This window comes from Pezoporus flaviventris, unplaced genomic scaffold (genome assembly GCF_033815535.1).
Source record: "Pezoporus flaviventris isolate CSIRO_AGI_PZ_B2104156 unplaced genomic scaffold, CSIRO_AGI_Pfla_v1 ptg000036l, whole genome shotgun sequence".
Classification (NCBI taxonomy): Eukaryota; Metazoa; Chordata; class Aves; order Psittaciformes; family Psittacidae; genus Pezoporus; species Pezoporus flaviventris.
This window is the reverse complement of record NW_026892584.1, coordinates 39,283,682-39,345,791: the sequence shown is the minus strand read 5'-3', so window position 1 is coordinate 39,345,791 and position 62,110 is coordinate 39,283,682. Positions and strand designations below refer to the sequence as shown.

At 40.3% G+C, this 62,110-nt stretch overlaps 1 long non-coding RNA gene across 1 annotated transcript; it reads left to right on the top strand.

The window, feature by feature from the left end:
* The first annotated feature begins 28,488 nt into the window (after positions 1-28,488).
* On the top strand, positions 28,489-30,956 carry LOC133274798 (uncharacterized). The gene is made up of 2 exons (XR_009745276.1): positions 28,489-28,903; positions 30,693-30,956. It is a non-coding gene; the product is annotated as an uncharacterized LOC133274798 (long non-coding RNA).
* The last annotated feature ends 31,154 nt before the right edge of the window (positions 30,957-62,110 follow it).

The window sequence follows — 62,110 nt, the reverse complement described above, 5'->3', positions numbered from 1 at the left end:
GTTTCATTTGTTCCAAGAAAATGGCACACAACAATCCTGCATTCTTACACAGGAATAATGAACATGTTAAAGGTTAAGCTGCTGGGAAAATCAGACTGAAATTGAGAATTTAAGATTGCTGAGAACTTCCTTTTGTTCACTGAATGTATAAACAAGGTGCTTCAGTCTTCTGGCCAGCAACATGTAAGCAACTTTGCAAAGTCTAAAGATCCAGAAGCAGCAAGGAGTCCTTGATGTTCCATCCTGCCTGGGAGCATTCTTACTGCCAAGTGCCTGTTTGCCTACTAATATAATACTTTTTGACTGGAGAGAAGTTCAATCAAATTTTTATTTCATTGTTGCAAGAATCTGGAGATGGAGAATTTGCATCAATGACAAGTCATCAATATAAGAGCTCCTAAAAGTCCCTGGAAAACTTCTGGCAGCTAGAATTGGAGGCTTAACAGCAGGATCACATAGAAACCATATGTGAGATCCCACATGAGAGTGAGAAATAACTGTTATTAATTTGGGCTACTCTTATACATATTGCAAAAAGAAAGAAAAACATATCAATTACAGGGCAGTACCATTTCTCCAACAAATCAACAACACTTTGTGACTGAGAGTATCAGAAACTCAAACATTATCAGTGGAGAGGTTTATCCTTTATCCCTTGAAGGGTTCTCGTCAGCCGTGGATGTATACAGGCACAAAGTTTTAGGATCTGTTACCTGGATTTGCAAATTTGTGAGTAGTGTTGTCCATTAGAAAAGAGCTCATCAGACACTGTTGGAGCCTTAGGGAACTATTTTACATGCCTTATGTTAGGATGTCCCATCCTCATGTGACAGGACAAGATGGGCTGAGCCAGCCTGTAAGCTTGTTGGGGCTGAGCAGAGCATTGACTCCTTTCTCTTAAACTCCTTGCTGAGTCCCAGGGGCACAATTGCATTTCTCCCCCCGTACCAGCTTTACTTCTGGTATCTCTGGCTCTTCAGGGAGCTGATTCAGTACATTGTGCTGGCATACAACTGACAAGAAAAGCAAATTATTTATATTGTCATTATACCCACTTCAAGAACATGTTTCTGCCCTCACAAAATGCGAGAGGTAAATGTCTGTAGATTTCAGTGGGGATACAGGTGTCTTGTCCGGCACCTTCTGTATCAGGGCACATAAAACAGGAAGATTTTCTGCACTGAACAGATTTCACTACACACAAAAATAGCAGTTGTCAACAGTTAGCTGGAGATTGCCAAAATATATATATATTTTTTTTATATCTCCATAATTTTTCCCAGTTGGAACAGTATCAAGAGTGTGTAGAGATAAATATCAGCAGTGATTTTCAGGAGTTAAAGCCAAACCCACTCCCTTGCCCAGCACTGAAAATCCTTATAACCTCACTCTCTAACTATTGACAAAGCACTAGCTCAGTGCGATCTATCACCCAGTTCCTGCTGCACAGAGAATTCTGCCAGCTATCTTAGAAAATGAATTGCATGAAATCTTGGCCACTCTAAAGACTGAACAAAACTTGCATCACGAGGGCAGCTCTCCAGTGACTGTAGCAGTCTTGATCAAAAATGAATTCAATTTTCCCCTTTCTCAGTGTTAGGGAAAGCAGAAATTTTGCCAGCCCTGAGATCATAGTGCAGGGTTGCTTTGATACTGAAATTAAAAAAAAAACCAACAAAACAAACAAAACCAAACCAAACCAGCCCTAAATGTAGAAATTTGAAGTATTCTGTAAGAGTCTACATTCAAAGTTATTCCACTGCATGAACCCAGCAATTAAAATATGGGGACAAGAAAGTGCTGTATAAAAAGCAAATCAAGACAACAAAAAAACCTTACTTTTCTAGTAGATTTTTTTTCTATCCTGCTATTCACAGCACAAAAGATGAGAAACTGGTGGAGAAGCAGATGTAGCCAGGCATAAAGTAAAATAGAATATATTCAGGAAATATGATTCTGTCACTAGTGCAAGCAAAAATGAGATCTTACTGAAGATGTTACAGAAAGAATACATATGCATTTAAAGAAATCTAAACAAAAACTTTTTTCAAAGAGCTGGAAGGGTAGCATTGTCATTTTATATAGTACTGGGTATCCGTACTTGAAGTATAGAATATGTAGATAGGTTCACTGAAAGTGTAAAACTTGTGGAAGAACTTTTTAGTCCAAAGAGAGAGAGAGATGCTAAAAGATGTATCCATCACAGTGTGTGAAAACATGAAAGACAGGACAAAAATTTGTAGTGAGTAGAAGTAATGGCCAGAAATGTAGTTGGAAGAAACATTAATTTAGCTTGGGTATATAGGCATTTTCTTTAACACTGAGATTGATCAGACAGTATGACAGCTTGCCACCAGAGTAGGGGTAAAATAATTAGATGTCTTTAAGGAAAAGTTAAGTATACTTATGGGAAGACTAATATAAAACTTTCATTGCTTGAAGCAGGTGTTTGGATTAGATTATCCAAGATGTCCCTTTCAAACCCATCCCACAATATGATCCTGCAAAATGATCCCACAATATCTTTTGGTCAGGAAAACATTCCTTTGTAGACTGATGTTAAAAAAGCTGGAATCTTAGGAATCTTTAAAAGGTTCTTGACAGTCTGACAGATGTTAATAGCAGCTAGGAAGCTTGTATCAATATGTTCAACATACCCACAACACTTTACTCACTTGGAGATGAAGATAACATTCAGTTTGTAATTCAGGCCATCTTGATGTTTTCCTGCAGAGTGAAAGATCCGGTGCAGTGAATATGCACCTAGATTCTTAGTAGCCAGACAGGAAACAGAACAGTTTTGTCACCATGTTAGTGATACTACATTTTATAATATGTTTTTGAGGCTAGCAAAGCAATTTTACTTCCAGTATAAAATATAGCTAGATCTGAGACTTCATTTCAGGGCAGGGCTGCCTGTGTGTGCACAGGAGATAAAACAAGAGAGAAAGAAACAGTCTATTAAGGCACTAAGTTCTTATCATTTTCTGAATAGACAGAATAAATGATTCTGTCTTTTGGCTGAAAGGAATGACTATAAAGAAAATGGACAGTTTGCTGTGAGACAGATACGTATCAAGAAGAGTTTAGTTTTAGCCACATGGAGTTTGAAGTGATAGTGAGACATCAAAGATTATATCTGAGAGAGAGAAATTCAACATTGAACCACTGTTCAAGTTTTTGTCCATGTATGGATAATCCAGAAAGAGAAAGCAGTGCCAGAATCTACTTATATATGGTATTTATAATATATACTTCTGTATATGATATTTATATATGTATAGTGAACAGAAAACCAAACAGATATAGGGGGAAGTATATAACAGAAAAAATAAATGCATGAAGAAATCTTTTTTTAAAACCCCATGTATCAGTAAAAAAATAAATAGTCTGAGAACTTACAAATTTTTACACCCTAAAACCTCTAGCATCTTCTGTTACTAACAGTTTCAACATGAACTCTGATACTTAGTTTCCTGCTGTCTTCAAAGCCTTGAACTAACCATGATGGAGGCTTTAGGTGCTTGCAATAGCCCAAGGAGAACTTGGTGTTTGGCAAAAAAAAAAAAAATGAGCAATCCTAGAATCATAGAATCATAGAATAATTAAGGTTGGAAAGGACCTTAAGATCATCTAGTTCCAACCCCCCTGCAGTGGAGAGGGACACCTTATGCTAAATAATATCACCCAAGGCCTCATCCAGCCTGGTCTTGAGCACTGCCAGGGATGGAGCATTCACAACCTCCCTGGGCAGCCTATTCCAGTGCCTCACCACCCTAACAGGAAAGAATTTCCTCCTTATATCCAACCTAAACTTCCCCTGTTGAAGTTTTAACCCGTTACCCCTTGTCCTATCACTACTAATGAAGAGTCCCCCCCCAGATACTGGAAGGCTGCTATGAGGTCTCCACGCAGCCTTCTCTTCTCCAGGCTGAACAGCCCCAACTTTCTCAGCCTGTCTTCATACGGGAGGTGCTCCAGTCCCCTGATCATCCTCGTGGCCCTCCTCTGGACTTGTTCCAACAGTTCCATGTCCTTTTTATGTTGAGGACACCAGAACTGCACACAATACTCCAGGTGAGGTCTCACAAGAGCAGAGTAGAGGGGCAGGATCACCTCCTTCGACCTGCTGGTCATGCTCCTTTTCCGCATGCCTTTATAGACTCAGTACTGCTGTCAGAACTCTAACTGCTAATCAGTCTGATTTTGTCTTAATCTCAGCTGGATTTTTTTGCTAACTACAGAAGCAAGCTGTTATTTTCACTTTTAGTGCTTTCTCTGCTTTTGTGCCATTTTAAAGGAAAGCTTCTGCATTTACTTGGGTTGTATATGACCCGTAACAGTTACATTGTTGTTATTTTTACACACTCACACATGGGTATTTATTGTCTGCTGTTTGCTGTCTCATGCAGAATGTTCCCGGTGGTTTTACTTTGTCTTTTGACATAAAAAAAAAACCAAAACAAACCCAGAACTTTACTCACTTTCTGTTTGTGTTTTTTTCTTTTCCCCCAATGTATATATATGTTTATTTCCTGGAATACCTGTTTTTTTAATATGTCTCCTAATACTAGATATCAGGTTAGCTTAACTCTGTCATAGTACTATTCACATTGTCTTTTTTGTTTCCTCCCTTTTGCATTGCAAGTATTGCCATACTGTAGAAGTCTTTCCTTTTCCATACTGTTTCTGGTTGGTTTATCTGCTGCTATTTTTTTATGTTACATTTTACTATTACCATTTTCATTGCTCTTTTTAATGATAATGTTAAACTATAAAATGGAACCTAAACTGAGTTCTGTTTGGGTTATTATCTTTACCTTGCATTTTGCCTAGGTCTATTGAATCTTTATTTTATTACAGGATATTATATAACCTTCAGTTGAAAATGATCTGGTTTGATATTTCTGCTGTTCTCTATCAATGCATTTTTACCTCCTGGGTAAGGGACACATAAAGTTACTGGCTCAAGAGTACTGTTCCAGTTACAGAGGATAGTATTTTATAATAATTGGTGCCATAAAAATAAGTATTTGAAAAATAAAAAGAACAAGAGGAACATCTGATGGGAATAATAAAGCAGAGCATGCCAGAAGCAGTCCTTTTTGCCATATCCAGAAGCTCTTTTCCTCAGTCTTAGAACCAAGAAGAAGAAAAACAGAGATTGGCAAAATATCCTTCTATACACAATATTGAGAAAGCAATTTTCACGATGATATACAACATGTTTCCCTTGATTTATTTTACGTCTCAGTTCTGCATTTCTTAGGAAATCTTGAAGGTGATCCTGCCCCTCTACTCTGCTCTTGTGAGACCTCACCTGGAGTATTATGTGCACTTCTGGTGTCCTCAACATAAAAAGGACATGGAACTGTTGGAACAAGTCCAGAGGAGGGCCACGAGGATGATCAGGGGGCTGGAGCACCTCCCGTATAAAGACAGGCTGAGAAAGTTGGGGTGTTCAGCCTGGAGAAGAGAAGGCTGAGTGGAGACCTCATAGCAGCCTTCCAGTATCTGAAGGGGGCCTATAGGGATGCTGGGGATGGACTCTTCATTAGGGACTGTAGTGATAGGACAAGGGGTAACGGGTTCAAACTTAAACAGGGGAAGTTTAGATTGGATGGAAGTTCTTTACTGTAAGCATGGTGGTCCCTGGAATGGGTTGCCCAGGGAAGTTGTGAATGCTCCATCCCTGGCAGTGTTCAAGGCCAGGTTGGACAGAGCCTTTGGTGACATGGTTTAGTGTGAGGTGTCCCTGCCCATGGCAGGGGTGTTGAAACTAAATGATCTTAAGGCCCTTTCCAACCTCAACTATTCTATGATTCTTTGTTGTCTGATCTTGGAACAAAAGAATTTACAAGTGAAGAACAAATGTTCAATAATAGTACCACAAAAATATATTTAAAATTGCTAATGCTGGTAAATTCTTGCAGTCAGAAAGCTTGAAATCTCATATAACAAAATGCACAACTTTTGCTCTGTGCTTCCTGTGTCAGACGTAAAATATTCTGTAACTTTGGAAAGACAATTTTCAGTGAAAGATTTCCAATGAAACAAATGAACTACTTCAGTAAGCCAATCCACTACTTAATACATATTTGTGTAGAATGTTCTGTGATAGGAATGATTTTGTAAAGCATGTCTTGAGATTAAAATCAGAAATTAATTAAGCAGGAACATAATTGTTGTTTTTGTGCCTGAAATCCATTCCTTAGCACTGAAGATTAACTAATGGGCTGAGACAAGACTGAATTAGCTGTGATTTGTTTTTTTCCTGAATCACATAGAAATGATAAGATTTTTGCAAATCAAATAAACCCAGATAATTTGACATAAAGAACTGAGTTTTGCGGCATATGCTGTTATCCTGCTTTTGCAGTAACTAGTTTTTGGAGGAAAAATGCTGACCCATGGAGAAGGAATTAACTAGTTCAAACTCACACTCATGGGAAAGGCAGGTATGCATGGTCAGGTCTCCTGCATCCCTCTTTCTTCTTCTTACTCTATTGCAGTCTTTGGAGTGAGCCACAGGCTTGGAAAGAGGAAGAAAGAAATAAGAAAGGAAAAGGAGAAAAAGAGCTATTTAGTACAGGTCATGTTAAAAGCTGGAACTGAATAGAGAGTTCCCTTGCATTCTGAATTTCCAATCTGATGGCTGTTGTCAAGGAAAATACTGCCCACAGAAGTGGGTATATTTTCAGTTTCCCAAACTAACATGAACTATGGATCTTCTGCTGGAAGGCCTATGTATTTACATTCTTGAAACAGTTGTTTTTATGTTTTCTCTTTTATCCTCTTTTTCACTGCTACCATGAATTATGCTAGCTATAAATAGTTCACACTTGCAGGTCTTCTATAAACTAATTAAATGTTTAATCTACATATTGTTTGTGAATATTAAACACATGAAAAAATGTGAAATTTCTCTTCAAAGTGCAATAATCCTTAGGCATTTTGTTCAAAATTGCGATTTTACCACTATTCCCATGTTCAAACAGAAATGTGTCCTGAATCTTTTCAGTCCTGCCCTTTATCATAATGCAGTAATATTGGGTAACTTATTTTTCTCATTTAATAATGTTCATAATTACTATAATACATATTATTATTCTCTCTTTTGGATATAACTTAAAAAAATTTTTTTTAGATGGTAATACACAGTGAACACAACAGGTCTTTGGGAACTGGAAACAGAATAAAGAATCTATCACATATTATGCGATCTCTGGCTTGCATTTTGCTTACTATAGGTAAAAGCCTCTAGTGACAGGGAGGAGAGTAAATAGCTATTTCTTTAAGTGCAGCTCTGGAAAGCAGTGATAAACAGGTTTGATAGGAAAGATGTCACTGCTCTTAATTATATATTCATAAATTCAGAAAACTACTGTTGGGTTTTTGGTTTGTTTGGTTTTGGTTTGGTTTTTGGGTTTTGGTTGTTTTTTTTTTTTCTGATAGGGCCACTGTATGTTATTATTATTTCATCTGCTTCTGTCTTTTTAATGTGTCTGTGTCTTACTTACATGGCTGCATTTTATTTTAATTCTTTGCTTTTTTGCTAATTCCTTAGCTCATGGACTGCCTTTTTATATTGCATTTCTAAAATACCAGTTTCTGTGATGGACTCCTAGTCCTTTTGACAATATCAAGATGATTTAATATTTTTGTTGCATTAAACATCTTGCAACAGCAAGCAGGTGTGCAATCTGACTGAACAGGCCACTGTATGAAGACAGAAAGGTACACTTTTACTCAGAAAGAATGTGAAAGAACACAAAAATGAAAGCAGAAAAGCAGACTCAGATGCAACACCCAAATAAAATAACCACAATGATCTAGAAAAGAGTGCACTATCCCGATGGCTCTGAAGGAAGAGATTTTCTTACCATTTCAACGTTTGTATCTGTTGTGGAAAGTATGGGTACGTAGAAAACCTGCTCAATGTTGTATGATGAAACCTCAAGCCCTTAACAGATAGGAAATGAAAGAATGAAGACCTATATGTAAACTTAATTTGGCTTTTTGTGTTTATGCTTTCTAATTCCATCTGCAATCTCATTGGTACAAGCTGTTTTTCACACCACACCTGCCTGATTGAGTACTCACCTTTTAAAGTGTTGCAGTAGTTTGTTTACACATGTAGCTCCTGTGCCTTATCTCTTGCACTTTTCAAAACCTGTCCTAAAGACAATTATTGAACATTCTCTGAGACTTCCTGCTGTTTGTATTATTATCCAACAGCTGCACAAATAGAAATGAACATACTTTCAGAGCACCTCTATAGCATAAGGTGGTACCCGTACATCTATTTCATACCTGGAGGACTGGGGAAAAAAGGAAATAAACAGTTCCTACTGGAAGACCTTTTCAGTGCATTTAGCACATTAAACATTCAAAGCACAGCAGTTCAAGACATGAAAAGCAGTGATGAAAGCACACCACCTTATCAATTCAGCCTTAAAGTAAGAGATCCAGATAATGAGTAAACTGTAATTGTCATGCATGAATAGCTTGGCTCTAGTGACTTGCCTAGCATCATAGACAACATTGTGGAGAGAGGTAAGGTAGAAGATCATTCTGATGAAGTTTTAATAAAGAGATCAGACTTTCTCCTTCTGCTTCCCTCTGCACACACCTTCTGGCCTGTGGGCCAACAGAATGTACACCTTTCACAGTACAGCCCTAATTCATTTGCAGGCTATTCCATAAAACTGAGTCCAAATTCCTGTTGCAATAGAAGTGTGTAACCTTTAAGTAAACTTTTCACCCTAATAAAGTCATACAAGAAGATTAAGAAAAGACTGCACAGGGAAGTGCGTTTCTGATGCTTTGCAAGCTTCATGTTGCTTTAAAAGCAGTGTGCAGGTAATGTTCTGATGGTTTGTTTGTTTTTAAATCAGAAACAGGAGCAGAATGTCACACAATGTGGCATCATCCAGGTGTCTTCATGGTTTGCCTGTGTGTTGGCAACATCTAGAGCTACTGCACAGAACCCTGCAGCCTGAGCTAGTGAAGTAACTGCTGGTCATGGAAAGTTGTCCTTTGTGGGGAAATGAGATCTTTTGCTATGGAGTTTTACAGATATTTGCTGACCACAGGTGAATGGTGAGACTCATGAATTTTTAATTCATCTCCAGGCATAGCTCCTGCTGTTTCTCTGTAAGAACAATGCCTTCTGCCCCATTTTCCCAGCATTTCCTCATTACATTATTTTATAGCTCTTGGTCCTGTCTTGGTCTCTGTTACTCTTTCTTGGATTTCCCAAACCAGCCTTTCTTTTCAGTCAGTCCCACTTTCTTCTTTCCTGATCCTCATATAATCTGCACTGCTCCTTATTTTCCTTCTGCTGCATCACTGCTCTATGGAGACCTGAGCCTTTTCATTTACTGTGTCTCCTCTCACTCCCCATGGCTGCCTCCTCTATCTCCTTGTTCCCACCTAAGTGGTTCTTCATCTGCAAAGCTGCACCCAATACTTTTTCACAGTCTGCTTGGTTGTCCAGTATCAGTTCTTCCCCAATATCTGGGACTACCATAAAATCTAGAACCCTTCTTGTCTTTTCTCTTTTGCTAACACATTAGATCTGGTGTCTGAAAACAGCTAATAACTGGCTTTAAGTCATCTTCTTCTTACAGGAAAGATGGGGACGAACTCTTTATATGGGAGTATAGTGATAGGGGTAACAGTTTTAAACCAGAAGAGCGTAGATTTAGATATAAGGAAGAAATTCTTTACTGTGAGGGTGATCAGGCACTGCCACAGGTTGCCCAGAGAAGCTGTGGCTGCCCCATCCCTGGAAGTGTTCAAAGCCAGGACAGATGGGGCTTTGAGCAACCTGGTCTAGTGGAAGATCTCCCTGCCCATGGCAGGGGGGATGGAACTATATGGTCTTTAACCTTCCAAAGCAAACCATTCTATGATTCTGCTCATCTTAAACTGATCGTGTTGTCTAGTAGTCTTAGTCTTCATCTTGATCCACCTCCTATCACAAGAATCTGCTTACCTTTTTCACGCTACTGTCTCATCCTCCCCTTGGGGGACACTGAACTCCAGTCTGTGGCCTGCAGCATGAAAAGCATAGAGTAAACCTGTTGGGGTCTTATCTGATAAACAATAAGAATTCTCTGTTGAGATGTGCAAGTGTCAGTTTTTAAGGGACTTGTATCTTACTTGGCAAAGAACAGATATTCTTAAGGAAAACAGGAAACATGCCCAGAAGGAAACTGCAGCATGTCCTGATAAACTGCATACCTCTGCTCTGTATCGTGGGGATAGGGTAAAGTGTGGGAATTTTTAAAATTTTTTTTTAAGATTACCATGATTTTGTCCCAGCTCCATGTCAGGTCTATCCTGAATCTTGGAAATGTTTTATAAATTTTGGCTGAGAATAATTCCATGAACCTCAAGAAAATACCTTCTTCATGCAGATGTCTGGCACACACAATTCCTGCTGGAATAGCTGTTAACTTGATTAAGTTCTCATCTGTCTGAAAACAAGGCCTTATGATAGAAAGTATCTATCTTGCAATATAAAAGATAAGTGATCCTGAAACAGTCAATACCAGAAGCTATGGAGAGTGGCCAGGTAGTCATGAGCTAATAGGACTACAGAAATAGAAGATGGAGTGTCAGTGAACGATTAATACACAAAAGAATGGAAAGGAGATAAGTCAGAAAGAATGGGAATGAGAAAAACCACGAGGAAGGAGAACAAGACTGGAACGGTGAGGAAAGCACAGTACAGAAGTTGAAGTCAGTGCTAAGCAGACACACTGCTTCACACTCCTTAGAGAAGTCTGTCATCCACTTGTCCCAGTGCATCACCATATTTCCCAGTTATTCCACCACAAGCACTTGGCTCACCCATTCCCACTTTATTGCATTTGCTTTAGTAGTGTGTTTGCCTCTACTACCCAGTGATTTCTTAGAGAAAAAAGCATCATCACTGGTTCTTGGTAGTTGCTTTCACTCCAAAGCCCTTTGTCTTCACCCTCTGAGATCACAGAGCTAAGCATCTGCAAGTCCCTTTAGTGGGCACACAAGCCCTGTGACTCCAGATCAGCAAGAGCACATGGCTCAGTCTTGCAGAAGCTCAAAGACACATTCATGCTTGAGCTGTCATTTCTCTTACACACAATGCAACAATGAAACTGAGCAGGAGTGGGACGACCCGTTTGTTTGGTTGCCATGACAATGTGTTACCCAGCACGGACCGCTGCTCTGGGCAGCCTTGCTGCTTGGCTGCTTTGAGCTGATGATACTCAAAAAAAAATAACATGGGAGTAATCAATTGTCATTGCACTGCACTGCATTGACCTTTGTGAGGTGAGAGGTGGAGCTCATCTGAAGTGACAGAGGTCTGCTGCTCGAAATATAGAAATTCTTTGAAAAAAAAGGGTTTTTGCTTGTTTATTTGTTTTTTCTAAGAGGGATTAGATTAGTGAGATGAGGATTTATTTATTCATTTCAAATTCCAGAAGGGTCACTTAGTTTTTAAGGCTAGTGTAATGCTACAAATAAAATACGTAAGGAAACCGACAGTGGTTTATAGACACGCAGGCAGAACTGTATTCACATTGCAGCAGAAAGAAAAATATTTTCACTGGAGTGGAAGCTGCTGCTATCTGTAAGTGGAAAAGCATAAGAAACGTATAAAGATATGTCTGAGATCTGATTTAGAGCAGTGGATGAAGATTGTTCTATATCTGACACAGATGAGGCTAGGCAGCACTCTCTCTCCCCACCATGAGCAACTACCTCTGCTGGGTTTCTTCCTAGTCTAAATCACCATTTTTGCTCACCAGTTTTGAGTAGCTCTTCAAGAATGCAGAGCTTCTAACATCATTTTTAAGGGAATTCTCGAAGGAATGTTCTATTTTGAATATCACAGTAAACGGGGCTTACCAAACATAGATGGTGTCAGAAAAAAAAAAAACATCTTTAATGTGAAAACCTATTTGCTAGACAACTGAAAGGGTAATGAAATCATTTATCAAGAAATCAACAAAACAGTGTCACATGGGAGTTTAGTGAAGTGGAAAAAAAGGAATTAAAGTGCAGGAACTGTAATCTGGGTAAAAAGTTAGTTAGAGGGGAGATAGCAACAGGAAAAGTAGAACGGGAAAGTATCTGGCTGGATGGAGAGAGATTACTGGAATTCTTGGGTATTTTTCCAGATCAGTCTTGTTTAATATTTTCAGTAATGATGCTCGTACAAAAGAAAAAATAGAAATGTGTAGAGGAAACCCCTCATGTTGAAAATGGTCAAAATCTCATAAGGTAAAATCTCCATAAAAGAAAATCAGACATGAGTGAGTGATTAGATAAATAGGAGGCAAAATGAGATAGAGTTCAATTAAATGGCACTTAGAGGCTCATCCATGGGAAATTACTGAGGAGGACCAGATCACAGTGGCTCTGTAACTGATTACTGCTGCCAATGAAACACAGTTGCTCAGAAAAACGATTGATGGATGGGCACCACAAGATCTTGTTAATCTGCAGTGTCCCCACAATACCAGCCACTCAGTTGCATATGGTCACCCATCCAGGCACTTGAGCTCTAAGAGGTGCAGAGGGAAGGGAAAGGCATCTGGGGAATACCAATATGATCAGAAGAGACTGCTAAGCTAGCCCAGCCTGAGAACACCTGCTGTCTGTAAATATATCACTGAGTAAAGAAAAGAATTATTTGTGCAGAGGAAGAAGCAAGAACAAAACAAGATTGGTTTAAACTGATTAAATTTGGTTGGAAATTTAAACAGTGTTTGTGAGAAAATATTGAATAAGCTGTTAGAAGGAATATCAAGGGCAAATAAAACACACTTACTGTGAATGGGGTTCTTGGTATATTTATGAAGAGACCTTGAAGTGCAATTGGTGAAGGTTCTGGGACTCCAGGCCCCAGAATCTATCTTACCGGTCTGTCTTTCTACATTTATTTTCCCTAGTACTACCATTTAAAATTAGCCTCTAGATGTTCTCCACGCTTTGCTAATACAATTGGTACCAGCACAGATCATGCCTTTGACTGTCCAGAAATGCATCCAGATACCCAGTTACATCTTATTCTGCTCTTTAGCAAAAAAAAAGGCACTGTTTTGAACTTGTTAGTGTCTGGCCTCTATCTCTACCATTTGATTTGTCTTGCAGCCATAATTCCTTGTTATGTGAAGAATGATTTAACTTTTATTGCAGATCCTACTATTCAAGAAAATATAACTATTCCCATATTAAGACTTGCTTCCTTCTTGCCACCCTGATAATTATCAAGTCCTTATAGTAGCAGCTTCCAAGTATTTAGGAACAGAGATGTCTTTGTCTTTCCTTTTAAAGGCTGTTGGAGGAAAAAATTGATTTGTTTGTGTCTACATGTATTGGATGAGTGAGGGCAGCTTGTGTATAAATAAGTGACTAGCGGGAAAATAAATAATTTAAAAATTAATGCTATGCTACATTTGGATACAAAAATATTAAGACTCATAGTTAATTTTGTCTCCAAGAACTGCTTCAAAATATAGTCTCATTTGAGCTCACACATTCACAAGCCTCCATACAAACATCTTAACAGTTTCTTAGGACAGCCATCATGAGAGGTCACTGCAAAACAGAGATGAACCACGTGATTTTCAGACCTCTCACAGAGAGTTTGCCCCTTTGGACAATCAGAATTTGCTGACTTTGAGGTCAGTGAGGTCTGGAACCTGCCTCCTGTTAATAATGTACTCTACTTGAGCATTTGCTTCTTTCATACAGTAAGCTTTCCGTCTCCCAGATGTAATGTAGTTCTGCTGTTTTCTTTTCAAGCAATGAGACCTTAAAGCTTTATAAATGCTGCATGGATGCCAAGAACAAAGTGGACAGCAGAGTCTAATTTCCTGTGTGGTTTCTTCAAGTGAAAGCACAGGCTCACACAGAGAGAACTTATCAACAGATGTTCTGTCTTGAGATTTACACTGGTGGGTGGAAGAATCAATGACGAGAAGCATACAATATCTGAAAGAGAACAGGTATTCAAAAGGATCAAATAAATATTTATTTGCAAATTTGAAAACAAAAGCTAATGATTAACTAAGCATAAATATCTTTGCCAGAGTCTTTCTGGAAGCATTCACTATTAGTGGGAACTGCTGAAATTAAATACTATGCTGAAGCATGTTAGAAACATAGTTTCTTTTCTGATCTGTGCAGAGGGTGGGCGGCTGATGACTCCTGCTTGGAAGAAGTAAGAAATCAAATTAGACCCTTTAATAGGATGTAGAGGAAGAACAGCATTATGAAGGGACCTTTAATTTCCCAGTGCTCTGAGAAGGGTTTGCCTGGACCTTCTGTAGTGATCTCTCAAAACCTGAAATGATTTAAAACTCAAATAAGTTAGATTTTAATGGAACATGGACTAAAAGAGTAGCTTTAAAAGAGAATAACCTGGAAATGATTGTGTGGGAAAGAATGTAAATAGGTACACTGCTTATATGTCTAGAAACAAAAGAAGAAACAGCAACAAGGACATTGAAGAGCAACTAGCAAAAGTAATCAAAAATGCTGGCAAATATTTACTGTCAACAGAAAAAAAAAGGCCTGCCAGAAAATTTGTAGGATATAGAATGCATGTTCAGAGAACACCCAGTAACCTCAGAGGTGGTAGACTTGCTGCATCACTGTTAACAGCAGAAGCAGCAAAGGATAGTCTTATTGAAAAATCGTATGGGGGACTCATCAGACACTGAAGTGATGCTGAAGGGATGGTGGAACTGACTTAAAAAATGAACAGTCACGTATCAGCAGGACCAGAGCATGGCCACTCATGAGATCCAAAGGAAGTCAAGTCTGAAACAGCTGAATCACTGTGCATGCCCTCTTACTTAGGTTGCATTCCATACCTGACAACTCAGAGGTGATATTGTCTATTTTTAAATAAAAAAGTTTCCAAAGCATTTATGTGGAATCAGCAGGCCTATAACTCCTAATAGCTATACAGAGCAAATAAGTGCAAAGTACAATAAAGAATGGAATTCGATTTCTGTTGTCTGTTCCTCTAGTATCTCAGTCTATGCATGACTTGTGGGCTCCCTGCTCTGAGCTGAAACTCTCTAAGCTCTCCTGTGCCCCAGAAACTCCACTTCTGTGATCAATCTTATACCTTGGGAAGAAGGAACCTTCTCCTGCTCTCTAGAGGGGTGCGCCTTGCCCAGTTAGTCCCTTTGAGGAACATAGTGTGAAACAAAAATAAGCAGCCAAACAGAGCTTTTCCACTGCATCGATGGACAAAAGTGAACATCCCTTCTGGCAAGCAACCTGACTAGCAGGAAATTCTGCTCCCAGTTCACAAATGGAAGCATCCTTAGTGGGCTCAAAAGCCACACAGTCCATTGAGATGTCAACTCCCATACAACATCCTGGCATAACAGATGTTGTCTTTAGCTAGTGTAAATGATCTTCAAATTTAATGGCAATTAGTTAATTTATACAAAAGGAAGATTGGGCTCATTCTTTGGAATTAGGTGATGGACAGCTCCACAGGAATATATGAACTAGAAACACAGGAAAACCTTAACACTCAAAACAGAAGAATAAAGATTTTGAGACATCTACAGGAAAAACTGGAGGAAATTGAGTTTGGTGAATGCAAAGGTATGATTCATTAAAATCCTGGAGAAAGTTCAGGAAAAGTAAATATTTTATTGTGATTGCAGCACATGAATACAGCAAAAATGTTATTATCATCCTTCTGTCCTAATGCAAGATACCCTAAGAAATCAGAGTGGAATATTTTCCCATAAGCATAATTAAAGGATAAATATGTAAGATTTATGAAGACAAATATGCAAAGGATATGTTTGCTCAATATACTGGGGAGTGATATTTCAAGAGGAACTTTCTTCTGTGATAAAAGGACTACAAAAACACTGAGAAGCCTCCTGGCCTTACATTCCCAGAACATCAGAAAGGCAGCTCTCTAATGCAGCATCAAGCACCTTTTAGAAAGACAGTACAAAGCATGGGTAATATTTGTAATATTGGTTTTTGCCTTCTCCCATAATAAGGACAACTCATTTCATACATCGGAGTTTTTCAAGTCATTTACCAGCTATACATTTGTTTTAGGAAGAACAAGGCCATAGATATGTGTCTGGCATTTCTAGTGGAAGGCAATGAACTTTGTAAATGAGTTCCTGGATGAGTCCAATATACTGCCCTATGGAAACGACATGTCTTCACCTCTTGTTAGGATAAGTTTCTTTGAAAGAACTCGGAAATAATAATTCCCATCTAACTAGCAGTTCCTGTGTTGATAGTGTTCAAGGGACACATAGGCTTCTTGAAGTACAAATGACTTGAAATCCAGTCTGATTTCAAATGTCACTGGACTCATGGTTTCATATTGGGCGCATTTCTTTATTAGTCACCAAGGAGAGATTCTGATACAACTAAAACTTTCAAGTCAAATAGGAAACTGATTTTTAAGTATAAAATTAACCCATTTTTATTACTGGAAGAATTTGTGTGTGCTGTAGCTAAAATCTAGTTATTTGCATTGGCTACCTTTAAAAGGAGATAAAAAATCTCTTTATATTTCTATGCAGAGTGGTCACCTAAAGGCAAAAGGTGAAAAAAAAAAAGTATTTTGCTTAATTTATACATCGTTGTATGCTTGGTTAGAAGCTGTGAAATTTCATTTGCTTTTAGTAGGAAGCCACAGGTATTGAACTGATTGGTACAGTTTCTTTATGGGAAATCGCTGCAAGTTGAGGAACACTTTCTATTTCACAGCAGGTCTGTCTTTTCATTTGAGTAACTGACACACTGTGGCTGGAGGAAGAATAGTGAACTTTTGATTTCAGTCAGCTTTCCCAAGGTACATAACAGATGAATATACAGATAAAAAGAACAAAGAAAAGGAAAAGCTGTAATTGCATTGTACTGCAGTAGGCTTGTTTCTGACTGGCAGCAAGCCTTGCTTTAGTTCTACTGAAGCAGGAGGCAACCAAAGGACCTCATACTAGATGTCTGTTGTTCCTGCTAGTAAGGAGAGTGAGGGGCTACAGAATCACCACTGTCAAAACTCAGGCACCAACTCATCACAGGATCTGTAAGGTAGCCATAACCTTTTCAGCCCTGGCCTTCCCCCATTGTCATCCAATGGTGCATCTTCCAATGCTCAGGAGAGCAACTGGACCTCTGCTGAAAGGACTATGCAGCCAGATCGGAGAAAGAGGAAAGGAAGATCAGTGCTGCTTTGGTGATACACCCCTGCGGATGCTCAATGCGTAGGGGTGAATTTTCTTGATGCGACAATGTGCTTTCCCCTTGTGACTGCAGTTCCCATGAGGACACTGAGACCGCTAGTAGGTGTTTCTCATCTAGTGCCCTCAGTTTCTCTGTCCCTTCATTCCCATGTGTGACTAAAGACTGCTTGAGAGATGTCTTACCAAAATAACTGGGTCAGTCATTTGTCTGGGTTGGAAACAGGAGCAACAAGTAAATCTCAAATCCAAGTGGAGGAAGGGAGAAATTCAAAGAGTAGTTCTGTTTTGTTTTGCTTCCCAATTATTCTCTTGCACCTATGGAGAATTTCAAAACTTAGGGCAACTGAAGGATTCTTCCCACCTACCTGATCTTGTAATACATCCCCTATATTCTGTGCTGACTTGCAGCTAAGTGCAACAAGATTATCCTCAGTGAAGTAAATGCACTACTGGGGATGTAAAAAACTGAATTGTCTTTTGCAAAGCAACCTCAGAAATGAGGAGTGGAAGCATAAATAGCTAATGGCATATTCTCTCTCTCTCTCAAAAAAAAAAAACCCAAATAAAACAACCCACTAAACTAGAAAAAGCTTGGATGATGCGTCCCAATACAAGATGACATCATTATCTCACATCTGCAACAAACAACAGTTTAGGAGGAGTACAAGAAAATTGTATACCCTTACTGTAAATGTCCATTCTTATCCTTCTTATCATATGCATATGCTCCATTTGTAATTCCCTGGTGTTTTACAATGCAATGTGCTTGGCCAACTGCTGGGATAATAGCTTCAGTTACATTTCCTATTATGATTTGTTCAATCCTATTCTCTAAAACAATTATACAAATTGTGAGTAAAAAGAAACCCTCAAGGAAATATAAAGTAACTATAGATTTAATGAAATCTCACTGAAACGGGTGGATTGTCATAACCACAAGACCCTAAGATACATTCAAAACCACATTCAGATCCTGGTACAAAAAAATAGTTTCCTTCACCAAAACTTAAGCCTTTTATCACCAGTACTGCACCACATGGTAGCATGTGAAGATGCACTGAGCCAGATTTAACAAGCTAACTACCACCACAGAAGAGTTTCTCCATGCCAATGCACTTTGGCACCAGAGCTGGTTGGTCTGTCTTGAAGACTCATAAGGATTTTTGCTGTCAATTGTCTCAATTGTCTTGAGGACATCCATGCAGGAGCAGCAGAGAATGGTTGAGCAACCAAGCCAGAGAGAAGGCTGCTACAAGACCTAGGTTTCAGTCTAAGCCATTCCTTTAAGACTGGCCAAAAGAAGAACACTAAAAATGCCCCATTTTGCTTTGAGTGCTGACTGAAGGGTGTAAAAAAAATAGCAAATATTTCTGTTAAGTCCTACTGGGTGTAGAAACATCACTTTTCACATGTTTACTAAAGTAATGAGGAGGCATCAAAGAAACAACTGACTCCATTACTATTCTTTTTCTAAAAAATATCCCACAATTATTTAACTTTGAACTACCCAATTAGAATAAAGGAGTAGAGGTAAATATAAAGGTAGGAATTATGAAAGAGGTTCACTGTCTTTTTCACTATAAAATTAAGAAACGTCTTTTGCAGTACTGATTAATGTCTTGTAGAAGAGTTTGAATAGACAAAAGAAATTAACACTACATTAGGATACAGATGTCACAGGTCCACACTACATATTTTTTATGATCCTAGACTAGAAAACTTGTTAAATACATTTGATAATTAACAACTGAAATATTAATTGCATAAATCCTTAATGGGGGACACTGAGGATGGAGAAATGTAATTACTTTCTTAGGCTTAACGATTTATTTGCTTTGCAGAAACCCAGATATGTTGAATTTGGGTCCACTCAGAGAGTTAGGAGCCTTCCTGTTATATCAGTCTTTATAAAGTCTTGTGTTTAATGAAGACATAGGATCTTGCATGTATGCAACTTACTTCAGGATTTCCTGTTGCCCTCTCCTATGACCTGGAGCTACTTTGAGCTATACAAGGACTAAGGGAGGAAAAGAGTCCTAGGGGATGAACTAATGGCAGGAAGGGAAGGAACAGAAATACCTGACATGCACATTTCATTCCTTCTTTAGCCTATGACCTAACATAGAGTTAGGTGAAGAAAGAACATCCGTAACTGTTCAGCTGGATTATGAAAAAAGAGAAACCTGTGCCTTACATACAAAGGCAGGCTGACCTTGAAAGTTCATATGCAGCTTCCCCAGCTTCAGCTCTTACAAGCTGCATAGATAAAGGACAGATATCTGTAAGACATATGTAACCACAGTGTTTTAGTTGTAGCTCAGGGCTGTGTTGCAGCTTCAGCAGAAATTGCCTGCTACAATTCCTCCTATCAGGATAGAAGACAGGATTTGTGAGTTCAGTATGGCCTGGGAGTTACCAAACCTGGGCTACAGTGGGTCAAAGAAACAGTGGGAAGCAATGCAGAAGAATACAAGGGGAGCACTAGGGCTTTGATGCTCACTTGCTTAACTGTATTTTTAGCAGCAGGTTTACCATGGTAGTAAAGAACAGCAATGTAACTAGAAAAGTCACTTCAGACCTCTTGTTTAGTCTCAGATTCCTGACACAATTTTTAAATCTTCAGCAGCCTCTGTCTTTGCCTGTGGGTTAAATTTCTCAGTAGACATACCATAGTTCTGTCTGATATAGTCTGTAATACTCCTTTCTAGCAAATTCCTCATCAGCTTTCTTAACACTAGATCTATATTACATGCTGGCAAATCCTATTATTATATGGTGTACTACCATGTTCTGGGCTACTGTGAGCACTTTACATTAGTCCTGTTCAATGCCTTTGGACTGCATGCTATTAATGCGCATTGAATCTTCTTACGTGCTTCCTTTTCTCCTTATCCATTATGAATCTCCTTTGCTTTCATATTCCCTCCATTTCCCAACCCTCTTCAGGTCTTCTCAGATCTTACAGTGATTTCTCTGTTTTTCAATTATCACCTGCACCAAAAATTCATTTTCTACTTAGTTTCTGCAAGCCACTAAGGCATTTGTGCACTGCAGTGTCCACTAATGATAGGTTGTGCCTGCTTGTAACTGCCAAGCCAGCCTACACAGCATGAAGAGGAGCTTGACCTGACAGCCACAGTCTGGAAAACCTAGCACCAACTACCCTTCTTGATGTTTGCATCTGCCATCTCTGTCTGTCATGTGTTCTAGCCAGAAGGACAAAAAGTGTGCCTGAAGCTGTATGCAGGAAACATATATCCTTTTAAAATAAGAGGATCACTGGAGGAGAATCACAGAGTTATTAGGAGCAGTTTATTATATGTCTCTTTCTGATTCACCTTTTTCTTCCATGTTTTTTTCTTACTTTAGGCTTAGAGAATGACATATTCATTTGCATGCTGGTGTGATAATAAATTAGCTGCCTAAATCTCTGCTTCCTAGTCTACTGAGAAAATAAGAGATACGCTTATTAACATTTTATGCAGCCTCTGGATAGAAACAATATATCCAGAGTCAACAAACAGCTCTTAGATTTCAGTACTGAACTCTTTAACTGCCTAAAATTAAACAAGTTTCCTTAAGGCTTGCTAGAAAAAATTGTGCTATAGCCAGGGATTCCATTGAGTTCAGTTCATTATAACAGAGTCATTCTCATGGCTGTAATTCTCTTTGTGCACTTGCAAATGGCCTCATTTGTGGCCATGATGGAGTTAAACGTGGCTGCTAACATATTTAGGTTTCAAGGATCTACAGTCTATCTATGGACAAATCCTGGAAGAGCTATTTAGGACTTTTTTTTTCCTGTTGTGGTTTTTCTTTGTTTGTTGGTTGGTTTTGGTTTGGGTTTTTTGTTTGTTTTGTTTTATTCTGTACAGTTCATAAACATTTTTCTGTTTACTAATAGTAATTCCTGCTCCAGTCCTGATTAGATCCTCAACAGTTTCCTGGATTTGTGATTTTCTTATTATTTTCTTATGAAGAAGAGTGGGAGTCCATAAATGGACAATGTTGCCACCACTCCTGATCACCAGAACCTCTGTTTCATGCTAACTGCTCCAGCTCCTGCCTTGCTTCTCTGCAATTCGTTCAATGTTCCTCCGAGTTTCTCATGTTCATTGATTGGAGATGGTTTCTAGAAGTACTCTAAAAATATTGAGAAGGAATGGCATTCTCCAGCCTTGGCTCTTGAAGCTATTTAGCCCTGTATTTCTGTCAGTTTGAATTACATGATTCTTATTTTATTTTTTTTTCCTGACCCCTGGTATCAAATTTGAGCATCTGGTCTTCTTTTGAAAAGTTCTTTGAAGCTTCATGTCATTTATATTTCTACTTTCATGTCTGTTTCCCTTCCTTCTATTTCCTTCTGCCAACCATTCGCTCCTCTGCCTGCCCATTTTGCTTTTCCTTTGATGTTTTACTTACACATCAGGATTCTCTCTCTTGCTTTCCGGCTGTTTTATTTTTTGTCTTCATGCAGATCCCTGGGTGAAGCACAGCTCCACATTGTCCTTTAAAAAATTTTCCTGCAAATAATTTATTTAGACATACACATATGTGTGCAAATCTTGTAAAATAGCTGTTGGTTCCAAGGGTAATTTCTATTTCTGAGTTCATTTTAATTTTTCAAAGCCATAAGGCCCTGCTGGTGGTAAAATCCATTGTCCTCTGAAGAAGGTAGCATTTTAGTGTAACAAATATTTTCTTTTTCGTGCACCACTACCTAATTTTTCCTGTGAAATGTGAGAAACTTTATTTGTGAGTGGGAGCAGGTGCGAAAGATTCCCCACAATGTTATAAACAGGAAAAATTGGCACTGGCAGTTAAAATAATCTACTAAGCATTTTGATTGGAAGCTACTAACTGATTTGAATATTCCTTAATGTAACTGATTAGATCACACCTTAAAGTTTTGTCCAAGCACTTGGATACATCTCTGTAAAAGAGCTTACATATTCTTTCATCATAGTGACCAGATACATACTACCTTTATTTTAGATTATTAGTGCAATGACCCAGAAGGATAAAAGTCCTGTCTTCATGAAAGGACAGTTATGTAATTCTGCATTCTAGCAGTGTCACTAAGCAGAGCACAAAATGTTTCTCACATTGTGGCGGGGGGCGTTAGCACGGTGACGGCGGGAGATTTAAAAGCGGCTTAAACTCGCTACTAGCATTCAGTCAGCAGATCGGAGCTAGCCCAGCTAGAGCCACAGCCGGCACGCTTCAGCGACCGCGAGGGTCAACGGAGATTAGGAAAATCACAGGGGATAGCGTAGAGACATCGCGATTCCCGACTTCTCCCGATCCCCCAAGCCCCAGCAGCCCTTGCGAGAGAGAGGCTGACGTGGCGGGGGGCGTTCCCACGGTGACGGTGACCCCCCCCCCGCCGCTTGCCTCGAAAGAGCCTTTGAGCGGGCCCCACCAGGCGCAGGGAGGAACAAGCAGGTCGTGTTGCTGCCGCTGTTGCTGGTGTCCCAGACTGCGGACCAATATGGTTGCCTCCAGAAAGAGAGCTTGCAGTAAGGTGACTGCAGCAACTCAGACAGAGACCCCGTCCCAAACCGTGGCTGTTCAGGTCTCTGGATGCAGGGAGTGCCAGAGCCTGCTGCTGCCGGGGGAGGGAGGACAGCATTCCACCTGTGTGAGGTGTGAGCAAGTAGAAGATCTGCTTAGCCTGGTGGCAAAACTTAAGGAGGAGGTTGAGACCCTGAGGACCATCAGGGAGTGTGAAAGGGAGATCGACTGGTGGAGTAACTCCCTGGCGGGCCAGTTGGAACGGTTCCAGGGAGGTACCCCCCAAAAGGGGAAGGACCCCCTGCCTTCTCACACAGAGGGGGATGGCCTGAGACAGCCCCTGCCCTGTAGCTGTTGCACAGAGGTAGGGGACCAAAAAGACGACGAGGGTTGGAAGCGAGTTCCAGTTTGGCATCGTGGGAAACCCTCCCCCCTTCCTGCCCTGCTTCTCCAGGTGTCCCTCCGTAATAGGTTCGAGGCCCTGGATCTTGAAGGAGAGGTAGGTGAGGCTGTGGTGCAAGGCCCGCCTACAAGGCCACATAGGAAAAGGAGGTCGACTTCTCACCTCAAGACTGCCTCTGATAAGAAAGAAAGAAGGGTCATTGTAGTAGGTGATTCCCTTCTGAGAGGAACAGAGGGCCCGATATGCAGAGTTGACCCTCATCATAGGGAAGTGTGTAGTCTGCCTGGAGCCCGGATCAGGGATATCAATAGGGTGCTCCCCAACCTGGTGCACCCAACAGACTACTACCCACTGCTGGTCTTCCAGACAGGTGAGGGGGAAGCTGCTTCCCACAGTCTGAGGGGGATGAAGAAAGACTACAGGGCCTTGGAGCGGATGGTGAAAGAGTCTGGGGCTCAAGTGATCTTCTCCTCACTCCTTCCATCTTCCACTGATGAGGTGGGATGGAATGGTAAAATTCAGTCCATAAACGATTGGCTTCGAGACCGGTGCTACAGGCAGGGCTTTGGATTCTTTGATAACAGCTGGTTTTATAGGGCACCATTCTGGACAATGGCATGTGGGCAAGGTTTATCTCACAGAGGCAAAAGGATGGTGGGGCACGAATTAGCAGGGCTCATTTGGAGAGCTTTAAACTAGATTCGAAGGGGGATGGGGTTGTAGCTGGGCTTGCCCCAGTGGGGCAGCACTCCAGAACTGATGAAGACTGGGAGGCCCCCTATAATCCTAGGGTGAAATCGGTGTTCTCAGCTCACTCCCTGGAATGTCTGTACACCAATGCGCAACATGGGAAATAAGCAGGAGGAGTTAGAAACCTGTGTTAAGTCAGGAGACTATGATCTGGTGGCAATTACAGAGACGTGGTGGGACAGCTCACATGACTGGAATATAGTCATGGAGGGCTATGTCCTTTTCAGGAAAGACAGGCCAGCCAGGCGGGGTGGTGGGGTTGCTCTTTATGTGCGGGAGCAACTACAATGCACTGAGTTCTGTCCAGGGACAGATGACGAGCGAGTTGAGAGTCTGTGGGTGTGAATTAAGGGGCAGGCTGGCAGGGGAGATACTGTTGTGGGTGTCTGTTACAGACCACCAGATCAGGGTGAGGAAGTTGATGAGGCCTTCTACAGGCAGCTGAGAGCGGCCTCACAGTCACAGGCCGTGGTGGTCGTGGGGCATTTTAACTTCCCTGATGTTTGCTGGAAGGACCACTCAGCAACCCAGCCACAGTCCAGGAGGTTCCTCCAGTGTATGGATGATAACTTCCTCCTGCAAATGGTGGATGAGCCAACCAGGAGAGGAGCGCTGCTGGATCTCATCCTCACTAACAAGGAGGGTCTGGTCGAAGCAGTAAGGGTTGAGGCTGCCTTGGTTGCAGTGACCACGAGATAGTGGAATTCAGGATCTTGTGTGGTAGGACCAGTAGAATAGCAAGTAGAACTGCATCCCTGGACTTTAGCAGGGCAAACTTTGGCCTTTTCAAGCAATTGCTAGGGGAAATCCCATGGGCAAGGCTACTTGAAGGTAAAGGGGCCCAAGATAGTTGGTTGGCATTCAAGGATTGCTTTTTCTGCTGCAGGCAGTCCTGAAGAGCCCTGTACCCCTGAGACCTCAGATGAAGTCAGGTCAACAGAGCGGTTTGCCTTAGTCGATGAGGAATGGGTTAGAGATCAGTTGAGCAATCTGGACATCCATAAACCCATGGGTCCAGATGGGATGCACCCGCGGGTGCTGATGGAACTGGCGGAAGTCATTGCTAGACCACACTCCATCATCTTTGCCAAGTCTTGGGAAACGGGAGAGGTGCCTGAGGACTGCAGGAAAGCAAATGTCACTCCAGTCTTCAAAAAGGGCAAGAAGGAGGAGCCAGGTAACTATAGACCCGTCAGCCTCTCCTCCATCTCTGGGAAAGGGATGGAACACCTTATCCTTGGTGCCATCTTAAGGCATATCAAGGATAAGAGGGTTATGAGGGGCAGTCAACATGGCTTCACCAAGGGGAAATCATGCTTGACCAATCTCTTAGCCTTTTATGAGGAAATAACACGGTGGATGGATGACAGCAGAGCGGTGGATGTGGTCTACCTTGACTTCAGCAACGCATTTGACACAGTCTCCCACAGCATCCTCACAGCTAAATTGAGGAAGTGTGGTCTGGATGATCAGGTAGTGAAGTGGACTGTGAACTGGCTGAAGGAGAGAAGCCAGAGAGTTGTAGTCTATGGGGCGGAGTCTAGTTGGAGGCCTTTAACTAGTCGAGTGCCACAAGGGTCAGTACTGGGACCAATATTATTTAATAAATTCATCAACAATTTAGATGAGGGAATTGAGTGTACTATCAACAAGTTTGCTGATGACACTAAGCTGGGAGGAGTGGCTGACACGCCGGAAGGCTGTGCTGCCATCCAGCGAGACCTGGACAGGCTGGAGAGTTGGGCAGGGAATAACTTGATGAACTATAACAAGGGAAAGTGTAGAGTCCTGCATCTGGGCAGGAACAACCCCAGGTTCCAGTATAGGTTGGGGAATGACCTGTTAGCAGTGTAGGGGAGAGGGACCTGGGGGTCCTAGTGGACGACAGGATGACCATGAGCCAACACTGTGCCCTTGTGGCCAAGAAGGCCAATGGCATCCTGGGGTGTATTAGAAGGGGGGTGGTTAGTAGGTCGAGAGAGGTCCTCCTTCCCCTCTACTCTGCCCTGGTGAGACCCCGTCTGGAATATTGCATCCAGTTCTGGGCCCCTCAGTTCAAGAAGGACAGGGACCTGCTGGAGAGAGTCCAGCGCAGGGCAACTAAGATGATTAAGGGAGTGGAGCATCTCCCTTATGAGGAAAGACTGAGGGAGCTGGGTCTCTATAGTTTAGAGAAGAGGAGACTGAGGGGTGAGCTTATTAGTGTCTATAAATATATAAAGGGGGAGTGTCACGAGGATGGAGCCAGGCTCTACTCAGTGGCAAACAATGATAGGACAAGGGGTAATGGGTACAAACTGGAACACAAGAGGTTCCACTTAAACTTGAGAAGAAACTTCTTCTCAGTGAGGGTGACGGAAGACTGGAACAGGCTGCCCAGGGAGGTTGTGGAGTCTCCTTCCCTGGAGACATTCAAAACCTGCCTGGGCACATTCCTGTGTAACCTTATCTACGTGTTCCTGCTCCGGCAAGGGGATTGGACTAGATGATCTTTTGAGGTCTCTTCCAATCTCTAGCATACTGTGATACTGTGATACAGATAAAAGAACTTAAAATTCTACAATTCATAGCAAAAGATTTTACAAACATCTAAATGTCGATAAAACAAACACCCTGCAATTGTTTTCTAGAGAGAAAACAAGAGAAGCCAGCAGGTTTAATTCTAATATGTACTTCAGAATTGTAATACTTTCTTTGCCTTATCACTGTTCCATCAAACAATTTGCAGTATGTAAATGCATCTAAATCACCAATCCGGCATCTAATTCAATAAAAAAATCACAACAACTGACTTAATCTATAGTCTCATTCTAACTACAGACTAATGGCTGATAAAGATAGAGGTGCAAGACAGCATTCATTACCCTATAACATGGGGAGCCCATGTTCTTTCAAGGTAAACTATTTCAGTGGTTAATTATCACCACTATTAAAGAGTTTTCCCTAATGTCTATCATAAATCTCCTTTGATCTAATTTAGCCTCGTTACTTCTTGTCCTGTTCACTGCAGATAAAAGGAACAAATAATTCCCGTTCCCTTTGCAGCAGTCCATTCCATGTGTAAGTTTTTGCACTGTAAGGTCATATTTTCTAAGCCTCTCTGTCTTTTGGTTGCAGGCAATGATTTGCCTGAGCATTTTTACACTTAAGTGTAATAATAAGAATAAGACCTTCTGCAGATTTGGAAACCAAGAGATAAAATATTTCATGCAAGGCTTAATCCAAGTTGGCTGCATAGCAAATGTTAGAAGTGCCTTGTGATTCTTCACATGAATCTTACCTAGAACAGGAATAAAACCTTATAAATGTTTGTAAACAGATTTTTTCCTGGATGAACAGAAATCAGATTCCATGATTATTAAAAAAATAACACATCTTTGGTAGTCTGACCTCAGACTCTGCCAGTCTTCTAGTAATTAAAATTGTAATAAACTGATAATTAAAGTTTTACTAAAACAATTTACTAAACAATTAGTAATTGGGTACAGCTGAAAGTGGTTCATGAGGGAGCAATGAGTCCCAAGGAGTCCTCCAGCCAAGAAAGGAGAAGCAGGAGTCAGGGAGTGGTTGTAGCTGGAGATTTCACCCTTTACCAAGAGCACAGGTTCAAGCAATGAAACTGAGCCTGCTGCCCTGCTGATGGCTACTGTTTGCCACTGCCCACTGATTCGGAGAAATCACCACCACTTCCCACCTCCATCCACCCTGTCCCCATTCACTGGTAGATAAAACTAGTAACTCATAGATTTGCCAAGCTGCAGTGGAACAGCATTCTCTTCTGTTAGACATCAGCAAAAAAAAGCAAAAGTGAATTGTTCAGACTACAGCATAAAGTGATAATGTATGCAGAAGCCCCCAACTGCTAAACAGTGTTGCTCAAAGGATTACTTGGTAGTGAGAGCTGACAAAAAGACCAATGCCTGAGGAAGAAGGCATTGCCATGTCAGCAAAACCTTCCCAGTTAATCACAAAACCTTCTCACACAAATATAGCGATATTTTCCACCTGTCTTAAATAGAAAAGATAGGTACCATTGTTGCCCTTGTTAATAGTTCATTCACAGTACAGTGAGAAAGAAAGTTCAATCAGCTGAAAAGAATTAATCTGTTTCCATGGTGCTCAGAAAAGACACAGTTTTTCTCATGATGTGCCAGCGAGTACTGCTACAGAATGTCAGAGAATGTACTGCAGGTAGAAGAGGTGTGGAACACAGTCAAAGAAATTCTGGTGGCACATGCAAGTAGAGATGCACTGAGAGCAAAAAATGTGATAAGGGGAGATGGCCTTGCTGTATGGATGATCAGACTTGGGAGAAGTTGTGCCAAAACCCTGTGTTTGTGTAGAGTCATACACCAACAGGCTGAATACCTCAGCAGGCTACTAGCAGGCCTAGATAAATGCTAACTGGCTACCAGCCCAGGCTAAAATCTTGTATATGATTTAGTAAAGCTTTAGCTGATGCTTTAGGCTTATCTGGAGAGAACACACGACTTTTCACACAAAGCTGTAGGAGCATGGGACTCTTTTATATACAGCAAAGTCAAAGGCAGGAAGAATGAGACAGGCACATTTGTCAGTAAGGGAGTGTACATTAAGGAAACAATGCTGCTCTGTAACGTCCACAATAATTACAAAGATGAAAAGGTTAGTCTATTAGTGTGCTAAGATACACTGAATACTTTCTTTGTAAAGACAGTATGGTGGGGGAGAGGAGTTTTTAAGATTTGTGTTTTATTTCTTATTATCCTACTCTAATTTGATTGGAAATATATTAAATTAATTTCCACAAGTCAAGTCTGTTTTGCCTATGACAGTAATTCTTGAGTGATCTCTCCCTGTCCTTATCTCAACTCACAAGCCTTTTGTAATATTTTCTTTCCCCTGTCCAGCTGAGGAGTGGGAGTGCCAGACCAGCATTGGTGGGCACCTGGTATCAATCCAGAATCAACCCAACACAATCAGTTATTACTCATGTTAAGAAAATCATAAGAAGGTATAGAAGTGTTTTGTTCGAAACTTATTAAAGTCAAGAGAGTGTTTATTGATATGTGAACTGGGCCTGAGGTTCGAGTTCATATATTCATCATGTAAAGTTAATGGCCAATTTAAAATTATAAGGAATCTGGAGTTTAAAAACTTTGAAGGTTGGTATAGTTTTTTAACTTTAGCCTATGATTTCCAAAAGTTTTAAATAGGCATAGATTTGAGAGAGGGTTTGAATGATAATTTATTTTAGGTGAAATTTAACAATCTTTAAGTGTACAATAAGAATTCAGAGAAGTTTCTATTCTTTTGTTTAAGCAACAGAAATAGAAGCTAAGTATTAGCAGAAAGGAATCTGACATGCACCAAATATATTTGAGTCTTCTAGTCAAGTGCACGTTAAGATTACATTATTCTAATCACATTAGTCATCCTCATAACTGAATTATATCTTCATCCTCAGGCTATTAGTGTCTGTGTCATTTCTGACACTAGCCTGTCCTGTCATCTCGGACAAACTATACATCAAACAAATTATATCCCAGCATTAGTATTTGGTTGAAGTAAACAATTCAGTAATGATACAGTGATTACTATATATTCTGGGTTTTTATTTATTTATTTTATTCTATATTCTTTGAACATCTATTTATATTCTTCATCATACTGTTTGTTCAAAGCAACCATGTATATTAAAGCACTGTGCCATCCATAAGATAGATAATGGAAATCAGCCTGATTCAAATGCCCAAATTAAAACAGTCTATGTTGGGAATTTCAAGATGTGGATCTACTTTCTGAAGCTGGTATCCCCTCTTAGGACATAGGTGGCTTTGTGGAAGTGGGGAAGAAAGCAGAGAATCAAGCCAGAGTAAGCTATTAGCTAAACACAGCCTCGGCTCCTGTCACTAGCTGAGTTCACTGAGAGGAAGGAGAAACACAAGATGCTTTCTTTCTTGCATGCTTTATCACAGAGGTAGGTCAGGTAGACCACACATGAAAGTAAAGCCCTGAGCGTGTCATGAAACTGGTTCAGTTCTCAAAAGAACAGTAAAGTAAGCCTTTTTTTCCCCTGGCCAAACATTTGGGTAATTCAATTCTGAAGGTCCTGCAGTTTCAGTTGCATTTGAAGTAGAAGATACTTTCAGGAGTCATTTTATTGATTAGAAGAAATGTTTGTTTGTTTTTTTTTTAAATGACAGAAATAATATGATTCCCCCAGATGAAAATCAAACCATAAAACTAGATTATCAAGGTAAAACTGGATATAGCTAGGTTTTCAGGGTGACCTTTTCTGAATTAGCTGTAGTCAGACTAACTTCCCCAGCATTACTTCAATATTTGATATTTATTGAAAAATTCTCTTTTCTCCGTTAGACATTGCTTCAACAAAGATGAAAATAAAGAAAACATCTGGATCCTTCAACAAGAATTTTCTTCTAGGTTCCTGTATAAAATACTTGTCTGTTAAGTCCTACCTTCTAGGAATATCTATCCTACTAAATGTTCTGCCTTTACTAGCATTAGCTTTCTTATTCAAGGTATTTTTATTACCTTAAGGAAATTAGAAATATCTTTATGAAGTGACTCTCCAGTTGGGCTTAGACATCAGAAGAGTTACTTTTTAGCCATTTTCAAAGAATCATTTTTATGGTTTAAACAGGTCTAGGAAAGTGTATGAGTTATAGTAAAAAAAAACAAACAAAAAACCCAAAAAAGATAATTTCTGCTGGGTAAGGTATCTATCTTACAGAAGAGATAATTTTTATTTCCATTATCCATTATTTTCCTTATATTAGACTGTCATCTCTCTGGAACAGGGCTCATCATCTTAACCTGTCTCAAGTACAACATTGACCTGAAACTTGATTGGACAGCTTTAGCTGATCCTTTTCAAACAGGACTCTGGAGACACAGAAAGTGTGGCCTGCAGCTAGAATCTATCACCATTCTACAAATCTATTCAAAGAAAAAGATCCACACCCAGTCTGCCTAGTTGCAACTGCGCTTTTCTTATTGCCCTGGCTGCAAACTTCAATAAAGGAACAGCATTTAAAAATGGATTCTTTTATCTCAGAGTACAAATCATTTTACACCTGGAGTAGGTCTATTTATGGACAATAAATTATTAACTAGCGTATTTTCATAAGTTTGATTCACTAGCCCACTCTTTTCCAGGTAGTTTGTACTAACAATATCTTGAGTCCTCAAGGTGCCAATCTGAATCATCATGTCCCTACCTGCCTAATCTGCATGTACAATCAGATGATTAACAGTACATTTGGCTTGCTGTCCTAGTTGACTTTTGTTTCTAAAATGCTCAGATAAACTTTGAATGCAGAAATTATAATTACAATAGAAAAACCTGCCTTTTGCAATGTTTTGGTCTTTACTGTATATGTTTTTGAATCAACTTCATTTTCTATATGGAAACAGTCCAAAACCAACAATGTTGTCTCTCTTAAATGAGTGGTAATGCAGGTGACAAAAAACTTTTAAAGATAATATTTCTGTCACAAAGCATGGAAATATGAGGCATTGAAAGCTATGAAGTTGCCTAAAGCAAAAAACATTTTGCAAAGAGACTCTTAGTATCTATGTTTCTCCCAGGCTTACCTCAGGGACAATTTTATATGCAAAAATATAAATTTTACTTTCACCTAAAAGTGAATAAAAGTCAATTTTCTCACTTGTGCTGTTTTGCTATACAGGAAAAGACTTTTTTCCTCTGCCAGTGAGATTTTTTTTTTCGCTAACACCCAGCAAACGAAGAACAGATAAAAATGCAACATGTGCACAAGAAAAAAAATATCCTTTTCGACATGCCAACCTGGGATATATCATCTCTCTTTGTGGGAGTGGGAAGCGAAAATTTATTTCAATAGATCTGCATTTAGAAAAATCTACTAGCCAACTACTCAAGGTAGCCTATCACCCCAGCTCACATAGGTGGATGGTGGATTTTCCATCAGCTAGTTTATGACACGGCATTTTCGTGTGTTTTGCAGCAAATATGCAATTAGACACTGTTATCTTCATGGGCCACCTACCACCAAGCCCCCAGCTGCATGAACTCACTGTCTTGAATGTTATGTTATACTGTCACAACCGTAATTAGCTCTCAAATGAAGACCCCATAGTATGGAAGAAATGGAGTATCTATCATTCAACTAATCTGAAGGAAAAGTAAGCTTTCCAGTGTGACTCATCACCTCAAGCTGCATATTCCTGGAGGAAAGTCCCTTTCCTACTACTCTTTTTTAGAAGCTGGCTGCAAAAAGATCATAGAATCATAGAATTGTAGAACAGTTAGGGTTGGAAAGGACCTTAATATCATCTAGTTCTAACACCCCTGCCATGGGCAGGGACACCTCACACTAAACCATGTCACCAAAGGCTCTGTCCAACCTGGCCTTGAACACTGCCAGGGATGGAGAACTCACAACTTCCCTGGGCAACCCATTCCAGGGACCACCATGCTTACAGTAAAGAACTTCCATCCAATCTAAACTTCCCCTGTTTAAGTTTGAACCCGTTACCCCTTGTCCTATCACTACAGTCCCTAATGAATAGTCCCGACCCAGAATCCCTAAAGCCCCCCCTTCAAATACTGGAAGCCTGCTATGAGGTCTCCACACAGCCTTCTCTTCTCCAGGCTGAGCAGCCCAAACTTTCTCAGCCTGTCTTCATACGGGAGGTGCTCCATTCCGCTGATCATCCTTGCGGCCCTTCTCTGGACTTGTTGCAACAGTTCCATGTCCTTTTTAAGTGGAGGACACCAGAACTGCACACAATACTCCAGGTGAAGTCTCACAAGAGCAGAGTAGAGGGGCAGGATCACCACCTTCAACCTGCTGGTCATGTTCCTTTTGATGCAGCCCAGGATACAGTTGGCTTTCTCGGCTGCAAGCGCACACTGAAGCTGACTCATGTTCATTTTCTCATCAACCAACACATGCCCAAGTCCTTCTCCACAGGGCTGCTCTGAATCTCTTCTCTGCCCAACCTGTAGCTGTGCCTGGGATTGCTCTGACCCGGGTGTAGGACCTTGCACTTGTCATGGTTAAACTTCATGAGGTTGGCATCAGCCCACCTCACAAGCGTGTCAAGGTCCCTCTGGATGGCATTCCTTCCCTTCAGCCTATCAACCAAACCACACAGCTTGGTGTCAACGGCAAACTTGATGAGGGCGCACTCAATCCCACTGTCCATGTCACCGACAAAGATGTTAAACAAGACCAGTCCCAACACTGATCCCTGAAGGACACCACTCGTTACTGGTCCCCGGCCGGACATTGAGCCATTGACCACAACTCTTTGTGTGCAGCCATCTAACCAGTTCTTTATCCACCGAGTGGTCCACCCATCAAATTGATGTCTCTCCAATTTAGAGACAAGGATGTTGTGTGGGACAGTATCGAACGCTTTACACAAGTCCAGGTAGATGACATCAACTGCTCTACCCCTGTCCATCAGTTCTGTAACCCCACCATAGAAGGCCACCAAATGGGTCAGGCAGTATTTCCTCTTAGTGAAGCCATGCTGGCTGTCACCAAGCACCTTGTTGTTTTTCATGTGCCTTAGCTTCCCTTCCAGGAGAATCTGCTCCAAGATTTTGCCAGGCACAGAGGTGAGACCGAGTTGTCTGTAATTGCCTGGGTAATCAATTCTCCCCTTCTTGAAAATGGGGGTTATATTTCCCTTTTTCCAGTTGTCGGGAACTTCACCTGACTGCCATGAGTTTTCAAATACGATGGCCAGCGGCTTCGCAACTTCATTCACCAGCTCCTTCAGGACCCATGGATGGATTTTATCAGAACCCATTGACTTGTGCACGTTCAGATTTTTAAGATGGTCTCGAACCAGTTCCTCTCCTACAGTGGGCCCAAGGTCTTCATTCTCACAGTCCCTGCGTCTGCTTTCCAAGACTTGGGTGGTGTGGTCAGAGCATTTGCCAGTGAAGACCGAGGCAAAGAAGTCATTCAGAACCTCAGCCTTCTCCAAATCCTGTGTAGCCAGTTCTCCTGATAGCTTCCAGAGAGGGCCCACGTTGTCCCTAGTCTGTCTTTTATTTGCTATGTACCTATAGAATCCCTTCCTGTTATCTTTCATTTCCCTAGCCAAGTTTACTTCTAACTGAGCCTTAGCTTTCCTAACCTGGTCCCTAGCTTCTCGGACAACATCCCTATATTCTTCCCAGGCCTCCTGTCCTTGCTTCCAGCTTTTATAAGTCTCTTTTTCCCTTTGAAGTTTCCTCGGGAGCTCCTTATCCATCCAAGGAGGTCTCCTGGCCCTCCTACTGCACTTCTTTCTAGATGGGATGCAACACTCCTGAGCTTGCAGCAGGTCATCCTTGAATATCAACCAACAGTCTTGGGCCCTGCTGCCCTCTAGGGCTATATCCCATGGAACCTTACTAAGCAGGTTCCTGAAGAGGCCACAGTCTGCTCTCTTGAAGTCCAGGGCAGTGAGCTTGCTACACGCTCTTCTCGCTGTCCTGAGGATCTCAAATTCTACCATCTCGTAGTCGCAGCATCCAAGGCTGCCCTGGAGCGTCACATTTCCAACGAGCCCTTCCCTGTTGGTGAGCACGTGGTCAAGCATTGCACCTCTCCTTGTTGGCTCCTCTATTACTTGCAGAAGGAAGCTGTCTTCCACACAATCGAGGAACCTCCTGGATTGCTTGTGCTGGGCCGTACCTTCCCTCCAACAGATATCAGGGTGGTTGAAGTCAGTGGGATTTACTAGACCAGGCAGCCTCTCTGCACCATCCCTAATCTGTGCGCCTGGTAGGCAGCACACCTCCCTTGAGAATGGGTCAGGCCAACAGATGGGTGCCTCTCTTCCTTTCAAAGTAGAGTGCCCTACTACTATGACCAGCCACTTTTTCCTGCCAGCATCAGTAGTGATCTTTATTGATGCATCAGCCGGTTGTTCATGGTGCTTGTTTCCTCATTAGCCCCCTGCAGGACAGCAAAGCAGTTCTGGGTGGGGACAACAGATTGAGGAGGAAGCCCCTGGCTTTTAATTGTCCTTTTCCTCCTTTTTTTGTTGTTTTTTTTTTTTTTTTTTTTTGTCACTAATTCTCAGCTTCCCGGGTTAACGGCCGCCTTCTTTCCTCCGTGAGCTACAGGGTATGCTTGAGGCCCCTGCTTCCTCTCAGCTTCCCTGACACCTTCCAGCCTATTGACAGCATCCCGCAGCTCAGCCCCTGCTGCAGGAGGACCTCCACCAGGGAGCACCGAGTGCAGCCCTGCCCATTGTGCACCCTCCCCTCACCAGACCAGTGCAGGCACTCTACAGTCTGAGCTCTGCACTGCAGCCTCCCCTCTCATCGGCTCTGTCTGGGTGCCTACCCTGGCCACCACTGGGGCAGCCAGAGCAGAGCTCCCAGTCCAGGCCCTGGTCATTAGGCGAGTGCTCACCATCTCGCTCACCTGCCCACACGAACTGCCGCACAAACTGCTTCCACCCAGCTTGTTTGCTGCGCAAACTGCCTCGACTCACCCTGTTTGCCAACCCTGTTTGCCATGCTCCTGGTCACTAAAGAAAAATCTTTATTTCTGTTGATATTTCTTCAACTCTTTCTGTGGAAACCATAGTTCAAAACAAACTTGGCATGAGAGGGCAAACCATTCTTGACATCTCATTCAGGCTGTTGAGATGCCACAAGACAGGAAACATATTCCCTTCACAAAATTAAAAATGTTGTTCTGAGACCTGGATTTAATCACCCAGGCTCTGCATATAGCAAAGGCAGGTAGCTAAATCCTTCCAAAGTATTGAACATTCCCCTAGCCCCTCTCCCCTATAAAAAAGGTAGTCATGGTTTTTGGTCCTCCTTTTCTCCAAAGAATGCAAACGCTGAGTTTTCACTTGCTATGACAGTACTGTGGGCAGTAGGTGATACATAGAAGCATCGACTAGTCCTTCTCTTGTCTATGCCACTGTGTATGTCAGAGGGTACCAGAAGTATTACTCAGAGCACAAGAAGGCTTTTCCTGTTGGAAGAAGAATTTTGATAATGTCCTATATTACTCAGCGATCAACATCATGTTGGAAATCAAGTGTGATATTTTTTATTTAAAATTCTTGCAGTTGCACTTCTGGGATTTTTTCCTGGTTTCTTTTCCCTTTTCCTTTTCCTTTTCCTTTTCCTTTTCCTTTTCCTTTTCCTTTCCTTTCCTTCCCTTCCCTTCCCTCCCCTCCTCTCCTCACCTCTACTCTCATCCCCTTTCTTTTTTTTTTTAAAAAAAAGTTGAATTGAAACAAATACATATTGAAACAGTGGATTTTACTATCCAGTGGCATTCTGGATTATCTATGATATGCGTTTACCCCCCTGCCTTGCCCAAAGTGTTTCACTGGTGTGATCTTTTCTAGAGACTGATTTTTAATTTTGGAGTTAGCTGTACCATTATGAGATGCTATCAGCAAAGGAAATAAGGCTTGAAATTGATTGAGAAATCGTAGCAGTCAGGTGAAGTTCCCGATGACTGGAAAAAGGGAACTATAACCCCCATTTTCAAGAAGGGGAAAATGGATGACCCAGGGAATTACAGACCAGTCAGTCTCACCTCTGTGCCTGGCAAAATCTTGGAGCAGATTCTCCTGGATGGCACATGAAAATCAACAAGGTGCTTGGTGACAGCCAGCATGGCTTCACTAAGAGGAAATCCTGCCTGACCGATTTGGTGGCCTTCTATGGTGGGGTTACAGAACTGATGGACAGGGGTAGAGCAGTTGATGTCATCTACCTGGACTTGTGTAAAGCGTTCGATACTGTCCCACACAACATCCTTGTCTCTAAATTGGAGAGACATCAATTTGATAGGTGGACTACTCGGTGGATAAAGAACTGGTTAGATGGCCGCATGCAAAGAGTTGTGGTCAATGGCTCAATGTCCAGCTGGAGACCAGTAATGAGTGGTGTCCCTCGGGAATCGGTGTTGGGACTGGTCTTGTTTAACATCTTTGTCGGTGACATGGACAGTGGGATTGAGTGCGCCCTCAGCAAGTTTGCCAATGACACCAAGCTGTGTGGTTCAGTTGATACGCTGGAGGGAAGGAATGCCATCCAGAGGGACCTTGACACGCTTGTGAGGTGGGCTGATGCCAACCTCATGAGGTTTAACCATGCCAAGTTCAAGGTCCTACACCTGGGTCAGAGCAATCCCAGGCACAGCTACAGGTTGGGCAGAGATTCAGAGCAGCCCTGCAGAGAAGGACTTGGGGGGTGTTGGTTGATGAGAAAATGAACATGAGCAGGCAGTGTGCGCTTGCAGCCCAGAAAGCCAACCGTATCCTGGGCTGCATCAAGAGGAGCGTGACCAGCAGGTGAAGGTGGTGATCCTGCCCCTCTACTCTGCTCTTGTGAGACCTCACCTGGAGTATCGTGCACAGTTTTGGTGTCCTCAACATAAAAATGACATGAAACTGTTGGAACAAGTCCAGAGAAGAGCCACGAGGATGATCAAGGGACTGGAGCACCTCCCGTATGAAGACAGGCTGAGGAAGTTGGGGCTGTTCAGCCTGGAGAAGGCTGCGTGGAGACCTCATAGCAGCCTTCCAGTATCTGAAGGGGGCCTATAGGGTTGCTGGAGAGGGACTCTTCATTAGAGACTGTAGTGACAGGAACAAGGGGTAACGGGTTAAAACTTAAACAGGGGAAGTTTAGGTTGGATATAACAAGGAAATTCTTTCCTGTTAGGGTGGTGAGGCACTGGAATGGGTTGCCCAGGGAGGTTGCGAATGCTCCATCCCTGGCAGTGTTCAAGACCAGGTTGGACGAGGCCTTGGGTGACATGGTTTAGCGTAAGGTGTCCCTGCCCACGGCAGGGGGGTTGGAACTAGATGATCTTAAGGTCCTTTCCAACCCTAACTATTCTATGATTCTATAAATGTCTCCATACATTAGTAGTTTGCAATACAGGCATGAAAAACAGCAAACCCTGAGGCATATACAGTAGACTCACAGTTTCCTATGCTCTGTAGGCCATTGATCAGTAACTACTTTTTCCACCACAAGGCAAGGAAGTAGCTGTTAAAAGAACATATGACTTTTTAAAGAATTTGGACCTCTAAGCTTGACCTTTATTCAGGGTATTTAGGGTACATCAAGAAAGATTTTAAAGCTGTACAATGGAGAGAACATCTTGAGAACTTGACTTAAACTTCCCTAATTCTTCATGTTCCCAGCTGTTGGTTTTTTTTTCCTTTCCTTAGCCAAGCCCCATAAAAATAACAGCACTGACCCTTTCTGGCAGAATTATGGATGTGATTTCTTTAAGGAAAGAAAGAAGAACCTTCTGTCTCACACGGATTTGTTTGGTTTCAGACACACTGTGTAACGGTGAACATTGTTATAGAAAAAAAAACATTAATTATATGCTGCTGTGGAAGCTTTAAAAATTCTGTGTAAATTTCTCTGCTGCTGTAAATAGGTACAGTTTCACCGCATTACCCTGGCAGAAAATCTAGCCTACTGTGTTTCTGATATCAAATAAAAAGACAAGCCACTTAAAATAAAATCAGGCTAACTTTTAAGCCACTGCCTGTGTCATCTGCAATAAATACTGCACTGTAGACTTTGCAACTATCATAATTTTTCTTGGTTTATTGTGCATACAGGACTGTACTCTCCAAACTAGATGGGAACAGGAGCAATTGACTTTACATCTAAATTGTACAAGCAGAGAATTTGATTGTATGCTAGAGATTTGAAAGTTTTATGAGATTATAACTGAAAAATCATGAGTAACTGTAAAAAACACAGCAGAAGAGGTATTATGTCAAATTACTGTTAATTTCAGGGGTCATAGAGTAAGATCCCAGAGACGCATTAACCTGTCAATGGAACACCATTCAGAAGAGATCTTCCAGATCTCTTACAAGTCTGAATCCATACTTACTTATAACTCTCTGTCATGAAGAAAGAAATAATGAAGATGCAAATCCAGTCTGATCAGAATCAGGTGAAAAAGGAAATTTCATGTACTGATTAACTAGCCCATTCACAATGCTACAAATTATTATTCAGAATTGAACCAATTATTATTACTGCATTTTGTTAAAGCAAATTAAGAATATAACACATTTCAGCAATTGAAAGATATATTATTGCTCTCAAAAATGGGAGGTCGTTACTATAATTCCCATCTACCTTGATATGAATGTAGGTACAGTTGGCAAAATCATAATATGTATGTTGCAAGTCTAATCTTAAATTAGCTAACTTTTATCAACACCACATTCTTTGCACATAACCCTCCCACTGCAGGGCAGATTAAAGCTTCAAAGGTGCTCAATATGATTTCTAAATGTGTTAACTTGGCTGAGAAAAAAGCTCATTAAAAACCCATATCTGTTTATTCCTGTCAGTTCACGACTCGGAACCCTCAGGAGAGGCTGAATATAAATAATCTTTGAATGATGGTGATCCCAGTTTCCCCTGATATGCCAGGTTTGCTCTGTAGAATAGAGCAAAAAGGACTTCTATTTTCTGGGCTGTTGGCTCGATCTTCGGAATATAAAGCTCTAAAGAAATGCTACTTGACTATAAAGATTAAAAGGACTCTATATTAACTGAGTGACTGCAATTGAAGCTGGAGAGAGGGGTGAGAATATGTGAGAGACAAGTCTGCAGGCGCCAAGGTCAGTGAGAAAAGACAGGAGGAGGTGCTGTAGGCACCTGAACAGAGATTACTCTGAAGCCTGTGGTGAAGACCATGGTGAGGCAGAATGTCTCCCTGCAGCCCATGGAGGTTAATGGTGGAGCAGATATCCACCTGCAGCCTGTGGGGGACCCTATGCCAGAGCAGGTGAGTGCCTGAAGGAGTCTGTGACCCTGTGGGAAGCCCACGCTGCAGCAGGGGAAGAGTGTGAGCAGTCTTTCCCCTGAGGAGAAAGCAGTGGCAGAGACGATGTGTGGTGAACTGACCACAATCACCATTCCGTGTCCCGCTGTGTTGACATGGGGGGCAAAGTAGAGAAAACTTGGAGTAAAGTCTGGGAAGAAGGGAGGGGTTGAAGGAGGGTATTTTTTTAAGATTCATCTTTTACTTCTCATTATTCTACTCTGATTTGATTGTTAATAAATTAAACTAACTTCTCTCAGTTGAGTCTGTTTTGCCTGTGACAGTAATTGGTGAGTGATCTTTCCTTATTCTTATCTGGACCCATCAGCCTTTTGTTATATTTTCTCTCCCCTGTCCAACTGATGGCAGTGAGAGAGCATCTTTAGTGGGCACCTGGTGTCAAGCCAGGGCCAAGCCACCATTGACCTCCATAGATACCAGAGCAGCAAACACACGAGTTTTTTCCCACGAGGAATGGCTGAAGAAATCGGGAAGACAAGGAAAGCAATTCACCTCCAGTCAGCAGCAAAGATGTAAAGCTTCCGGGCACTAACACAGATGCTAGCCAGCAAAAAAAAAGGCTAGAGAGGGTGCCTGTTTTTGGAAAAACACAAACGTTTGGTTCCTGGTCCTTAAAAGAGTCATTCAGCTGTAACAAACCGTTGATATTCAGCTCTTTTGTAATGCCAATCGGCTCGGGGTAGAACTGCCAAGGACAAGCAGGCTCCCACTCCAACTCATAGAGCCTGCAGTCTGCCATCCATAAGGAAAGGAAACAAAGCGTAGGCAAGACTGCAAACCAGCCCTTAGCTGGAAGGGAAAACTAAGTGACAACCAGCCTGCCCTGCGGCAGCACTGTGCTCATGAGGGCAATAAACTTTCATTTGGCTCTCGTGATTAAAACACAGCATTGGCCCTTGGCATCAGCTCCTGGTTCATCAGTCATCTCAAGTTCAATTAGTTTAGCACCATCTTTCAGGCAGGCATAATGAAACTGATTCCCGCTTTCAGAAACAATTTAGCCTCATTGTGAAAACAACTGAATAAAGGCTTCTCCAGCTTTGCCATAAATTCAGGGTCCTGAACTGAAACTGTACTAACAAGAAATCATGCCTATCTCTGTGTGTTGAATCTTTTCTTTATGGAAGCAGAAGCTGGAAGATAAGCAAGAATAAGAACAACAAAGCAGATTCAGCAACCTTTTCTCAGCACTAAATGGTTCACCAGTCCTTGCTCCCGCTAACTTCAATAGGGTTTAGGCTACAGTGTTCCTCCCTCCTCCCATCTCAGGTTAAAAATCAAAAAGGTGAACAAAAGAATCATATTGTGTTCAGTCCCCAACTGTTTTAATATTTTCTGAAAAGTCCTTTCTAGTCTGGAGCAAGAAAACCAAATTTTCCCCTGTGAAAATACAGAGAAACAATTCACTCAAGTTGTTGTCACAGCATGAGTAAGTGTTGTCAAGGCTCTTTGAATCCACTTGCTAGAGAAAAACTTTGAATCATAGTATCAGCATTAACTTTCCTTGATTATGTTTGAATATGTTTATTATTTTTATGGCAGTACACGATGCTGTATGCATCCCCACTCCTGCAAGGGAAGTTTACACATCTTTCTGGCTCTTGGATGGCTGTTTCACATGAAGAATTGAAGTCCTTCTGTCTTCCTGTCTTTTGCTCTCCTTCCCCTCTTCCATTTCTGTTATTACTGTTATTATTACCAGTATTATTACTAAATAAATCTGAGGATGGTGTTCAGGTGAAAGCCTGTGTATGTGCTGGAGTTAGCAGCTCCACTTCATACCAGAGAGCAATGTGCTGTGCTGCCCAAAACTGACTTAGCCTTGTTCATGCCTTGGGAAATTAGATTGCTCCAAATACTCCTAAGGTGTAGCTACAATTTGAGACTGAACTATGTATTAAGGGAAGTTGTTTTAATAAATCTTAATGTTTTAATGAGTCCTTAGCCCATGCTCCTCTGTGTAGCCAAAGATTTACCATTTCCTTTAATGAAAGAAGGTTTAGGCAATGTGTTAAATCCAGATCAATTTATTCAGCTGTGTGATGCCAGCTGACAACACCACAAATGTGAAGGAAACACTAGTTTTAAAAGCAGTGAAAAAAAACTGATAGTGCAACAATGCCTGCTACATTGGTTTCTCACTGAGGACCAGGGCTCATGAGCACTTGCTTTAAGACACTGTGAAGTTTAAACACCTGTGTGCTTTCTGTACTGTCCTTATGACCATGCATTAAGTCCAAATTCTTTCTCTTAGTTACTGAACAAGTTCTTGGCAAAAAAAGTCCATGCATTTTCAGTTTTCCGTGATTTTCTAGTGTAGTAAACATAATAGGACAATTATGTAGCTGCAGTGGATTATTACTTGTGGTTGGCAAGATTGTAAGTATCAAAAGAATGATTCATCTTGTAGGATAATTTTATAGTAGAAAGAAGAGGCGTGTGGTGAAAATTCAGGGTACTGGAAGTCAGAGGAGGTAACTGGAACCTTGGCAATTTCAACCTCTGTTGTTGGCAGTGTAGAACACAAAACCTACAGCAGTATTTAACGCTACAGACTTTAAAGATGCATCCAGTTGGACAGGCTTGGTTTTGTTAGGTCACAGATTTAGACTACATGTTTGGATGGGGGAAAGCTCCACACCAAAAACATGCCTTCCAATCTCATATTTTAAGGATGGTCATGATTTGCTTCTATGCACAGAGATCAATAAGAATAACATTTTTACTTTTTTTGGTTTTAAGTATTCTGTGTGTCTATGTAGTCATGGATATTTCATTCCACTTACTGTGCTCTGGGTCTTGGAGCATGAAGGCAGGGTTCCTTCTAAATAAAACCAAATCAGAGGTCCATGCTGCCCATGTAGTACACCTCACTCAATGGTGGGAGTTTGGGTCAGTGGAGGGGAATAGGATTAACTTGAAGTAATCCCTCAAATGTTTACAGATGTGGAAATCTGGCTCCTGACAGCAACTGTTCGTTTCTAAAGATCTGCTTTATCAGACAGCACTGCTTACGAATGTACATAGATCCTCACAGATTTTTTCTAGGATAACTTAACCACTCTTCCTTTCCTTCCATATATCCTCGTCTTCTTAACTGTGGCACTTCAGAAACTGGAGAAAACAATGGCACAAGGACAGATGAAACGGGGATTAACTGAGGTGTCTAAAGTTCTTTAGCCTCTCCTTGAAATTCTGTGCCTTTGTGAGGAAGGATCCAGTTTCATGATATTCAGTTACATGACATTGGCTCAGGTTTACTGTCAAATCCTCTAACAATCTGTAGCTGAAAGAGCATATAAAGCAAGACCATGTAAGAATGAAACCCCTGAATAAGAGGGCCAATTTGGGAATAGCCAGTAACTTGAAGTCTGGGGAGATGAATGCTGAGTGAAAATAGCAGCTTGGCAAAAATAAGGATCAGCCTGTTTCAGGTAACAAAGTTCTCCCTCAATGTCTCCTTAAACTTTAGCTGTCCATCTAATGATAAAATGGGGGTAAGCCTCTCAGTGTCTCATCTAGTATCATGTTAGTCCCAAATATTTTTAAACAATAAATATTTGTTGTGCACTCACAAATTGTATAAAATCCTGCTTTCAAGGTGTACAAATAAAGTAACTCAGAGAGCTGAGGGTTACGTTTCCTGTGATCTGAATCTGCTTTTAAACCACCTCAAATCTAGAGTTATATCTGTTTCCTTTCTTGGCAGTTTGCCCCAGGGAGCCAATTAAACTTTTGAGAATGAGAGCTAGGTTCAAATTCTGCCTTATGCATCACTTACAGACTTGTTAGCCAAGCTGTAGCTGCTTGTTTGCAATTTTTTTTTCCAAGCTGATGCATGAGCTGGAAAAAGTCCACCTGGGTCTCCAATGCCAGGTTGAGTTTGCAAATAAAAATAAAAATAAAAAATAAAAATAAAAGTTTCTTCCTTGTGAACTGTACAAATTGGGTTTGCAGTTTTCATGTAACTATGATCATGGAAATGTTTAAATGTTGGGTTTGCATGTATTGTTACCTATTTATAAGAATTAGTTTTCTCTTACTATATTTCTTTCAGGCACTGAGCTGGGTTTGTACATACATCAAAGCCCACAGCAGTCTTTCTATATATGTCAGAAGCTGCTGGAGTGTGCCCCAAAGCCTTAGAATTGATGCTTATACTCAATCTGATACAGAGAGAGACCCGAGTAATTTATACTCTAACATTTTCTTCAATGCTTCAGCTATCTTAACGTGATGCAAACTGTACGTACATTTTGTCATGCAGGAAGCTGATGTTAGAATAGATCAGATCTGGTAGATTGTCTTAGCTTCAGGTGGTAATTTAAGGGTTTTCATTTAATTCTTATGGTAATTTGCTAAAGAAGCTGTTTACTACAAGGTGGCCATTTGATAGAGTAAGTTTAACAGAACCAGAAAAACAAAACCCGCAGAAGTTAACAACTTCAAGCTCCCTCTTCCTTTCCCGCAGTTTCATTTCTACTTTCATAAATGTTTTCCTCCTGGCACCTTTATAGTTAATTTCATAAATTCAAGGAGGGTGAATTTCCTTCCTGAAGCATTTTTAAGTGCCAGAAAGCCCCAAAGCTACTCCATCATTCAGCAGAAACATTACGGAGAGCTCCCTCTGTATGAAAACTTTCTGTCCCATGAGGGGAAGACAGCTGTCTCAGTGGGATGGTGCTGTCTGACTCCAGCACTGCAGAGGTTTAGGTCCACAGTCTGAAAGATATTTCCACACTGTTTTGAGATGTGAAGAGAGGGCAAGGATCCACAGTATTCACCCTGCTGGCCTGAATCATATGTGGAATCTATCAGGAAGTTAATACAGCATAAATATCATATGGTCAGGCTTCATCTATTGTCGTATTTTAATGGCAGACAGGAAAGCAAACAGCACAGATGGCTGCATTTATAACCACATTCAGTTAAAATACAAAACCTACTTCATGATACTTTTTGACTGCTACAGATAAAGGAAGAGATTTACATTTCCCACTGTCACATACAGGGCTCACTATCAAAATGTAGTCACTTCACATCATGTTTAATGAGGCTTAAGCATCACAGGGTCTTCAGCACCAGTACCAAAAGGGGTCTCTTGTTCCACATCTGCAGTAAAGGGTTTTGAATTTCAATGAATTTAAGCAGAGTGTAACATACAACAGAATTCAGACCACATCCCTTTTACTAGTGGGCAAGCTTGCTGCACTACATCTAAAATCTATTAAAAAACTTAAAGCCAGCCTTCATCCTGATGTACTGCAGATAGTGTCAATGAAGAGTTGAAGATGAATTTTGACTGTTTGTTTAGTATATTTACTATGAGGGATGGGAACAGAGAAGTTTCACTGGCTATTTGGCAAGATTGCTTATTTAGCTCCAGGATTTTGGTATTTCTACTCATTTAATAAATTGGAATCACATCATCCCACATTGCATTATTCTGAGTTTTTTCCCCATCAGATCTGAAGTCCTACACAACTCCATAAGAGAAAAATGAATAAGATTATATGATTAATAAGTGACTAAATGCAGGAAATATAATTAATGTCAATCAGTATGAATTCATAGCATCCAGAACCTGTCAAATCTGGTACTTATTTTTTTTAGAGTACAAATATAGTTGAATGCAATAATGTCAGCGCAACTTGAATTTCAGTACAGTGTATGGTAAAACAGCACACAGTTCTCTGAATAAGAAAGAGAAACAAAAACTGGAGTGTCCATGAAATGGATTTAGAAGGGGCAAGACAGCTGGCATGGAAAATTAATTCCAAAAGGGAAGTCATCATCAAATGTCTGCTCGAAGTGGTCTCCTATAATTTCTTTAATTAAGTCACAGAAACTGAAGATGCTCTGCATCAAATTGAAGCTATTTTAAGCTGTCGTTTCTTCCTCAGTGTAATACCATGGATTAGAGAGTCTGCTACAAATTTTATACTCTTGACAAAATGTTATGTAAAGTAGCAGGTTGGCAAGTCACTGACGCTGCCATGATATTAGACCAAAATGAGGCTGCCTGCCACTCGCAAGGCTATTCTCTGAGACCACATAAAAAATTCTCATGCTTCCCTGCTGTGCTGGCACTTTTCAGCTGTGGACACAATTTACAGCACTGATGCATGCTATTAGATCTCTCTTTAGACCCTGCTGCCCCCTATTTACTGTAAGTTTTGGCTGTTACTGATTCCTCTTTCTCTGTGACAGTATTCAGTATATGAACATAGGAATTCTTTATTTATTTGATCTTTCTTTAGGAGAAATGTCAGTGGCGATTTTACGAGTCACTATAATAATTGTAAATTGCAACCTCCTTTATCTTTGTTACACTGTTTTATTGTCCTGTCAATTTTTTAGTCCTAGTCTCTAATTTTCACATCGACCTTTGGTACATATATTTGTTCCTGAAGAATATTGCTGTTATTTTATGATTCCAAAAGGAGTCATATTTAGCAAAAACAACTGCTGAGAAGTGAAAATCAGCTGTTCAGGTTCTTTAAAGCAAGTAACTAGGGATCCTTCTCTTGAGATTAATGAGTCGTTATGTTTTCTTTTTTTATACTGAGAAGGCAGATTAGCTCCAAAATAGCTATATGAATAATTAGTTATTCTGTGTTATTTTCTTCACAGACTTTTCAGAAAAAAACAAGATGACAGAAGGATATAACTAGGCAGGTGTGAATTGTGCAAATAGCAGATTTGTCTTGGAATAGCCATATTGGCAATCAAAAAAATAAAAAGAAAAAATCCCAGAACGTTTTGCCAAAGAAGTTTTTTAGATGAAATAAGAGGAGAGAGGTTTGAGTCAGCCAGTTTAGAGCTACTTTTTTAGTAACAGAAATATTGACTAATGGCAGATTTAGGAACAAACCTGCAGAATTTCACAAACAATGTGCTACAAAATTTTCAGATTAATTTTACTTGTAAATTATGCTGAAAGAAATTCAAATAAATTAGCTGATGCTGCAGGACAGTGAATTTTTTTCATGTAAACTTAGTTTTTACCAGAATAAATCAAGTGATTCCTTTGCCTTGGGAAAATGCATCTTTAAAATGCAAAATGCAGATATTCCTCTAGATCTTGAGAAGAAGCTGTAAGAAATGTATAATCTACCAAGAGTTTGCAAGCAGTGAAATCCAGCACACACATTTGTGTCATTTATGTACAGCTCTTAGTGAGGTGGAGGTGATACAAAATACTAGAACTTTATATCTGAAAAGTCTAAAAAGGGATCATTCCAACTCCATCAGATAGATACAAATAAAATAATATTACTGGTGTCTAATCTACACAGAGATGCAGAGTGCCAGATCATTAGCATTTCATTTAGTGAAAGTACTGTTGAAATCTGCAGACCCTCTGGAGAAATCCATCTGTTCTCATTAATCAGGGCATCTGTTTTGGCAACTAGCTATTAACAAGAATTCTGAGTCTGGATAGAAAATCCAAAAGGCATTTCTTTATGAATGTGAAACAAGGTACCGTTTTTCATCTTTAGCAGATTTTTTTTTTTTTTTTAAATCCTTTTTCTTTTTCTTGCCCCCTACCCTGTCAAATCCACACCTGCAAGTGCTTTACTGAATTCACGCCTAATCTATCTTCATCATAGTAGAAGCATACAGATTCCATCTGGGTGATGAGAATATGGATGTTTAAGCATCCTTCATCAGACACATCAGCCTCGAATAATTGATCTCTGTCTTTATCATCCATGAATAAACTCACTTTTGCTGGCATGGAGCTGAAATGTAGTCTCTGCAACTATGCTGAGAGGGGGAATTTGTAAGGTTTCTAAAGCATTCTTTAAAGTCCGTAAGCCCAGTGGCTACAATGCAATAGAATATTGGTTTTGTATTTTATTAAGACGGACTTAATCTGACAGCAGTAGCTGGGAACAATTTTTGGTTTTTGACTTTTTTTTAATGGGAGGTGGGTGTGTGGGTGTGAGCGTGTTATTCAAATGTCCCAAGATTAACTGGAAATAACTTTAAAGAAACAAGCAACTCATTGTGTGATCTGTAGATCATGATGTACATGAACAAATTTCCACCCACTTGTCTTCATGTTCTGTGAGAAGAAATCATTTTTGCTGGTAAGGAAAAACTCCTACTTTAATTTTATTAAATTAAAAATTATCATTAACACAGGCATGTGGAAATAAAAGCTATTGTACCTCCTTGCCATCTTCCCAGCCATAAAAGCAAGAGGGAAAACCACAAATCTATGAAACACAATCTCTCTCCTTTCATAAGAAAAGTAAATTACAGAATAAAATACAGCCAGTTAATATAAAAGAAAAAGATAATCCCAGAAGTCTTGGAAGGCAAATACAGAGACTGTGAGAATGAAGACCTTGCGCTTACTGTAGGAGAGGATCTGGTTCGAGACCATCTTAAAAATCTGAACGTGCACAAGTCCATGGGTCCTGAAGGAGCTGGTGAATGAAGCTGCGAAACCGCTGGCCATCATATTTGAGAAATCATGGCAGTCAGGTGAAGTTCCCGATGACTGGAAAAAGGGAAATATAACCCCCATTTTCAAGAAGGGGAAAATGGATGACCCAGGGAATTACAGACCAGTCAGTCTCACCTCTGTGCCTGGCAAAATCTTGGAGCAGATTCTCCTGGAAAGCATGCTATGGCACATGAAAATCAACAAGGTGCTTGGTGACAGCCAGCATGGCTTCAGTAAGGGCAAATCCTGCCTGACCAATATGGTGGCCTTCTATGATGGGGCTACAGAACTGATGGACAGGGGTAGAGCAGTTGATGTCATCTACCTGGACTTGTGTAAAGCGTTCGATACTGTCCCACACAACATCCTTGTCTCTAAATTGGAGAGACATCAATTTGATGGGTGAACCACTCGGTGGATAAAGAACTGGCTGGATGGCTGCACACAAAGAGTTGTGGTCAATGGCTCAATGTCCGGCTGGAGACCACTAATGAGTGGTGTCCCTCAGGGATCGGTGTTGAGACCGGTCTTGTTTAACATCTTTGTCGGTGACATGGACAGTGGGATTGAGTGCGCCCTCAGCAAGTTTGCCGATGACACCAAGCTGTGTGGTTCAGTTGGTACGCTGGAGGGAAGGAATGCCATCCAGAGGGACCTTGACACGCTTGTGAGGTGGGCTGATGCCAACCTCATGAGGTTTAACCATGCCAAGTTCAAGGTCCTACACCTGGGTCGGAGCAATCCCAGGCACAGCTACAGGTTGGGCAGAGAAGAGATTCAGAGCAGCCCTGCAGAGAAGGACTTGGGGGGTGTTGGTTGATGAGAAAATGAACATGAGCAGGCAGTGTGCGCTTGTAGCCCAGAAAGCCAACTGTATCCCGGGCTGCATCAAAAGGAGCGTGACCAGCAGGTTGAAGGAAGTGATCCTGCCCCTCTACTCTGCTCTCGTGAAACCTCGCTTGGAGTATTGTGTGCATTTCTGGTGTCCTCAACATAAAAAGGACATGGAAGTGTTGGAACAAGTCCAGAGAAGAGCCACGAGGATGATCAAGGGACTGGAGCACCTCCCGTATGAAGACAGGCTGAGGAAGTTGGGGCTGTTCAGCCTGGAGAAGAGAAGGCTGCGTGGAGACCTCATAGCAGCCTTCCAGTATCTGAAGGGGTGCTGTAAGGATGCTGGGGATGGACTCTTCATTAGGGAATGTAGTGATAGGACAAGGGGTAACAGGGTAAAACTTAAACAGGGGAAGTTTAGATTGGATATAAGAAGGAAATTCTTTCCTGTTAGGGTGGTGAGGCAGTGGAATGGGTTGCCCAGGGAGGTTGCGAATGCTCCGTCCCTGGCAGTGTTCAAGACCAGGTTGGACGAAGCCTTGGGTGACATGATTTAGTGTGAGGTGTCCCTGCCCACGACAGGGGGTTTGGAACTAGATGATCTTAAGGTCCTTTCCAACCCTAACTATTCTATGATTCTGTGATTCTATGATTCTAAGATGAACTCTCTAAAATCTGTCATTTTTCTTCTCCTTGCTGAGCCAGAGAGATTGCAAATGTGATAAGGACTTCTAAAGTATTTATTAATGCTTACCTGATATTAATGAAAGTGTTAAACTTACATAATGAAGTTTCTGATGTAGAGAAATACATTATTTCCTATAGTAACTTTAATAGTAACTTTCATATGACTCCTTAGGACAAATCTCATTAAAATCCAAGTCTATCTTTGTCCAACAGTCAACACAAGTAGCTTGATCTTTAAAAGTGGTGAGCAGTAACAGCTATTGAAGTTAGTGAAAGCTGTCTTCCTTCACTGTGCTAACTCAAACCCTGTATTTGTCCTTACTTCAAAGCATCAAAACCAACTATCTAAGGCAGAACAGTGAGGTTCCAGGGAACATGAAAAACTTGCCAGCTCAGTATGCAAAAAAAAAAAAAAAAAAAAAAAAAGAAAAAAAACCAGTATAAAGTGTTTTTTTTTTCTTTTTAGAAAATATAATTATTAATACTTTATATTTTAATAGGAAACATCACAGTAGGAACTAAAATAACTTCAAAATGCATTTCATTTGAGACAAAAGAATCACAGCAACGTAACTTTCTTTAACAAAAGAGAGTTTCTTGAAAAATAATTTTACCATATAAGTTATTACAGAATTCTAGTTGTGAAAATAAACAAGTGTTTAAGATATCATAAAATGAGACTTAACATCAGGAGTATGCATACTCAATTTACAGGCCAAATATAACCTGAGGCTCCCATTTTCCACATGCATCTGATTATGCTCACAAAATCAGTCAGAAATTCAAAGGCTAGCAGAAAGACTTCTTTGAATTAAAAAGAGAAAAATCAGAGTGCTTGACCATTTGACTGAGGAGAGTGTGTGGGTTGTTTCTAGGACTAGGTCTATTCCTCCCAGGGGATGGAAAAGTCAAAGCCTGTCTGGGAAAATGCAATGCTGTGACTGGCAATGATCCTCTTAAGGATTTTTTAACAGAGAAGGGGTTAGGTAGTAAGATACAGTAATGGATGGTGTAAGATATAAAAAATATCTTCTCCAGATGATTCATAGAGACATATTTGGGAATAAGGGGTGGTTAGAGATTGTGGGGGATGATACAAGGGAATTCAGTCTTGACGAAGGGGCTGTTTCTGGCCTTTACTGTCCCACACATAGATTATATTATGTCCTTTCCTGGTTAGAAGCTTTTTCCCCAGTACTGCAGGATAGGAATTAAGTATGGTTTAAGGAGGTTTTGGATCCTAATGAACAAACCCTATGAAAATGCCAGTTGATTACTTTGAAAAAGGTTAAGAAATTCCTTGGGACACCAATGGAAGAAAGAATGTAATATACCAAAGGACATGTGAAATGGCAGCAGTCAGCAAGGAGGCTGCTATTGTCACTCTTCTATCTATATAAAGGCCTTACCAATATCGTTGATAACAATATAAAGCCCAAAGCTTTACTGAGCAGTTGTCAATCTCTTTCCTCACACCAATGTAATCATTTGCAGTCTTTACATGAAAGCTTGGGAAGAGGGTGAGACGGGAGAGAGAAAAAAGAAAGCAATTGTAGAAATGTATTATATACACCTTTATGGACCTATTAAACAATGATCACAATGTATCAAGTCTTTCTGTATTGCTGTACCTTTCCTATGAGATGGAGTGGTTGGAAATATCAAAGAAAGTAAGTTACAGAGAATCAAAATCTGTCAAGAGAAAATAACCTGTTAGTAGTATGGTTCTTAAATACCAAAACCCACCATAAAATGTACAGCTATTAAGACATATTCAGCCAGCCAACTGATAATTTCAGACTAGTTTTCATGATTACAAATACAGGTTGCTGGAGCACAGATATTTTTCTGCCAGACATTTGCTTGAAGTTAACATTCAGTGATATCTTGTTTGAGTTAACATGCTAAAACTGATAATAGAAAAGATTTGTCATTGTTACAGTCATACACTGTTGAAGTTAAACAGGTGATACTCTTTGCTGAAGTTAGTGAAAGTGCTATTGACCTCAGAGGGTCCAGGTTTAACTTAATTGAGCTTTAGATCATCTTTAACCCTGTACTGGGTGCATCTAACCTTTTAATCCTTTGTGTTCTCCGACATCTTATTTAAGAAACAGCAAGAGTGCCTTCATGCAATGACTCCTTGACTATATTTTTCATAAAGCTTTCCTGAATCTTCTGGAAATTCATTTATAACATAAAATGGTATAAAGTGCATTTATAGAAAATGTTTTGTCTTGAAAATCCATAAGCCAGACAAGAAGACATAAGGTGTTTCCATTTTCAATACCCTTGGTAGCTATTCAGCTTTCTCCTGGAACATCACTCTTTCTATAAGAAAGAAAGGGTTGGTGTTGTTGTTGTTTTGGGTTCCCAGCCCCTCCTTCCCAAACTTCAAAAGTAGATCATCTAAAATTAGAGCCAGATGCCTTGCTAAGCCCTAAATAACAGTTTATTTTATGCAGTCATTGTTTACCAGATTTAATCGCTGCATGAATCATAAGAATGCACCTCTGGTTCAGACTGAATGGCACCCAAAGCAAAGAGGACATCCTTATTTTCTTTCTCAGTATCCATTAAAGTCCTAGCATGATAGAGAAGTGCATTTATTTGAGTGAATGTGAAAGTAGCATAGCTCAGAGTGCCCATTCTTTTTCTACCTATCCACCCTGTCTGCTCACCATTCTTAAGCAGAATCAGACACCTCAGGCTTTAAAACTCAACAGAAATCCATCACAGTCTGGTGATATCTGTTGGTAGTGAATTAGATTAGATTAGATTAGTAGATTAGTATAGGAGAAAGGATCTGGGGTGAGACAGTTGTATTAGGTGGCAAACTGAATACATTCCATACTGGATCACTAGACCCCCTACTGCAAAAAAGACAATGAAACCATTTCAGGTAAGGTAAAATTGTCTGAGGGTAGCTGCTGTTGGGAAGAGCTCACTTGGGAGACTGAATCACATGCTCCAATTTACAAAAAAGGGGTGATGAACTGGAGAGAATCTGCTGAAAAGAAACAAGAAGGCTGAGGATTCTGTAAACCCTGGACATTGAGGTAAGGATCAAAAGTGTTAAAAGGTAGTTATACCAATTTTGGCATTTGTTCATCATTTGTTCACAACATATTATGTATGATGAAAAATACAAGTAGTGTTAAGCATTGGCAGAGATGCAGTGTTTCTGGAGGTTTGATGAACAAGTTAGATGAAAATATGCTAGGAGTGCCTCAGGTATATTTCATCCCTCCACGAAGCTGAGAACAGATGGAACTACACTTGTAACTAACTCCAGCCTCGCTTTTCCACGTCTGTGCCTTCATGCTTCTCTGGGTTTTTTCTGCCAAGGAGGTGGCAGTTTGATGGTGAGCAGAAGTGTTATCATATAAGGAGTCAACAAACCAGACTGAAGAGGAAGGAAAAACGTTAAAGTCATTCTCAGTTATGCTCACCACTTTTTGAAACATGGATACTATGCTATTTTTAGCAATGCGCCTGGAAACATAACATGCTGAATATTCATTATCCACAAGAAAAGCTACAAGAGATGGTGAGTAATATTGTTCAATTCTTTCTTTTTTCTTCACAAAGTGGGCAAAGCTCAAAGCTGTGTATAAAGTACTTGAAGTTGTTTGTACAGTATTTTTCAATTAGACATGACCAGACAACATTCAGCAGAAGATAAATCTCTCTCAACCCCCTGCCCTACCTTTTTAATAATTTAAAATACATTTTTATTCAAGAACTAACGGATCCCATGTCTGGCTGATTTTCTGATGACTTTCCTATGAGCTCAGCTGCCAAATTGGGAAGACCTGGTCAAAGACTCCATCAGGGCATCAATATTTCTTAACTTTCAAAAGGCAGGTGAGCCCAAACTGGAGGTCAATCAGGAAATGAACTTCCTTGTGAAATGGACTTAATTTCCTTTGTACTGATGAAAACATTTGCCATAACTTTCAAGGGAAATTAAAAATTCCCATGAGAAGTCACAGAAAACATTGAAGTTTTCCGTATGGAATTTAATTTGATTGTCTTCGTATACGGGCTTGTACAACATACACTATAAAGCAGGGACACGAGGGAAATAATGGAATAGTTGCTTAAGGGACCAGCGCTCATATGATGTAAAGCATGAGAAAGTGGTCCTCCTGTGAGGGGTGAGGAAAAAGAAAAGTGAGCACACAATTAAATAATATTATACATGCACAAGAACCAAGCTGATTTTCTGAGCACATTTAGCATTCCCTAGGAAGGGTATCTTCCCAAGTGCTCTCCTAGTTAATGGTCTTTTGAAATAGATTTTGTGCATATAAAACTGATTTGAGTTCACAGCAGCGCTTCTCATGACTCAGTATAGCAAACAGCCAGCTGAAGATCACTGTCTCACTGACAACCTCATTCTTCTCAGTTCTATTTCAGAACTCACAGCTACCTGAAATAGATTGCTTTGCATTAAAAATACTCTGCTGTGTAGCACTGCATACCTTTGAAAACCTGCATCATTTGCAGAATCATAAGTAAAAGGTAGAACGGACTACCAAATGACCCAGCTCATCTTTCTCTGTAGTCATGGCATGATGGTGTCACTTCAGGTTAGTGATGTGTGACAAATAGCTATGGATATTTTACCTGTGAGGCCTAAAAGATTTAATTACCGGTAAGATTTTTATTGTGCATGAAATCTCACTAATGAATAGTATAAGTTCCATGCAAATTCAATAGGAGCCAGAGTTGTCATTGTATTTTTAGGTGTGGGCAATCTATGAAGAACTATATGCAGCAAATCTTCTATAGCTGGATCAAAGCTGCATATATGCTTCACGTACTCAATGCATATTTTTCTGTCAGATCTACCAAAGCTACTTTATATTGCTTTGAGTGCTTCTTGCTGATGTGCTCAAGAAATAAGCAATTGGGTGTGTTTTGAGAAAAAATGAACCATCCTTCAGACTGCATTTCACCTGACTCCTCCACAGGTTATGTCTACACCAAGAAATTCAAGCATTCCCAGGAACATCTACTGTTAAACTGCTAAAATGGTCCCAGACACCTTTTGGCATCTTCTACATAAAACCCTCCAAAGCTGTTCCTGACAACAGCTGAGGAGTTAGTGTACACCACAGACCCTTCCAGTAGGCAGTTGACATGCAGATCCTCCTTCTTGGAAGGGCAAGTTAATTTACTAGTCCAGATTTAAGCCATTCTATAACTGGCTGAAGTACTTGGGAATGCTCACGGCATTTTTAATTTACTGCTATAGATACCATCCATAAGGATCAAAGCAAAAAAAAAACCAAACCAATAAAAATATTAAAATGGTCAAAATGTCCGCCTGGCACCAAGAGAATGACCAGACCTAAACAAGAGGATGTGGGAAGTTATTCAGTCATGTTTCTTCACACACACACACATATATGCATATACACGCCACATGAAGACTTAACTACTTAACCAGTGTATCTCTACTCTTCTTTCACTCCTGCAAAGATCTTTTTTCTACCATTTCTTTAGGTGTTGTTTTCACCTAAAGTGCAGAAGAATCTTCCAGATCTACTCAGATGGAAGTAATCAAATTATGTACAGTAAGAAAGCCAGAAAATACAAATAAATTCTGTGCCAGAAATACCTCACATGTGGTAACTGGAGAAAAACAAAACCAAAACACCCAAAAAAAATCAACAAACCAAACCAAAACCAAAACAAAACTAATCCATCCCCCAAGCAAAAACAAAACAAAAAGAATACCACCACCAGAAGAAAATGAAAGGCAGGTTGTGGACACCCGACAAATAAGGTGAATCAAAAATTGTAATCTATATTTCTTCCTAGCTGTGTCACAGATTTTCTTGTACCCCAGAAAAGTCATTCAGCATCGGATTTGTATTGTCTATATAAGCACATTGAATCCAATGTCATTTAGAAGCAGCTTTGGAGCTTGAAACTTTCATATTTTTAAATTGCTTTGTATTCTTTAGGTAGAAACAGCCATAAGGACACAAAACATTATTTCTAAGTCAGGAGTGGCTTTTGAGTTCTGCTCAACCATGTCTTGATACGCAAAAAGGCAAAATTAACAACAGCAAATTCACTTGGCACTTCATCTGATAAAATAGTAATGACTATTTTATTAGAAAAAGGAATGAGTCAAAAGGAAGAGGAAAAATTTATAACAGCCTGTATTTTTTCTCTAAATTTGCCTGCCTGTATTTATATTGCTGGCATGATATCAAATGAGAATAGTATCCTAAGTAAAGGTAAGTAGAAAGATAATTAATTCAAGACAGAAACAGAGAATGTATGTCACATAAAGAAGAGATTTCTTAACATGTATAATCCTAGAGAAAGGCAGTGCTCAGGGGAAGATACCCTTCCTTTTCCCTTCCATAAGGCTGTTGGTTTTTGAGGTGTTATTCATCCCTGTTCCTAACAGCTGTATACACTATATTTGATTTTTTTTGTCTCTAAGAATTTCATACAGCAAGAAAAACATTTGTCCCCTGCCAAAATTTCAGATGAATAGACTGTGAGGTATAAAGCAGATCTACATCATTATTCTTTGGGATATAAAAACTTATAGATCATCTCTAATGATTAGACCTCTTAACCTTCAATTATTTTGCATAGATTTGGGTTATTTTGTTGACTGGCTTGTAAACAAAAGACACATGTAGTTATAAACAATAAAATTAATAAAATGAGTTATCCCAGGCAACAAGTAAATTGTAAATAATAAGTAGATAATTTGGCACAGAAATACATGTGAGTCCAATCTGTAGAAAACCTACAAATCGAGGTAACACTCAATTTTACTTTCATAGACAGGAACTGGAATATTTGACAAAAATCTCCTAACTTAACTGTCCATGTGATCTAACATAAGCTGGCATAACAACCCCACCAAATATCTTGTTATGACAGTAACCCACCTATGGACAGACTCCTACACAGGCCACACAGACAGTACTATTCCAGCAGGGTCAGGCCCATGCAATGTACCTTTGCAAATCATAAAGCTGAATCCTCCATTTATTATATTATATTACAGTATAGTATATTATGTTATTTTTATTAACTATATTATATTATATTATAACATCATACTGCAATGTTTACAAACAAGATACTATTCATTGAAGTCTGTTGGATTCTTGCGGAAAAGTTAAGGAACTTTGAGGGTTTTATGTCTAATTCAGCATCAGAAAGAAGGGAAGGAGGTCGATGATGAAGACCCCAGGAATCATAATGGAGTAAATGATCCAGATGAGAAGCCTAACCCATTAAAGTACTCTTCCAGTTGCCTCCTTTTCCAGCCTGGCAAAGTTGTACCCCATTGTCTAGTATACATCCGCCTTAAAAAAAAACTAACCAAACAAAAAACCTCACACCAGTATTCGTTATTGTCAATATGTGAAAATCCAGAGCTTAAAGACGCTTAATTGAGTGTGTTCATGGGAAAGATGCTGGGGTGGGGGTAGAGGCTCTAGGAAGGGGGACCTGAGGAAGTCTGACCTTGTGAGGAGAGGATCTCTGAGTAGGAAGTAAAGTCTGGGATGAACTTTGGGGTATGGCTGGTTCAAGGGCAGGAAGGATACGAGCAGGATTCCAGAGCACTGGAACAGGTTGCCCAGGGGGGTTGTGGAGTCTCCTACATTGGAGATATTTAAGGCCCGCCTGGACAAGTTCCTGTGTGATGTACTCTAGGTTACCCTGCTCTTGTACGGGGGTTGGACTAGATGATCTCTTGAGGTCCCTTCCAACCCTTGGGATTCTGTGATTCTGTGATTCTGTGACTGTGTGGAGGAATGGGCTTGTGGAAATGTTGAGATGAACCAGGGGCGCCTTAGACTGGAGCTGGGAACTGGGGCAGATCAGATCTCAGTTTGAGTGGCGGGTCATACACCTCACACACAATCTCCCATCTTAACACCACTCACCCAGCATCTGCATGCATGTGTTAACCCCACCCAAACTGCTCTTTCATATTCTTTATATTTTGAAATTTATCTAGCCCACAGGTCATTAATGGATTTTGTTATGGTGAAGGCATAATAGGACTCTCCCATTTAGTGACATAATGATATTGCTACTTTTGTAATTGCTTGGTAAAAGACTAGCCTAAGAAATTCATAAAGGGTGTCCTTTTAAATGTTTTGAATAAAAACATACCTCATTCCTGAAAAAAGAACCATAAAAATCTGAAAGCAGACAAAAATCTGCAGCACTGGAACCAAGTTTTGCTCTTCTTATTTTAGATCTTTTTTTTTTAAAAAAAAAAAATCTTGCAGAAATAGGGACTGACTGAAAAACTTTAATCTGGGGCTGATTTCTCACTTTTTTTTTTTTTTTTTTCCCCAGTTTACACCCAGCTGTTGAATTATGCGTATTCTAAATAACAGAATTACATTGAAGCTGCCTGGCTAGGGTTATGTAGAGCGGAGGCAGGGGAGAAAAGGTTTACATTAACACCTGAGTATGAGGGCAACTAATTAAAAAATTACCTAAGTAATATGCATAAACAAAATAACTAGAAGGGAGTAAAGAAAGTCATAGAAGTCACAAAAAATGGAAAATAAGATTATATCATTCACAGCTCCTCGAGGAATCCTGTATATTAATTGAGTCACAATAGAACTAAACTAAGTTTTAAAACACTTGTTTCTTGACTGTCTACCATCAGAAATCTAGAGACACAAACCCATCATCTTGCAGAGATCTCCAGAGATGAAAAGACTATAGAAGTGCATAGTGACCTATATTAAAATGACGACACTTCAAAAGCACAAGTTGGAATATTCCCTGTTTCATCTTGATTTGTGAATAATTCATCATTTTAAAACACGGGGGTTTTAAAATGGTTTTAAACTTAGATGCAGACTTAGATGCATAATTATTGAATTTCCTTTGATCCACATTGTTTGTTTAATCAGTTACCTAACATTAGGAAGTAACCTTTGTAATAATTGTAACTTGACTTATAATAGAAAAGGGGAAATAAGAAAAGGTTTGAAAAATACTAAAGCATGCAAAGCCTTTTTTACAAATCTTTTCAGCATTTCTGAGTGTAAAGGCTTTGTTTCCTACATAAGACAAGGGATAACGAGGGGTTAGGTCTTGATGATTCAGTTCAGTGTGGCATTCTGATTTTGATTACATCTATTGATTACAGCTGCCCAACTTTAATTATGAGTGTATCTAGAACTATAGAAACTACAGGTACTATAGAAAACATACAGGTATCATATTTTGATGAAGTTCCAGTATCTATTTTTGTACAGTATAGCTTAAGTTTAGCTTGTTGAAACTGTTAACTGTACGAAACATGTATTCTTATTTCTATATAGAAAATATCTTAAGATACTATTTAAGCCAATGAAATTTGTTAAATGAACCTTCTTTTGTGTTATTATCCTCAGTGTTCCTGTCAGCCATATAATAGATGACTTCGATCCCAGATAAACTATTTATAGAAAAAACAGCTTTAAATAGGGGTAATTACAAACTAATTCTCCCAAACAGATCAGTTTCGTAACTTAGATGAACACAGCTCACTGTCTTTAGTGTGAGGCTGTATTATGACTTGAAGACATTTCCTGCTACTGAGCACAAAAAAAAACCATCTTTGAAATCTTTTCAGTGCTCAACAGGAGTGCAGCAATAGCAGCTTCCATGCAACGGAGGGGCGGGATTCATAGCTGTGCTTTCTAAGCTGTCTACTGGCCCTTGGAAAGAGTCATAATCCTATATCCTCTTGTATCTCAGCCAGCTAACTTACAGAGTAGCCCAGGACCTCTACTTATTTGTGTGCATACATAAAGGCCATAATAAGGCCTGCAGAGCAGCAGTGTCAAAATAAGTCAGGAAGCCATACTTATAGCATATTAAATATACATTTAATGAAGATTAACCCCTTTTCAGTCCATAATATTTTGTCCCATCAGTTTTTAGAAGTCCTGTACTTGAAAATGCTGAAAAAGATGCAATTACAGACTGTTGGGTCCAGAAAGCTTTTCTATCTTTGTTCAGCCAGAGCTGTAATTTGTTTAGGGGAGCATTAATTACCCAAGAATGTGTGAAACAATATTCTTGTCAATGGACTGACTGAAGAACATGAAACTATCCTGAAGAATGAATCTGCAGTGATCTCTGCTTTTGGCAAATGCTTCTATTTCCTTTCAAATGTGCAGTCTATTACTACTCAGCCCATAAAACTTCATGGTTCAAACTCAGCTACATTAACTAACATTAGCTAACTCAGCAAACACTCCTCTTCTTCTGCAGAAAAACTAGGAACCTATGTGAAATCCTGCCCCTCTTGAAATCCATAACTTTTGACAAGTTTGTAACAAAACTGAGATTTAATTTGAGGTCTTAATGCAGAGCCCTTTGAAGTCAGTGAAAAGATTGCATTGACTCAATGCATTTGGGGTTAGATTTATGATCTATACATTGTTACTACAAAATCTGTTCTTGTAGTAGCAATATGTGATTCTCAACAGACCAAAGCAGCAGAACATTTTTTTTTACAAAAGAATGTAAGAAAGGTTATCTTCTCCAATCTTTGCATGAGACAGAGGGTAAATATGGGGTATGTGTGCAGTGAAACACCCTTCCATATTTTCCAAAATGGAAACCAGCAATGGTATCTCCTCTTTAGAACAGCCTACCCAAATTTTCCTTCTGTTGGCTTTTTGAACCCAGCTAAGCTACTGGTATCCACAGCATCCTGCAGATAGGTAGTAGCTGTTGTGTGGAAAACACACTTCCTTGCATTCATTTTCAAGTTGATATTTGAGCATTTTATTTGTTATTCTCTGGTTACTGTGTTCTGAGAAACAGTGAATAATATTCCCTACCCATCTCCTACCTGACATACACTATATCATATCTAGAATACCTGCTTTCTGTCATATCTTCTCAGGCAAAGGGTGCTAATCTAATTAGCGTCTCCTTACACAGAAGCTTCCCATTGCCCTTGCTGCCATTCTTTATTACTATTCATTTCCTCTGAAACCTGAAAGGGAGCAACTGTAAAATTGCACGTATTGTTCAAGATGCAGGTGCACTGTGAATTTGAATAGTGGCATAACCACATTTCCTGCTTACTTCCTTACTCCTTTCCTAAAACTTCCTACCACCTGATTTTCCTTTTTTGACCACAACTGAGTACTATGGTTATGTTTCCAGAGCACTAGTTGAAATCACTCCCAGATTCCTTCCTGTAATACTGAGAGCTAATTTAGAGATATTTGGCGTGTATGTAAATTTAGGATTATTTTCCCCGGAAAGCTCAACTGCCTTTTATCAACACTGAATTTCCTCTGTTATTTTATTGCCCAGTCACTTACTAGTGTAAGTTTCCTCTCTCACAGCTGGATTCCCATTTGACTATGCTGAATGATTTTCTCTCATCAGCAAGTTTTGCCACCTCACTTTTCATCTTTATTTTCCAGGACACCAACAGACATGCAGAGCATCACGGAACTTCTCAGCATTTCTGCAGGGTGTCAATGCCTTCCCTCCACTGCAAAGCTGTTCTAAAGTAGGAAAAGATTTTCTCTTTTAACCCTCAGGTTTTGGTTTCTAAAAGAGCATTCAACAGAAACATCGGTTGAATGTTTTTTGAAGGCGTAAATATATATATAATTAATTTTTATGTGTACATCTCAATTAAGTCTTGATAACATGCTCCATCAAACTAATAGATTTACACCACAAAGCTTCTTCTGCAATAGATATATTAGCAGTTCCTTTCCCCACCCCTCCCCCATCTGAATTTTTGGGGTATTTTTTAAAGTAGTGTCGCTTCTGCCCCTAACTATTTCTTTCTATTGAGACCATCTAAAGCACACCATCTAAAGTGTGTTATACAGCACACTCAAATAACTCAAGAGCTTCACCTCTGAACTCTACTGGTACTCCACGCAAACACCACATGGTCTTGGTGATCCTATTTTAGTTACGCTTCCATAAAGTCCTTAGGGTTTATGTATATCTTTCTTTTCAGTGAAGATTCACTGACACCTGGTTTTGGAAATTCCTTTTTAACAAAACCAATTTTTCTTTATTTTCCAATTTAAAGACATTTGAAAAACTGGGGACCATTGATTTTTTGCATTCCTAAAGAAGTTTGTCATCTTCTACTTAGAGAGTCTCAAACTAGAAGCAGATGCAGCCACAATCAGGTGGTGGACATCCATGCAGCCCCATTCACCGCATGTCAGGTGATGTGGGACTCAACAACATCAGCAATCCTGCCTTTCCTTCAACAGGGTTATCCCAGGAAAGTGACCAGTAGAACACATGGGCTCAGCCCAGCAGTCAGCAGACAGACATCTAAACCAAAACTGCAGAGAGCATG